The sequence below is a fragment of the Tetrao urogallus genome (assembly GCF_951394365.1).
Source record: "Tetrao urogallus genome assembly, chromosome: 30".
Classification (NCBI taxonomy): Eukaryota; Metazoa; Chordata; class Aves; order Galliformes; family Phasianidae; genus Tetrao; species Tetrao urogallus.
Window position 1 is genome coordinate 1,258,988 of NC_136843.1, and position 55,474 is coordinate 1,314,461.

General features: G+C 49.2%; 1 protein-coding gene across 1 annotated transcript; it reads left to right on the plus strand.

The window, feature by feature from the left end:
• Positions 1–40,804: 40,804 nt before the first annotated feature.
• DHDH (dihydrodiol dehydrogenase) lies at positions 40,805–47,428 on the plus strand (the record flags this gene model as incomplete). The annotated part of the gene is made up of 7 exons (XM_079547712.1): positions 40,805–40,951; positions 41,057–41,168; positions 43,662–43,825; positions 45,096–45,351; positions 45,626–45,750; positions 46,842–46,992; positions 47,316–47,428. The coding sequence occupies 7 exons, from the start codon at positions 40,805–40,807 to the stop codon at positions 47,426–47,428; spliced, it is 1,068 nt and encodes a 355-aa protein (XP_079403838.1).
• Between the last annotated feature and the right edge of the window lie 8,046 nt (positions 47,429–55,474).

Sequence of the window (55,474 nt, forward strand, 5' to 3'; positions counted from 1 at the left end):
TTTTTAAGGAATGCCTGCTTGTACTGTGAGGAAGAACATTTGCAGGACATACAGGATGTGCAGGTGGAGTTATCACGGATATGCCTCTGGCATGGATAACATATGAATGGCTCCTACACAGTGCGCGTTGATCCCTAAGAGAAAAACAGCTGTAATGTCAGGAATAGTTCACTCCACTGATATCACATAGGACAGAGATCACTTCCTTGGAAAGTCCTTGAGCAGACACTGGAAAATGCACAAACAAGCTTAGCAGAAGGAGAAAAATCCATCATTTATTCCCTTTTCATAGCATAGAATCACTGAACCACCAAAGATGGTAAGGACCTCCAAGATCATCCGCTCCAAACTTCCACCTACCGCCAACATTCCCCCATGTTCTGTCCCTTCACAGAACATCTAAGCATTTCTTGAATGCTTCCTTGGGTGGTGACTGCCACCTTTGTGGGCAGCCCATTCCATTTTAATTGGAATGCCTGCCACAGAAGCTAAGAGAATTTATTTCATAATTCCTTGGGGTCACAATAAAATCTGTATTCCTAGCTGTACTCTCTACCCCGTACAAACACTTCGCTCGCTAAACAGATGTGTGTAGGGCAAAAAGCAAAAGCATTTGTGGTTTAGTATTGCAGAGTACCTGCTATAAAACGGGGCAGTCTGACTTTATACGCTCAGGAGGTGTTTGTTTTCTCAGTTCTGCAAAGAGAGTACAGCACAATCCTGTACACGTACCTTTCGAATGGTTGTGGTTAGAAATAATGAAGTCTTGAAACTACAGTTTCATACAAAGTATCTGCAGCATAACGCTATTGGGGATGGGAGGGAGGTCTTGTTGGGGGCTGCAGGGTCAAGTATCACAGAATCACAGAATTGTAGGGGTTGGAAGGGACCTCCAGAGATCATTGAGTCCAACCCCCTGCCAAAGCAGTTCCCTACACCAGGTCGCACAAGTAGCTGTTCAGGTGGGTCTTGAACATCTCCAGAGAAGGAGACTCCCCCACCTCCCTGCAGCCTGTTCCAGTGCTCCGTCACCTCACTGTACGGAAGTTCTTGTGCACATTGGTGCAGAACTTCCTATGCTGCAGTTTCTGGCCGTTTCCCCTTGTCCTGTCTCCACTCACCACTGAAAAGAGTCCGGCCTTGCCATTCAGCCCCCACACCTCAGATACTGATAGACCTGGATCAGGTCCCCTCTCAGCCTTCTTTTCTCCAAGCTGAACAGACCCAGATCACTCAGCCTTTCCTCATAGCAGAGATGCTCCAGGCCCCTCACCATCTTGGTGGCCCTCCGCTGGACTCTTTCCAAGAGATCCCTGTCTGTTTTGTACTGGAGAGCCCAGAACTGGACACAGTGCTCCAGATGAGGCCTCACCAGGGCAGAGCAGAGGGGGAAGATCACCTCCCTCGACCTGCTGGCCACGCTCTTTCTAATGCACCCCAGGATGCCATTGGCCCTCTTGGCCACAAGGGCACACTGCTGGCTCATGGCCGACCTGTCATCCACCAGGACACCCAGGTCCCTTACCGCAGAGCTCCTCTTCAGCTGCTCATCCCCCAGCCTGTACCAGTGCATGCAATTATTCCTCCCCAGATGCAAGACTCTACACTTGCTGTTGTTAAACCTCATCCGGTTTTTTTCTGCCCAGCTCTCCAGCCTGTCCAGATCTTGCTGAATGGCAGCACGGCTGTATAATCAATGGATATCAAGATGTTACAATCACAATATAATCAAGAGAGTTAGGCAAAGTAGAGAATGATAACAAAAGAGAATAAATGGAAAGCTTGCCCCTATGCTAGGCTCACCTACAAAACACCAGAAGAGGCAATCTCCAGAAGAGATCCTTCCCCTCTGGTAGCCAGCTCTTAAATAGGTCTAGAGCAGCCTGGCTCCACCCCTTCCGGCAGCACAGGTGAATTGCCTTCACCTCTGCTCCTCTGGCTGACTCATGGCTCGCCTCAGGTGATCAATCAGAGGTTCAGGCCGTGACTCAGCAGTTCCCATACAACGGCCTTCAGGCTGTCAGCCAATCCTCCCAACTTCGTATCATCAGCAAACTTGCTGAGAGTGGCCACCATCCCCTCATCAAGGTCATTGATGAAGATGTTGAACAAGACCGGACCCAGCACCAACCCCTGAGGAACACCGCTGCTTACAGGTCTCCAATCAGACTCTGCACCACCAACGACGACCCTCTGCGCTCTGCCAGCAGCCAGTTCTCAACCCACCTCACTGTCCACTCATCTATCCCACACTTCCTCAGCTTTGTTATAAGGATGTTGTGGGGGACAGTATCAAATGCCTTGCTGAAATCAAGGTAGGCCACATCCACTGCTCTCCCTCCATCCACCCAGCCAGAGACAACATCATAGAAGGCCACCAGGTTGGTCAAGCACGACCTCCCCCTGGTGAACCCGTGCTGACTACTCCTGATCACCTCCTTTTCTTCCAGTTGTCTGGAGATGACATCCAGCACAGCTGTTCCATCACCTTTCCAGGGACAGAAGTGAGGCTGACTGGCCTATAATCTTGGATCTTCCTTCTTGCCCTTTTTGAAGACCGAAGTGACACTGGCTCCCCTCCAGTCTTCAGGCACCTCCCCCATCCTCCAACACCTCCCAAAGACGACCGAAAGCGGCTCAGCAATCACCTCTGCCAGCTCCCTCAGCTCTCCTGGATGCATCCCATCGGGTCCCATGGATTGGTGAACATTGGTGTTGCCTAGGCGCTCTCGGACCATCTCTTCCCTGACAGAAGGGAGGTCTTCCATTCCCCAGATAAGTATCCTCATCAGGGCACACGGCAGCTCTGTACCTCTGGTAATGATAAGTCTGCAAGTTGTTCATCGCAGTGCATCCTCCCTTCTGTCTTCTCCAAAAGCAGTGGTGGGCAGGGCCTTCAGGAACGTCCCAGATTTGCTCTTGCAGTCTAGATGCAATCGCAGAAATACCCTTAATTCCAGAATCCACGGAGATCCTCCTCTGGTCAAATGGTCAAGTAGTAGACCAGAAAACTTCCTTCACACACTCCAGATGTTTCCTACAGTGTGTACTTGAACAGTTGCCCTTCATCCTATATGGGAACATTTTTATGAGCCTCATCACTAGTAATTAAGGCCAAAGTCCGCAGTACTTAATGCTGCCTGCATTATTTAGTTATCTGTGTATATTGGGAAGAGAAATCTGAAACCAAGAAGCAAAACTGAAGCTGGCAGTGATCACTTCAGGGACAGGTTTACTTCTGTATGTTTTCTTTCTACTCATTTAATTAAGCAACCTTGGTGAGTTTTGTCTGGCAAGAAATAATGACTGGGTGTTTGATTTAAAGAAATGGCAAGCAGCTGACTGTGCTCAGGAGGTGAAGAAACAGCCTGGCAGTGTAACTTATGTGGGAGCTGGTGGACAGGGCAGCTTGCTTCATTTGAAGTACTGACTCTGACAGTGAGTTGTGTGCCACTGGTCACCCAAACATCATTGAAAACATTTCCAGAAATCTCAAGAGGTCTCCATGTTTGGACTGAGTTGGCCTTTGAGTTCAGCTAGGCTGCAGCACAGTGGGTGTAGAAAGCTTTATTCAGCTAGTTCATTCTATGCTGAAAAGAAGTGCCTGGAAGTAATGAGGCTTATCAATCTCTGACAGCATTTTCTACACCAGGAGAAGGACCATGACAGAGGGAATGGGTGAGCTCTGAGTTCAGGGTGTGATTTCTCTACCCGGATGTACATCAGTTCTAAGATGACATCAAAGCACTCTTTGCATACTGCTGACTGTATGTTCTACACGTCTACTGGTGAGGTGGGACCAGAGAAACCAATCAGGTTTGCTCCAAGGTGGATAGAACCAGTCTTAGGAAATCCGAGTCTTTTCCCAGTTGTATTTGAACTGTCAGCAAAAAAACATCTCTATAAATTTTCTTTATTGCTTTATTGCTGTGCTCTAACCTGTGTTAGAAGAAAAGATGAGAAAATGAAGAAAGAAAATGATGGCCAGGTATCTTTAAGAAGTGTAACATTTTTTGCATCTATTCTTTTGCTGTTTTCATCTGCAGTAGAAGAGACCTGAATGTCCTGTGCTTGAAGCTTGCACCACACTTGACAAAGTAACATTAGGCAGTCAGAACATCCTTTCTGCAAGTGTTTTGCCTATGAAATAGAAAGATGAAGAATCAGAAATCATTAATTAGTTAAAATCTAAAGAATGAAATTAAAAACTAGTGAGCAATTGCTCTTTGTATGTCTCTGACCAAACACCCCAAGGAGTGAATACCATTTTCCCATACCAAGAATGAGTGGACGTCTTATAAATTGTAGAAGTTATTTTGTTGGGGGTTGCTTTAGTGGATTGTTGCCTTTTGTGATTGTATCTCGGTCAAAGCCTGGTTTGGTCATTCCCAAGATGCGTATTATCCCATTTGCTGTGTAGGATGAGTTCCCCGAAGTGAAGGTGCATAATGTCACCGCTCTGCTTCTATCAGTGTAAGCCCTCTTCTGGTTCTACAAGAGCCCAGGCAAGCCACCTTTAGTTCACTCTCACCCTTTGGCAGCAGAACTAAGATTTCTTTGAGCTTTCAGGATGACCTTCACACCCCACACTACTTTAAACCCAGGCCAAGTTGTGTTCTTCCTCTTTTTATCCCTGCAAACATGCACAGTTTTCGGCTATCTCCTCTGGCTGTTTGTCCCTGGCTCTACCTTCCACGTGTTTTTTTTCCCCATCTGAGCTCAGTCCGGCTTGCCCCATTTTGTCTCCTTCTGCCCATTTCTGTGCAGGTAATTTTGTGTTATCCTTGTCCTTCGTAGAGGTTCCTCCTATTGGATTGCTAACTCTTCTGGGACACTTTGCCCTTCCTGCCAGTCTTCCATGTGATCCTATTTAGCAATCACTGTTAGAAAGGATTACCAGTGCCTGGTACTCATTAATATCTTCTACTTTAGGTAATCACAATAGCTTCTGATCAAATGGTTGATAGTTGGGATTAGATTCAGTTATGAGGACAAGAAGAATTTATTGGATCAGAGGTTTGTAGATATCCAACATCTCCCTGGATCAGAACTCCAGATCCTTTTTCAGAGTTGGAAACACAAATCAAGGCAGTTGTCAATGTTCTGACTTCCCTCACACGAAATCTTGAGTATGGACTTGAAAAGCAAGAACTGCTTGAATCTGATCTGCTCTACAGCATGCAGAAAGTGAATCAAATGAACTAGATCAACTAGCTGAAATTGGCTGAATCAGCTGAAATGTCCCCTGAAAAGGAGATTTCCTGTGCTGGAAATTATCTATAAATTAAGCTTTTCTGTAGGAAATTGTGTGGCTAGAAAAGTTAGAGAATGTATCTTCAGCAATTTTATCTCGTGACCCAGAGAAGAATTTTTGACAGGAAACAGACAACTTTTGAGTTAAAATGGAGAGCACTGGTGTTCAATACTACGGAGTGTGAGGTCAAATTGGGTGAAATTGGGATTACACCAATCAGTCAACAAGGCTGCGTATCGATTGGCTGTGTAGCGTCCTGGCACTTGTATTGCTAGATCATATTTATCAATATGAAATCACTCTGATCTACTTTCCTGTACATGACAATTCTTTTTCTCCGCTATGAAGTGAAGAAACTGAACTGGGGAGAGATGGGCAACTCTCATGGCCATTTCATGTCGTGATCCACGTGTCGTGACCACGATTCTCAGGGTTTGCGGATACAAAGCAGGGAAAGTGATATCAGACAAATAACTGGAAGGAAAAAAAAACAGAGGGGGGAAAATCCTTGTTAGGGTTAAGGCTGTAAGACACAAAGAGTGCAGACAGCAAGCTTTGAACAATATCTGGGCTCTAGCTTCCTTAACACGATCCTTAGCTGCATGAACAATATCTCCGTGTTCTTTCCCAGTTACCTCTCCTTTCTTCTACACTCTGTAGGCTTTCTTTTCCTGTTTGAGTTTGGCCAGGATCTCCTTGTTAACCCATGCAGGCCTCAAGGCATCTTTGCCAACTTCCCCTACCCTGGGTGTCCCTGATTGAACAGCTGAGGACCTGCAGAGGTTCCTTCTAGCCTTAATCATTCTGAAAACCCCCTGGATGTTTATGATACTAACAAATGAAACCAGACAACAGTAAGACCTGTGGACAAATATCTGCAAAAAGGAGATCATTTATTGCTATTAAAACTGTGATTACATAAAGTTATGCAGTAACTTTACCATACTTGCATTCATTCAAATTCTAATAGACGTGAACGTGAACATTCAATTCTACAAAAGAATATATTCTGTGTGCTTGGCATAATATCTTTGTCTCCTAACTTTCCATGCCTGCTGCTGGGCTTCTGCCAAAAAAATCTGCTATAAATTGCTCCTCATGATCTTCCTTCACACAGTGCTCTGCTTGTTATTACAGTTTTACCTGCTTAGAATAATTTGATTCGGAAGGGACCCTCAAAGATCATCTTGTCTAACCTTTGTGCCATGGAAATGGACATCTCCCCTCTAGAGCAGGTTGCTCAAATCCTATCAAACCTCAGAACAATTCTGTCAATAGAGCAGTCACAGCTATTCAGGGCAATGTCTTCCACTGTCTCTCTACGATCACTGTGAAGAATTCCTTCTTTATATTCATTCTAAATGTTCCCTCTCAGGATTGCTGGAATGCTTTCTGAAATAAAGGGAAACAGTTACTGAAATACTTGCTTTCAATCTCACGAAAATAATGGGATGTGTAGACAGTTTCTCTTGGAATCAGGGGCTTTTTTTGACTACAGTCTGGTCTCACAGTGTGCATTTTAGTCATGCAACCAGTCATCATCAAACCCTTGCACGATTTTCAATGGCTCAGTATCAAGCACTGAAACACCAGAACCTGTTGAGAAGAAGGGAACAAATTTCCTTTCCAGTATGCTATCACCAATACCGGTAAAAGTGTACAAAGCTGATTTCTTTTTGGCATTATAAAACGAGAGCTTGTTGGCAGAGATGTCCAGGAAGATCCCAATCTTCTGTGGTCTACCACTCGCTGTCAAACGAGTCCAAGGATCCGTGTGCGCCCAATACTCTTCCCCATCTGTTAACCCTATGACCCAGAAGCCATTCTTTGGGGACAGGTTCACAGTCCCTTTACGAGCCACAGACTCAGAAGCAACACCCAAGATCCAGTTTCTTCTCTTTCCAACATCCACTTCCCAGTATTTTCTTCCGGATGTGTATCCTTCCTTTGCCAACACAAAAATGTGGGAATCAAATCTCTCCTTCTTGCTGGGCACCTGTCTGATCACACCGGTATCATTCACGCTCTTCCCATCTTCAGACACTTCCAGTCTGGGGTGAGCCGTGTCAGCATTCAGGGTGACATCAACTGCAATGATCAAGTCATGTTGTAAGGAACAGAAAACACAAGGTCTGACTTACTGAGGCTTTCTGTTGTGTCACTTCATCCACGTTTTACTTGTTCACTCTCCACCTCCCCTGTCAGATGTAAGAGCCTCCTGCTCAAAGACCTCCACGTTCTGCCTTCCTATTATTCCCATGCCTCTTGTTTCCCGTGCTGGAGTGGCTGCTATCCAACAAATAATAAACACCTTGCAGATGCCTGTCTATTTCCAAGCTACAGCTCCAACGTGAAGCACGAGAGATTTATAAACTTGCCCCTTCATCTTTGTGGGTCAGTAGATGAGGGAAAGCACATTGCCAAGCATTCCCCTGTTGGTAAAGCCAAAAGCTCAAAAACCTTTTGTTTGGTTATGGTGATCAAATTATCACGGTCAAACATAGGACTGCATTGCAGCAAAACAGCTGAAACCCAGCTTGAGCCATTTTCTGATGGCCAGATGTGTGCTAATTAACTGGAAGTCGTAACAGGTTCCATGGAACTGCTCCAACTAAAATCTTCAAAATAAGTCATTCATGCTAATAGTTAAACAAATAAATAAAGATATAAAGGGCCTTTCTTCCTAAGGGGAAAGAATGCCATTTAGCTGCACTAACAGCTTCTGAAAGGGAAGAAGCCATCGTTCCATAGGCAGAAATATCCTCTGAGCTGCTCTCTAAGGAAAATGCTGTCTTTCCAAACTGCTGTTATGATCAAAGGGCTCAGGACCACGAGTTGTTTTACTCTCACCTTTGTAGTGTTGTCGCTTCACGAGTTCTGTAGGAAAACGAGTAACACAGGTAGTAAGTGCATCTGTCACACTAAAACACGGCCCACCATTGTCTACCAACCCACTGTTAGAAAGGTCTTTAACCCAATCTGAAACCTAAGCAGATTTCTGAACAGTAAAAATCTCAGTGGCAGTGGAGAGAGAATGGGGAACATGAAAATAATTTGCCAGAGTGAGGCATCTCTGGTTTCTACTGGATTGGAGAATGAAGCTTGAGCTTCAGTGCTCTTTGAGGCCTTGGAGTATTTGCCAGAGATCACTTTAATATAGGGATAAATCTTCATCACCAACAGTTAAATCCCTTCCCAAGTATCAACTACTGGCTTGTAGGTCTTCTTCCATTGGAATCTTTCTCCTGTAGTGTATTAAATCAATCCTGTGACCAATCATAGCTTTTGCCTTCTGGTATTTTTCTGAATGTATGTGAATCTTCCCTGTGGGTTTTGTGACATTTTCACAAGTCAGCAATTGGCTTCTCCTACCCAATTCAGTTCTCAGTTTTTCATAATCTGAAAGAGAGAAAAAAAACACCAATCAGTTTTCTTTTTCCCCAGGAATGGGGCACACAGGGCTCCCATCTCACCTCAATCTCAGGGAATCCAATAGGGGATTAATTTCCAGACTCTGGTAGAAAGCCAGAACAGAGTAGAAAAAGGATGGTCAGCTGGTGCCTCAGCTGAATGCATGTGAGCAAATAAGGCAACAAGGCACTTGAAATCTATTTCTTAGAAGAGTCTCCTCATATTTTAGCCATCTCCAATACATCCGTAACTTACAGTGCAAGCACATCAGTAAGGAAATCTGGTGGCATGCAGCAAGAATGTCATGACTGTGCTCAGAAACCTCAGTGTAGCTCTTTGCTTCCATGACAGCCAAGACTGAGCTGAGCAGACTACACAGCATCCACGTAAACAAGCATTCCACAGAGGAAACACGGCTTCCTTAGAGAAAGCACTTGCTAATCTTTGTCAGTACCTCTGAGCATTAGAATTTGAAAGTGGCAAGGGATCGTTCTGAGCAATGGTTATGAGTTATCTACACTAAGCACTGTTCTTACAACAGGAATACATCAGGGGATGACACTGTAAAAGCATTTGCATGTATGAGAATGATGAAACTCAAAGAATATGTAAAAACACAGTTTTCTTTGTCAGTGACAAAATAACTAGAAGCCCTGAAGAGTGCTGGAAATATCAAAAATATTCTATTTCATCTTCTGTGTGCTAAACATCTGCCATTTACAACCTGTACAGCACACAAGATGCTCATAATTGTGTAAATATGGCAGATATTTATCCGAAACCTTGTGAGAGATGTGCGTCAAATGAATCTTGTTCAGAATCTGGTGACTTTCCTGACAGCCTTTATTCCTGTTACCCTTTTCACTTAGAGCCTACACAGTGTTTCAGTTCTAGCGTATCTCACCAGCTGGACATCAGGCCACGAGTCTCTGATTAGGCTGATTCTGTGGCACACGTTTCACTGTAATACACTCATGCTCACATACAGGAAACAAGAAGATACGTCGTGCAGCTCACAGGCACACAGGCAGTCACTCACCAGCACCACTCTAACAGCAGCTTTTAAATAGAAGCAGAGAATCACAGAATCACCACATTTGGAAAAGACCTCCAAGATCTTCATCCGGTGCAACTGCTCAACTATCAGCAATAGCTCCCACTAAAACATGTCCCATAGCAAAACATCCAAACATTTCTTGAACACTTCCAGGGTTGGTGACTCTACGCCCTGGGGAGCCCATTCCAGCCCCTGAGAGTGCTTTGAGAGAAGAAAATCTCTCAAAGCCTAAATCATCCAGCCTAAATTTCCCCTGGCACTACTTGAAGCCATTCCCTCTTACCCTGCCACTACTTACACAGGAGAAGAAGCCAACCCCCACCTCACCATAAGCTCCATGCAGGTAGTTTTAGAGAGCAATAAAGTCACCCCTGAGCTTCTTCTTCTTCAGACTGAACAATCCCAGTTCCCCCATCTGCTGCCCATGAGACTTGCCCTCCAGACTGCTCACAGCTTTGTTGCCCTTCCCTGGATACGCTCCAGAGCCTCACTTTCTTTCTTGCAGTGATGTGCCCAGATCTGAACACAGCACTCGAGGTGTGGCCTCACCAGAGCTGAGTACAGAAGGACGATCACTCCCTGCTCCTGCTGGCAATGCTATTCCTGTTACAACCCTGGATGCCATTGGCTTTCTTGGCCACCTGGGCACATTGCTGGCTCAGGTTCAGCTGAGCATCAACCAGAACCCCCACGTCTGCTTCCTTTAACAGTCCCCCAGACACTCTGCCCCAAGCCTGTAGCACTGCCTGGTTGCTAAAAGCTACCTTTGCTTCTTCGTCTTTGGACTCTTTCTGCTCTCCCAGAAAAGAGCACTGAATAGGTCCTGCTGCTGAAAAGGTCTTTGGAAGAACCAAGGAAAAGTGATTAACACTAAAACTAGGATTACCTGAAAGGGAAAACTGATGCATAGGTTTGTTCTTCCATGAGTAAATGAACGTCCATGACACAGCAATCACTGAAAAGATAAGCAAAAAAGAATGAAAAGTAAGGAAGGAAGTAGAAGTATAATGTGAGTGCAAACTCAGAAGTAGAGCCTCCTGACATGACCTACAATGGCAGTGACTGCACGCGAATGTAATCCATATAAAAAAAAATCAAGAGAGACACAAGACCTACAAATAATCCACCTAGATGTTCTCACGTGTCAAGAATTTGCTGCCTCTGAACTAGATGTCCTTCTTACCCAACTCAAACACTGTCTTACTCCAGACAGAAGTCATGCTTCCTCCCCAAGACCAGCATTGTCTCCAAATGACATTCTTTCTCTCTCTAGAGATGATAACCACTCATGCATGGGCACAGTTGCTCTTTCATGGCAAGCGTGAAAATAAAGTCTTCATAAAACCTGTTACTAACCCTGGAAATATTAGCCTCTATTTTTTCTTCACTTCCCTTCTCTCCTAGCAGAGCATATGCCCACCAGAACTTAAAACCATAGCCACAGCTGATCACATCATCGACATTTCCAAGGATAATTGTTTTGCTTACCTGATGGGAAGTTATCCCTTGGTTGTATTCACAAATAGTCAGTTGTAGCTGCGACCTTTTCTGCTTTGTCAGTCACTGCTCCCCATATCTTTTCTGAGAAAATGTCAATCCTGCAACTCTGCCAAAATGAGAATCACAACCCAGCAGCAATCGCAGGGAAAACATTTGGCTTTGAATCCACAATGCAATTCTTTCCCTCGACGACTTTTGCTGGGAGAAACATTTCCCCGTTCATTTCACTAGTTCATTTCTGAGTTGCAATTCCTTTGTATAAATACAAATATTATATGTATAAATACAAATATTATTAAATGAAATAAATTCATTTATCCTCATACAAAGATCATTCTTTGTTCCATGCTCAGCCTTGTAATCCTTGACTTCTTAATTTTGTTCTCTATTCCTCTGCTTTTGTTGATCACTCCTGAGCTGGAGTTTGATGTAAATAAGATGGGAATAAAGAACAGGTTCCTGGAGTCCCCCAGTCTTTTTTTTTGGTAAGGAGACCTAACAAGAAACTGTATTAAAAGCCATTACTTCTTCTGTGGTCTTGTACCTAGGGATTCGTTTGTCCTCTACAAATTAAACTTCCAAACTGTCTAGATACTCATTTACATCTGCCAACATTTCACTGTAGAGCCCAGAAATAGAAATACCAGCCAGTAAATAAAACAAAATAATGCAACCTCACTGACCTTATTAGTGGTCACCACGAGGAAATGATCCAGCACTCCGTGTCATAAATACAACAGCGGCAAGCGGACATTTTAACAATCTTCCTTTCCCAAAAATACAGACTGTTTTATAAGCAATTTCTTTCCTTTTTCTTTCAGAGGATTATCTAACATTCATCATGAAATCGCGTACGCACCGCAGGGATGGCAGTAGCAGCCAAATTAACACAGAGGACTTTAATTCTGTGAGTGAGTGACATCAAGAGAAAGGAAAGAGAGAGGCAGTGGAGCTGCTTTCATCATTAGTTGCTGCATGCAAACGACTTGAAGCTAAAAAAATAGTCTTCATAGGATGGAAGAACAAGAGGTTACCCCATTAACTACTTCATTTATGTCTTTCTCCATATCTTCACGTGAAGTACATATTTTAAAAGACGTGCTTTTTTCTTTTTTTAAACAATAACAAGATCATAGAATCAATCAGGTTAGAAAAGGCCTTCAAATCATCAAGCCCTACCATCAACTTGACCTGTCAGCTCCCATCACAGCCATGCCCATTAGTGCCGTGTTCCTGTTGGTTCTTACCTGTTCTCCTGTAAAAAGAAATCTCAGTTTTTGCTCCTTTTAAGTAGTGGTTGATTTCCATTTCAGATGAGACCAGCAAATCCAGAGAAAACTTTCAGCCTTCTTTTCTGCTTTTCTCCCAATGAAAATGCTTTTCTTAAGAACCAGCGACTTGAGCACTGTGTCAGCACTGCAGAAATCGTGCCCAACAAAATCCAAAGTCAACATATCATCAGGATTAAACCACTGACTGCAAAACGGGGTTAGAGAGAACATTTCAAGTGAAAATTGGGAATGTGAGGTATGCCAGTCATGTACAGCTGTAATGGCATTGCAAAGTTTGTGGAAATAGAAAGGTAACATCTTCCCTTCAGTAAAAAAAAATGGATTTTCAGTGTAGGAAGAGAGAGAGAGGATGTGTTATACATAGAAGATGGAGACAACGTTGAAACAGCTTCACAGCTGAAGCTATGCTGCTTCTCACACCAGGATGAGGCTCTGGGCAGAATAGGAAGTCTGATAATGTTAGCTACATTTCGCATCTTGATTCCTTTTAATTAGAATATTTTTAGTGTTTCTTTTAATTATAACGTTTTCAGTGGCTTCCTATTTACTTAGCAGAAGAACACGCACCAAAAAGAAAGGATAAAACACTCCTTTCCAAACTATCAGTGACTTCAAGTCTGTGAACGGATATCGTGGAGCAAGAGCTGCATGGATGAGGTGCCCAGAAACGTGTTTCTCTCGTTTATTTTTCCACACTTAGCCAGATGGATCCAAGGGTTTATATGTGAGCCCAAATATTTCACAACCTCCTTCCCTGTAATCCGAATGTCACTGTTAGGAACAGGAGTGGGCTTCCTTTTTGAAGTACGTATTCATAAGCCTTTTCAAATCCCAGCTGTTTGGTTTTGTGAGTTGTTGTTTTTGTTGTCGTCGTTGCTTTTGTTTCTACCTTCCAGGAATACAAAAATCCTTCCAACCACAGATGTTGCATGCACACTCTGCATTACCCAGAATCATAGAAGGTCAGGTAATTCATTTGGAAGATTTGTTAAGGGGAAATGGAAATGGATCCCACAGACCCCATTGCTGCCTTGGCACGGAGCTTTCAGCTACCACTGCAGAGGGCAAGAGCAAGCACTAAACCCTTGGATGATGCAGTAAGTGATGCATAGCAGAATTGCCCCCTGTGTGCAACAAATCAGGTGTCTTCTGCTTGAAGTTGACCAACAAGAACAGGGGGAAAATGTTCGAAGAATAGAACTAACGAGTAGATAGTCATTAGCAGACAAGGGAAAGAAATGCATGAAGAAGGAATTCCATACAAGATAAGCTCAGACCAACACCAAAACTTGGCCCATGGGAGGACAAAATGGCCTTTGCCTCTGACCATGCAGCATTTCCAAGATCTAGAGATAACGAAGCATTCATGGACAAGATCTGATCCGCATGCAAGGACAGTGGCTGACGTACACTCCTTTGAAAGCTGGAGGTTTCACTTAAGAACGTGCAAGGTTAGGTCATAGGAAGAGTGATGATACAAGAGTAGAGAGATCTACAGAATCCTTTCAGAACCTTTACAGAACCCAAAATATTATGCTAAGGGATTTCCCTTCCTCTCCAGGAATCCACCACGTTATCCTTACTGGAGATACAGTAATGAAATCACATGAAGAATCTTACAAGAAAAGCTTTCAAATCATGCTTTTGTGCACGATGCACCCCACTCTAGGACATAACCCAAGAAGGCTTTAAAAAAGGCCTGCTGTGAGGCTGTGTAGAAAGAAAGCTATGGAAAGAACAAACACCAGTAGATCAGTCTGGGAAAATAGTGATTTTATTCTTCACGTTAAAAGCATAAAATGGAGATTGTTGTTTGACAGGTTAGCACCTACATGACGATGCAGTTCCAACGTGTCCTGATGAGCCCGAGAGTGTAGGGCCAATAAAGATTCACCTTAACAGTTCCTGAAATGATGGAGGCACTCTGAATGAAGGGACACACAATCTGTTCCAAGGTCTGTGCAAATCAGCAGTGGCATGAAGATACGAGGAGAACGAGGCAAAACAGCAAGACAGTTTTCTCCATGAAGATGCCTACTCACCTTAAGAGCACAACTTTAATGGCTCGGGGTCTTTCTTTCCAGCGCTGTTACCCATGGAAAAAAAAGGAAAGAACTTCCCTTTCTTATCACTCTCAGCAATGTTGAAAGTATACAGAGTCGTTTGACCTTGGGGGTCGTAGAATGACAGCTGTCCAGCCGAGATGTCCAGGAGCATCCCAATCTTTCGTGGTTTCGACCTTACATTCAAACGTGTCCAAGGGTCAGTGCAGGCCCAGTACTCTACCCCGTCAGACAGAGCCATGACCCAAAAGCCATTTCTGGGGCAGAGAATCACTGTCCCTTTCCTAGTCACAGCTTCAGAAGCTACTCCCAGTTCCCAGCTGTTTTTCTTTCCCACATCCACTTCCCAATAGTGCTTGCCAGTGTTGAAACCCTTGGCTGCCAAGATGAAGATGTGGGAGTCGAACCTTTTGCTATTCATGGCCACATCTCTGTTAGTCCCTGTATCCTTTACACTCTTTCCTTCATCAAAGACTTCCAGTCTAGGGTGAGCTGTGTCAGCATCGAAGGTTACAGAATTTTTGTCTGAAAAAAAAGCAGGAATCATCTTACTAACTCTTCCTCCCCTGGATAACAGTCAATCAGTCAATCTAAATCGTCACCCCAAAAGCAAAAAAATAGAACCCAGCCAACTATATTCTTATTTCCTTAATTTCCTAATTTTATTCTTTATTCTTATTTCCTTATTTCTAAATAAACAAGTGCACTGGAGGCAACTTTCAGTCCCTCCACACTGCCTGTATCTGACGTGCTGATGCAGGGAAGAGAGACGTGCATCGCAGCAGGGCAAAGATTTCACTGGTGGCAGTAACCACTAGTGCAGGGGCAATGAAAGAAAGTAGGATTGAAGGGAGGAAATGGGTGGAAATACACAGAAATGAAATCAGCAGCCTTTGTCACAGAGATATACCACGTTTTCTGTTCCATCCATCATTCAGGTAATTATCAGGCTGAACACACTTGCCCTTGTTGCACAGGATCTTAACTTTGGAAGGGAATAAATCTGTGGCTCGTACTGCGAGTTTGTCACCAATGAAGACACTCAAGTGTGCACGTGTGGCACTCTGGGATGCTCCAAAGATGAATTCACACTGCTATGAATGCACCCTGTTACTGGTGCACAGAAGATTTCTTAAGAGACAAAACTTTGAGCAAGTGAGACAACTCATTTTTGGGGGCTGCTCCACATGCAACACACATTACCCAGGATTCTCCCAACAAGTTCAAGAGCTCTCACCCAAAAAGACAAGTTTCTCCAGGTATTCTGCAGATAAAGACATGACAATAGTGAGTAGGTCAGATCAGCTCAGAAGGTGATGATTTGCATAATGGAAACATAATGATCTTCCAGATTAGAGTGGGCATCTCCACAGCTGATGGCAGTGCTCATTACTGAGATGCTCCACACAAGAGCTCAATACACAGAGAAGCCAACCGAGCCTTCAGCATCCTTGTCATCTGCAAGATGATGTGGTTGTCAACCAAAAATTATACAAAGGACTGGCACAGAACAGAACGCAGCTCAACTGCTCATACGAACAGGGCGTACATCAACCTCATAACTACACGTTCTGCTGCAGCTTTTAAGTGAGATACTCTCCACCACAATTTCACTTCGTATCACAGGTGATAACCTTCAACATCCTTCCCACTGAAGTGCAATGAGAATAGTCTGGGACCTCCTGACTGCAAAAATCTCCCTTTCTCTGTGGTTTTCTCGCAAAGAACAAACCAAATCAAGAGTCAGAAAAGCTTACCAGTTCTTCTCCTTAAGGACTCTGTAAAAGAATATAAATCACTCACATTAAATAAAATTAAAACATATTTTTTTTAATCTCAGCATTTCTATTAAGGAAGAAGAAGATACATAGCTGATTGAGATGCAAGCAGTCTTTTGAGGAGACAGGGTTAGGAGAAGAATCTCAGAGTTAAGCTGCCATCCAAGAGGGAGAAACAGAAATTAAATGGGACAAGAACATCGGCCAGCCTGGAAAACAGCAAGCAGCAGGGATCAGGGGCAAATCAGTAGAGCATTTTAGGGTCAGAAGGAATAACGGAGTGTTGCAATGGAACTGATTGCGTTGCTTTTGTTTAATTTTTACCACTTCTGCAAGCCCTTTTAAGACTAATAGGAGGGGGATAGATTCACTTACCTATCTCCTCATCAAGTTTTTCTGAAGCTGAGATAATGGTTTCTTCTGAAGGTGAAACTAAACAAAACAACAACAAAAACACATGTAACGTTCAACTTTCAGGGTTAATTATATGAAAGATAGAATCATAGAATTATTTGTCCATTTAGGCTGGAAAAGGCTTTCAAAATCATCAAGTCCAACCATCAGTCTGTTTCATCACTAAACCGTGTCCCTTAGTGCCTTAGAGCCACGGGCTGCAAGGAATTCCTGCTTAGACACAAGACTTTGAAGCAAATGTCCTTTGTAGTCCTTCATAACCAGGACTTCATTGCTCAGAAAGGGGGGGAAAAAAGATTTTCATGGATCCCACAAGAGAGCAAAATTATGACTGTGAGAAGGAGGAGTTGTTTGAAGCTTCTCATGGGAAGCTTTAAAGAGATTTTGGGCAAAATTTACTGCAGGATACTTAGGGAAAGGTAGAAGGGAGTTGTTGAGGTGGACTTGGGAGGAATACTCAGAAAGAAAGGATAAAAAGTCTGGCTGGTTGATACGCCTGTCTGCCTAGGTGCTGTACAAGATTCCTTTTTGCCCCTCCAACATCTTTCTGAGCTGTGAGGTGTCACTATTAGAAACATTAACTGCACATTATTTTGTTAGCACACATCTGCACAGAGATTGTACGAACTTACCTTCTTCTGCAGGGGTATTTCCTGCAAAAGATCAAAAGCACTTTCAGTCAGTGCAAAGCCCCTGAGTTACAAAGTGTTTCTGGTGACATAATTGACCAGCTTGAACCCATGCCTTCGTCCAAGGGGTCTTGGGATGCAAAATGATACTTTAAATGGCCACGCAGAGAACAGATCCAAAGAGCTCTTCTGGTTTTTCTAATAATCTTTTAGGAAAAAAGAAAAAAAAAAAGGAAGAAAGGAAGAAAGGGAGAAAGGGAGAAAGGAAGAAAAAAGAGAAAGGGAGAAAGGAAGAAAAAGAGAAAGGGAGAAAGGGAGAAAGGGAGAAAGGGAGAAAGGGAGAAAGGGAGAAAGGGAGAAAGGGAAGGAAGGAAGGAAGGAAGGAAGGAAGGAAGGAAGGAAGGAAGGAAGGAAGGAAGGAAGGAAGGAAGGAAGGAAGGAAGGAAGGAAGGAAGGAAGGAAGGAAGGAAGGAAGGAAGGAAGGAAGGAAGGAAGGAAGGAAGGAAGGAAGGAAGGAAGGAAGGAAGGAAGGAAGGAAGGAAGGAAGGAAGGAAGGAAGGAAGGGAAAAGAAAAAAAAAAAACAAAAAAAGAAGAAAAAAGAAAAAAGAGAAAAGAGAAAAGAGGAAAAAGGAAAGAGGAAAGAGAAAGAAGGAAATAGAAAAAAAAAGAAAAAAGGAAAAAGGAAAAAGAAAAAAGAAAAAAGAAAAAAGAAAAAAGAAAAAAGAAAAAAGAAAAAAGAAAAAAGAAAAAAGAAAAAAGAAAAAAGAAAAAAGAAAAAAGAAAAAAGAAAAAAGAAAAAAGAAAAAAGAAAAAGGAAAAAGGAAAAAAGAAAAAGGAAAAGTGCTTTTACTAAAATTCCTTTGTGACTGCTTGGAAATGGAGGTGGTTGATAAAAATCACTCTTTCACCACTTTACAGTGGTGTTGCTCTCACAGCAGATCCAGCAGATGACAGAGCCGTGGAGATTCTTGCCAATATTAACTTGCATGGAAGACACATGCAGTCTTACAAACTGGCTTCTGAGATCCTGCATTAGAAGTTGAGTACGGTGCAGTCGAATATGGCATAGACATTATTTTTTTACTACTCTGTGCACCGTAACTCTTACCTTCAGAATTGTCAGGAATGAGTGACCCTAGAGAGGAAATAAAGAGCAGAGGTTGGTGTTCTTATTCCTGTGTCCATCCAAACAAAAAAATATTAGTTGAAAAATTTAATGTGCTCGTTTCAGTTGACCACCCAGGATGGATTCTCAGCTCCACGAGTGATTAATAGAATCATAGAATACCCTGAGCTGGAAGGAACCCACGGGGTTCAGTCCTTTTTGATTGCTAAGACAGAGCATTCATTCAAATTTGACTTAGTACCAACTAAAGCTCCCAGAATCCATCTTCCCTCTTCCCCTTTCTTTTGATCTGCCCTGGGAGAGAAGAGCTGCCTCCTTGAGCTGCCCTTTGATGGCAAATGGGTGTGTGGGCCTGGATTCACTCTCCCTTACAAAGATATTTAGAAGCTTAGGTGTGCTAGGGGCACACAGACAGCTGCACAGATCTTCTTAGAAGGCAAACAGTATCTTACGACACCTGAAATGACATTTGTGTTTGCATTTCTGCAAATGAGTCTTGGGTATCGGTGATGACACTGTATTTCGGTCTGAAATTAGACAAGGCAGGCACCTCAAAACTTGCAAAATCTCTCGTGCTCTCAATTTAATTCATTACTTACAGCATCTGGGAATCACATTTGGGTCACACCCTATGGTCCCATAGCAGCTCTGAAATGCATACTCCAAACAGATACACAATCAAATAGCAACGAAGACATCTGTAATCATCAGCATTTACTCTAACTTTACCTCTTTCAGGATCTCCTTCAGGATCCTTTGAACGATTAACTGAAAAAGAAAAGAAAAGAAAGAGAGAGCATGAAAACTCTACAGTGGATGTGAAAGCTTAAATGTTAAACTTCCCATAAAATATTGGTGTCTGGAAGTTTTGGGATCGTTTAGGACAGCTTGATTCAAACAAATCAAGCAGGTGGTGTTACTGAATGGAAATCAATGTAGTTGTACTCTCTTCTCGTTCCTTTTCCCTCTCATAAGGAAGCTGAAGCCATTAAAAAAAAATAACAAGCACATTTTGGTGCAGAGGGAGGAGCGTGAAGGTCAGCACCTCAGAGATGACCAGCACTGCCAAGATCAGAGCCAGGTTTTATGGCTCTGGACCACGTGGATGAGCTGAACCCAACAGTGATAAGGAAGGATGGGGGAGAATGATTATCGGTTCCAAACATCTGCAGTTACTCCTCACACTTTGGCAAGGTATGGTCTGGGTGCTTCACTCTTCACATCTCCACCTGGATGCCGTGTAAATAAGGATGGAATGAGGGCAGCAGAACTTGGAGCACATACAAGCTGCAGATGTTGGGAGAAAATGCCCATACCTGAACAGAAGCAATAGTAGAACGCAATGATGATGGCCATGAGAAGGAGAACGGAGACTAAAGCAGTGACACCTATGAGGAGGTTGTGGTTCGCTTCAATCAATTTGGATACATCAAGGGTTTCTAGTAGGAAAGAAAAAAAAGTTAGACTATTGAATTTAGAAGCCTACATTGAAGCATTCAGTTGTGATTTCAAAGCAGGATTCAGTCAAAACCCACAGGACTCCCGCGTCCTTCTGCAGAAAAGGAGGGGACCTCACATGGCATTAAATGGTTTAGGCAACCAAATTCAGCCTCCCAGTGCGGGCAGTACAGGATGACTCCACAAGGAGATAAGAGCAGAGCAAGTAGGTGGTTGGTTGTATTCCCACACTGTTCTCTCCTGTCTTCCAGTGATGCACGGACCTCCCGAGTCATGTTTGTCTACAGAAGCATTTGATAGATTTTGCTGATAGGAACTTATCCAATCCTTCCTTTGAATCTGTGCTTTCTTTTGCTCTGCTATACAAAAATGAAACTGTTGTTACCGCAGTGGTGGAGCTGGAATGAATTAAACAGCTAGAGGTAGAGTGAGGAGAAGAGGGGGGTTGAACTCCATTTCCAGAAGGAAATGACAGCTGTGGGAAATGAAAGTGTTGTTTCTGCATTAAACATTAAAAAGGACAATCTTTGATCTAAAGAATTAAGAATTAATGCAAGAACTCGTAAGTAATGTAAGAATAATTAAGAATTAAGCCGTAGCGTGTCCTTAGAAATAGCTGACGTAGAAAGTAAGAATACCATACATATTAGTAACATATTTTAGAAATGTAATTACTAAATTGCTTGATGGATGCTTTCTCACCATGCTGCAAATAATTTGAAGGTTCTAAACTATATGAGCATAGTATCCTGAAATAGGAACCATGTTGTAAGGCTGCTCATTAGACTGGTGGATATACAACATATTTAACAAACTTTCAAGAGTCAGGGCCTTTACGCAGAGCAGAACTGTCTCGCTTTGTGGAAATGCTAGAATGCCATAGACAGACTCCAAGATGCTCCCCTCTATCCTCCTTATCTCTATGCAAGGACGGATGAACGACCAGAACAACCCAGTGTGAAGGGGCAACAATGTTAGAGGGAGGGTTAAACAATTAAAAGACTCTATCTGTGTTTATGTTGTAAAGCTGTCATCTGAAAAGTCATCACCAAAATGCTTGCAATTGTTGGAAGTCAATTAACCAATTAAGACGTGTGTGTTTGAGAAGCAAAGATTTGTGTCTACCGTATCTAGCTGGTGTTTGTGTGATTAGAGAAGAGTCAAGAAAGAGTGTGAACCTGCAGCACTCAGCCAATGAGGAACCAGGGGAGAAAGAGCTCAGCGTCAGGCAATAGGGATACAAGATGGAACCGTTGTTTTCTCGGGGCTCTCCTGCTTGCAACGGCGAATAAAAAATGTGCTTCATCAGAGAAACAGTCCTAGAAAATTCTTTGGATATTTCCGACGCAGCTGGAAGCCATGAACTACTTCCAGAACTGGAGAGCATCCCCTAGCGCCTGGATACAGGAATGCAAAAGGCTGCACTGCTTTTTAAAATGCATTTGTTTGTTTGTTTGATTGATTGATTGTTTACGAGAAGCTCTCAGATATTACAGGGAGGAGGCATTTACCTGCATGAGCCATCTGGAGCAGAAGCAGAACACAGAAGAAACAACTCATCTCAGGACTGTTCATCTGCCACACTGTTTCTTGCAGAGCTTTTAAATCTGACCTGAAAGGTAATTTAGAGCAAGCAGTGGCCAAAACAAAACCACATGATGAAAACATAGCCACTGATTCTATACTTCTGCTTGATCTTTCGTGCTGGCAGGATGTTTGCACCTGAGTAGCTGCCGCCTTGCTGAGTGCATGTTTATTTTTCTGTAACCATCAACTCTTTCACTTTCCTCCTTTCTCTGAGCTTTTATTGCTGTGCACAAGGTACGTGACAAACCTTTGGTCAGCTCGCTTGGCTTTCTCCTCTAAGTGTTTTGCCCCACCATATTTGCCCTACTCCCCTGTGCTGCTTGAGGGGACGAGGCAGAATTGGGTGGATGGGGGGAAGGTGGTTTTAGTTTGCTTTAGTTCACTTTTCTCCAGTCTTCTATCAATTACCAATAAATTACATTAATCTCCCCTATACTGAGCCAGTGCCAGTAGTAACAATAATTAACGCATTCATTTCTTGTCCTCATCTCATCCAATGAGCCTTTTTCCATAGTATTTCTCCCCCCTCCCCTCCTCCCTGTGACTTTTACACAGACGTGCATGCGACATTTGCCACATTTTGGGGTGACAGTACAGCTACCAGGTGCCTCAGCTGAAGGAATTTAGCACCAGGTCTCAAGACAAAGGCCGAGCATCCCAAATGTCAGCTGAACCACGGGTGGAGTCATTCGGACAGATGAATCCCATCTTTAAACCAAATATAACTATTTTAAAAGTACAAGTCTAATCCACAGAAGCCAACGAATGGAAACATAATTTGAAGATACAGATCAGAAGGAAATTAAAAAAAAAAAAAAAAAAAGAAATGGATATATGAGAATTTACCTGTACAGAAACCGGTGAACTCATAAATTCATCTGGAACTCTGACTGCACAGTTAAATATAAACAGCACAAGGCACTGAAAGAAAGGCAATTATGGATCACATGAAAGAAGGTGGTGCTGGCATCTGTGGCCGTTCTTCCCCGTTGGTTGGACTTTGTTCTTCCTCTTTCTGAGCTTTATCAGTTTCCCATTTGCCTTTCCAGGTATATCTAAGTGGCAACAGGACAATTCTGATGTGAAAGACATTCTTCCCAGTTTGTTGTCTTGTCCAGATGCCAGATGCCCACCCAGCTGTTTTCCACTCCTCCCTCCTCAACAAGACACAGAAAAGAAGATGAAAAAGGTCGTGAATTGAGATAAAGGCAAGGAGATCACTTAGCAGTTGTCACAACAGATAAAGCAGATTCACTCTGGTGAAAATTCAATTTGTCACAAACTAAAATAGATACAAGTGGTGAGAACCAGAGACAAAATTGAACCAACACTTTTCTTACTTCTGCTGCCCTTCTTGGGCTCAGTTTCACCCTTTTATTCCCAACCCCACTCCTCACTGAGTAGCACAGGACACAGGGAATGAGCAAATAATTATCTTCCGCTCCTTCTTCCTCACACTTTTCCCTGCTGTGGGACCTTTCCCCACAGTGTGGGTCCTTTCCAGTGGCTGCAGTCCTCTAAGATCAACCTGCTCCACATGAAAGTCATCCTCTCCCCTTTATACGGGCATGAAAATCCAACACAGCCTGGCTGTTCAACTGATTTCCACTTCACTGAATGTTCCGCTCAGTATCTCCACGAGGATATTACAGGAGACAGGATCAAAAGCCTATCACCAAGAGCAGGTGAACAGCTCCCTCTGCTTTCTTATCATCTACCAAGTTTGTTACCTCGTTGTAGAAGCCTTTCGGATTAATAAGGCATGATTTGCCCTTCACAGAGCCATGCTGACTGCACTCACTTACATTCTTGTTTTGTTTGGGGGAGGGGTTTCTCCAGCTCCTTTCCAGGGTCTGTGATGAAAAGGTTTGGCCTGTAGTTACCTGAGTCTTCCTTCTGCCTTCCTTGAAGTTGGAGTTGATGTTTGCTCTCTTCCTTCTCTCCAAACTGCTATGAAACTTCCAAAGATAACTGAGAGTGGTCTTTCAATGACATCAGCCAGCTCCCTCAGACCTGGTGGATGCAGCCTGTCGGGCTCCACGGATTCGTGTATGTTGTATTACTTTTGAGTACTCTCTGACACCAAGGACAGCCTTTTTCTTCCTCCTTCTTCTCTTCTCTTTCTTGAAGAAAATTCAGTTTTGTTTCTAAGGCAGGCTAAAAATACTTCACAGAATCATAGAATGGCCGGTGTTGAAAAGCTTCAACCCCCTGCTATGTGCAGGGTTGCCAACCAGCAGACCAGGCTGCCCAGAGCCACATCTAGCCTGGCCTTGAATGCCTGCAGGGATGGGGCATCCACAGCCTCCTTGGGCAACCTGTTCCAGTGCCTCACCACCCTCTGTGTGAAAAACTTCCTCCTAATATCCAACCTAAATCTCCCCTGTCTTAAAACCATTTAAAACCGTTAAAGCCATTCTCCCTTGTCCTGTCACTACCAACCCATGTAACAGTGCTTGCTGCATCACATTTCAAAGAAGAAACAGTTGTGAGAGGTAATATTAAGAGGTGAGTCCAATGAAAATCCAAGAACACCTGCATTCAAAGGCATGATCTTCAAAGTCACCCCCGTTTCAAACCAAGCTCTCTCAGTGATATCTGCCAAGACCCAAGGACAAAGAGTCTCCATTTACAATGCACCTTGACAAGAAAGTACTGGCATTACAATAAAACAGCAGCTGACCTTCAGGCAGAGCTGTACCAGGAGTTAATCTTTAATGTTTCAGTCTTCATTTCAGTTCCACTGTTCAGAGTTCACTCCCTTTGATCTACAGACTTAAGATGTGGAGTCCTTTCCTAATTGACAATAGCTGAAATATATTTTTAATTCTGAAATAAGGCTCAGCGTTGATTATAGGCAGTGGACATCCAACTCTTCCTCTCTGTAACACCAAAGAACCCTTTGCATCTAATTGCAACACGAAGATGCTTCCCTCCTATAGCAGGTAAGACATGGAGGAGACAAGGAGGTTAAGTCCTGGGCAGAGGCTGATTCCCCCAACAGAGGGATAGGTGCAATCTGTAGGTCCACAAAATGTTGCCGTGTGCTGAGAACTCACTCTGTGCTGAGCAATGAACCTCCTGCGTGCTCAGAATCAGCCTGTGCTATTTTTGCATCCCTCTTTCTTAGTGCTCTCTGGCCTGGCCAGACTCCATCTCAAGACGAAAGGAATTATTAATCTCCTTATCAACCTTAGTCCAGAGATAAGAAATTGGTAGCAAGTGTTGCTGTGTCTTTTGAGATCTTCCTTACCAAACCTGCCTGACTTATCAACAAGGCTTACAGTTTCACACAACGTCTAGAATTTCAGTTGCTGAGTCTTTTCATGGATGGATTCTGCAGATGCAGAAATCAGCAGAATGCAAAATTTTAACATGGATTTTACTTAAAAGAACGTGAGTCACTCGCTCAGCGCAAAGAAGAAGATGCTGCTGGAGATGTTGGTGCCCATGAACAGCACAGTGACATAGGATGGAGATGGTTGGTTATAATAACTGTCCTGCCAGAGGGCAGGAGCAGGGCATCAAAGTCACGCCTGCCCAGTTTGGAGGGTCCTCCAGACACCTTTCATGGTTTTGTCTCCAATACCTTCTTGTATTCTGTCTTGCTTCTGTCTTCAGTGAGAAAGCTCCCCTTCGGGAATCCGAGACCCTGGAGGTTAGTGAGAGGGTCTGGGGAATGGAAGACCTCCCTTCAGTCAGGGAAGAGGTGGTCCAGGAGCGCCTAGGCAACATCAGTGTTCATAAATCCATGGGACCCGATGGGATGCATCCACGGGAGCTGAGGGAGCTGGCAGAGGTGATTGCTGAGCTGCTTTCGGTCATCTTTGAGAGGTCTTGGAGGACGGGGGAGGTGCCTGAAGACTGGAGGAGAGCCAATGTCACTTCAGTCTTCAAAAAGGGCAAGAAGGAAGATCCAAGCAGTTATAAGCCAGTCAGCCTCACCTCTGTCCCTGGAAAGGTGATGGAACAGCTGTGCTGGATGCCATCTCCAGACAACTGGAAGAAAAGGAGGTGATCAGGAATAGTCAGCATGGATTCACCAGGGGGAGGTCATGCCTGACCTACCTGGTGGCCTTCTGTGATGTTGTCTCTGGCTGGGTGGATGAGGGGAGAGCAGTGGATGTGGCCTACCTTGATTTCAGCAAGGCATTTGATGCTGTCCCCCACGACATCCTTATAACAAAGCTGAGGAAGTGTGGGATAGATGAGTGGACAGTGAGGTGGGTTGAGAACTGGCTGACTGGCAGAGCACAGAGGGTCGTCGTTGGTGGTGCAGAGTCTGATTGGAGGCTTGTAAGCAGTGGTGTTCCTCAGGGGTCTGTGCTGGGTCCGGTCTTGTTCAACATCTTCATCAATGAACTTGATGAGGGGATGGTGGCCACCCTCAGCAAATTTGCTGATGACACGAAGTTGGGAGGATTGGCTGAAGGCCGTGCTGCCATTCAGCGAGACCTGGACAGGCTGGAGAGCTGGGCAAAAAAAAAACGGATGAGGTTTAACAGAAGCAAGTGTAGAGTCTTGCATCTGGGGAGGAATAATTGCATGCACCGGTACAGACTGGGGGATGAGCTGCTGGAGAGGAGCTCTGTGGAGAGGCACCTGGGTGTCCTGGTGGACAACAGGTTGGCCATGAGCCAGCAGTGTGCCCTTGTGGCCAAGAGGGCCAATGGCATCCTGGGGTGCATTGCAAAGAGCGTGTCCAGCAGGTCGAGGGAGGTGATCCTCCCCCTCTACTCTGCCCTGGTGAGGCCTCATCTGGAGCACTGCGTCCAGTTCTGGGCTCCCCAGTACAAAACAGACAGGGATCTCTTGGAAAGAGTCCAGCGGAGGGCCACCAAGATGGTGAGGGGCCTGGAGCATCTCTGCTATGAGGAAAGGCTGAGTGAACTGGGTCTGTTCAGCCTGGAGAAAAGAAGGCTGAGAGGGAACCTGATCCAGGTCTATCAGTATCTGAGGTGTGGGGGCAGAATGGCAAGGCCGGACTCTTTTCAGTGGTGAGTGGAGACAGGACAAGGGAATACGGCCAGAAACTGCAGCATAGGAAATTCTGCACAGATGTGCGCAAGAACTTCTGTACAGTGAGGTGATGGAGCGCTGGAACAGGCTGCAGGGAGGTGGGGGAGTCTCCTGCTCTGGAGATGTTCAAGACCTGCCTGGATGCCGACCTGTGCGACCTGCTGTAGGGAACCTGCTTTGGGAGGGGGTTGGAGATGATCTCTGGAGGTCCCTTCCAACCCCTACAATTCTGTGATTCTGTGATTCTGTATGATCTCTGAGCAACGATCCATTGGTTGGGTGTGCATTAGGAAACAAGAAGTCATTCATTTCACAGTCAGGAAGTAAAGATTTTTCTAAACATCTGCCCACTTCATTGCCTATGTGTTCATTGGCTTTTGCCCTTGTGCCTCACATGCTGGAAACGTTCATCTTTCTGAGATGCAATACTGCATCTTCACTGACCTGCCTCAGCTCAGGTCTCAGAGGTACTCATTTCTCCTCGTTAGATGAGGAGGGTTTGAGTCTGATGAGCCCTGATGCACACACCTGTGAACACATAATGCTCATCTGGCCCTGTGTGAGCAAATTTCAACGTAGTTTTGAGGAATTTGTGCTCCATGTAGAAGTCCTGTAAGTGCCATCACATTGTCCAAGAGATGAGGAAACCCCAAAACCACACGGAGCCTTTCACAAACAAACACTCAGCTTCAAAGCGTACAGAATCAGACCACAGGTGGGTGCGCAGCCCGCTGCTGCTTCTGCTTTCATTTTCACTTCTGTTCTGCTGTTTAATCAGTCACAGACACGGTGACAGAACAAAGCCAGTCTGTGACAGAGGCACAGAAGATTCCCTTAGTCCTCCCAGTTGAATCTGGTGTACTTCTCTCTGAATGCACCCTGAGAGCAACATTCTGTGCACAGGGCTGTGACAGAATCCTTGCACTTCAGGCTCACAGCGGGTACCAAAACACAGCCAGCGTGGGCATCTTCAGAGCTTCTTCCACCTGAATCCACAGCAGTAATGCATAACCACAGCTCATCACTCCGTGATTCCTCTGATTCAAGACTGTGGTGAGATTGATGATGCAGCAAAGTGCAGCTTGTGGATTTGCATGACACATCATTATGTTCCACTTTGGTGTATCTCTGATGTTTTATTAATATTGCAGGCATTATGTACATAAGCAAGTCATAAATCTTATTCTGCTAGATGTAACATGAGAGCAAACCCCATAAATACTCTCTGCCCCACGTTACACCCCAGGAGCCCTGTGCAAGGATACGCAGTGGCCGTGACCCAGTCCCAGTGCCCTTGCCATGCTGTAGCCTACCGGGCTCTGCTGTTGGTTGTCTGCTTCACAGGAGGCTGGAGGGGAAAGAAAAGCCCAATTACTGCAGCTACAGCCTGCAGGCCCTGAACGAGGAGACTCCAGGTGCACCAGGAGCCACGCACGCAGGAAGAAGCAGGCAGGAGACAGCTAGCAAAAATAAGAGCACATCTGGGGCAGCACTTCCTTGCTAGATTGCCTCTTCTTCATAATTGTTGGCAAGGTTTTCCCCCTTCGCTTTCTTTCCAACTCTCAGAAATGTTCTTCCAACTCCTCAAATAGAACCATTTCTGGAGCTTCCGAGAAGGAACCGCGCAATTCTGGCAGCAGCAACAAGGGGCTGCAGTTCTACACAACAGGGGGAGGCGTTTGCAGAAGTCAGAGAGGAGAGTGTGATGTGTGGCTAGAAAAAGTATCTCGTGATTTGCCATTTTTCTGCAAGCAGAAGGAACATAAGACCAGGAGATGCAGGAGGAGGTGTACAAACAATACCATGACGTGTCTGAGGAGTGTATCACTCCAATTCCAGGGGGAAGGACTCCAACTCACCTTGTCCCTTTGATAGTGGACAATGGTGGCATCTGTGGGGGAAAAAATACACCGTGAGTGCTTGCTCAGTACCAATATGGGAATAGGGGAGAACCACCATTGGTTTGGGCAGCAGATGATGGGTTCTGCTCTGACTGCCCAACCCCGTTTGCCCACTCTGTGCAGGAAGATATGCAGGAGCAGAGATGATGGGCTTTGGGGCATTTTCCCATTGGTGGAGGCATTTTCTCTCTTTACATCTCAGCCTGCTGCTCTGCAATGAAATTCGAGCTGCAAGCAGAGCAAGGTGCACGCGTGGTGGGGTTACATCCCCTGCCCCCAACCACAGCATCCTCCCTTTTGCTGCTGCCTGCACTTGCAGAGCCACCTCTGAGATATTTCCCCACCCCGTCTCTGTAAGCATCCTCCAGTGTGGGGCTGAGCCTTGGGCTGGGCTTGAAACAAACACCACAGGGAGGAGAAAATGAAGAAGGTGAACAGCAGAGTCTGAACTGAGAGATCCACCATGCATGAGGGATTTGTCAGCACAAGCACTGGGATGAAAGCAGCACGGAGAAATTCTCCCTTGATTAATAGTTTTGCGAGTCCCATCAGGAAAGGAACTGGTGGGATTGCAAATGGGAGCTCATGGGAAGGGGATCCCCATGGAAAAGGGCTGCCCAGAACTCACAGTGTAGTTCTCCATAGTCAGTGGCTTCCGTTTGCTGGCTGGGAACGTGCTGCTGCCTGGAGAGGAAAGGGAAATGGATTGGGGCTGTGTGTTTGCTGGGGATATTCACTGAATGATGCCTCCTTGCATTGGGCACTGCGTTCGATCCAAACCCACGGTAATCTCTCATCCACCAGGTGCCCATGTTCTGTTGGAAATATTCCCATGAGGAAATGCTCTCTTCCCCAACAGGATGGAAATCCCATCTTATCTTGGGGGAACCTGCAGATCATGCTGCCCTGCACAGGGTCCCAGCTGCTCCTGAATCCCCCAGCCCTGACCAGGCCATTACTGCTCACCTTCGGCATCTCTCCCTGCAGGTACCTGCAAGAAGAAATGTCCCACATCAGAGCTGTGACAGCCTCGTGGATCCCTCACAGTTCCCACAAGCCCTCACCTTTCTTGACGGTCCAGAAGGTCGCTGCAGACAGGAGGAGGATGACAGTCACCGATGCCACCACAGTGATTGCGGAGCCCTGCTGGTTGTTGGGGTCTGGGAACAGATTGGAGGCGTGGGGACAGAGAGCTTGGGGTTGACGGAGTGCGGTTGAGTCCGAAGGGAGTGATGTGGACACTGGGGTGTGTTGGGGACGTAGTGACAAAATGGGGACAAAGGAGAGTGAGAGGGAAGATTGGGATGCATGGGGACTGCAGGAGTAAAGGGGAAAGCCTCACCAGCAGTTGCTGTCCCTTCCGTGGAGCTGGACACGTGGCCTGTTGGCACAAATGGATGGGCTGAGTATCCCCTGAACTCTCACCTCTGCATGAACACAGCCCCTGAATGCATTGGTAGGGGCACAGCTTGCAGCCGTGGGCAGGAGTCCACTCAGCCAGCTCTGCCCCTGAGACACGTGGAACGATGCGGGTTCTCTCCCACATGGGTGTCGATTATGGAAACTATGATGGATCAAGAAATGCATGGCAGAGATGCAGCTGTGCACTGTATGATACTGCAGCACAGCCCTCTTCTTTCCTTGTCGTTGGGGACAAGAAAGGACTAGTATGTTGCCCTGCCTAGATGGGATGGCAGCATCAAATTTGCAAGACTGTATCCTGTGTTTCCCCTCCTGCCGTCATCTAAAGGCTCTTTTTGGTGGTTTTGTTGAAGGTGGGGGCACCCAGACCCCAAAGCACACCGACATCTGGCCATCCCCACACCATGGCCACAGCATCATCTTCTTCCTGAGTAGGAACTCACACAGTAAGGAACAATCTCACTCCTGGAAATCACTCCAATTTCCATTCCATACGCTCATAAGGATATTGCAACAATCCTTGAAGCATCCTTACCCTGCTTCAAAGGCTCCATGGCCACCCCCTATCTTTCCTTTCTTTTCCTGGGCACTGCAGAGCCCCATTTCTGCAGCGTGGGATGGAGAAAGGAATCCTTCCAGAACCAACCCCACTCTATGACATCTCTTGCTGCACATGGGATGTTCAGTCCCACCTGTGTCCCCACCACCCTGACCTCATGTCCCACCTGTGACACGCAGGTCCCGGGGAGCACTGAGGACAGAGCTCCTCAGCCAGTTTTTCTCGTTCCTCTGCTCGTACAAACACTTGTAAGTCCCACTGCTTCTCTCAGTGATGCTCAGCAGCACAGAGTTGACGACCCTGCCCTCTTGGGCTTTCTTGCTGTACACCTCCAACCCATCCTTGCAGAAGACAATTCGGGTAGCAGGAAACTGGTTCTGAAGAACACACTGAGCCAGGACAACGTCCCCTTCCTGAGCACTGGATGCGTTAAGGTACAGGACAGGAGCCTGGAGAGCACCTGGAGAGATGGCACAGGGATTCCACCAGCATCAGTAGTTGAAAAACACCTTGTATCCCAAGGCATGGACAATCAGCACTCCAGGGGTGGACATTGGGAATTCATTGGGAAAGATTCGTTTCTCTCTTTCCATCTCCTCCCCCACGATGTTTTCATTTTCTGGACCCATTCTCACACTCACCATCAGTCCTGGAGCTGCAGAAGTTCTGTGTGCTCCCACCAGTACCTGCACCATGAGACAGAGAGGGTTTTGGTTAGAGGGACAATGTCCTGCTCACCCACATGTTCCTGCCCATGTCCCCGTTGCGGAGTAGGAGCAATCTCATCTGTGTTTTTGCATACTGCCTCTCCTCCATCTCCTTCTCAGCATATCTAAGCCCAGTCCAGATGTGTTTCCAGATGCAATCTCCTCAAATTCAAATTCAGACAGCATTCCTCATTCTCAAATTTTTACATGCCTACACACATGTTCCTACTCATCTTCACCCTCAGCACCACCCCAAGAATATTACTGGTGGGTTTCCTGCTCCAGGCAGGGTTCCCTGCTCCCCAACTCACCAAGCACCAGCAGCAGGAGGGCAGAGACACGAGGACACGGCGTGGCCCATCCCGTCTGCACCCACATCTTTTGGAGATCTCTTCTCCCGGCGCCTGCTTTGCTGTGAGCTGGGTGCAGATGGTCACAGGTTTGTCTTGTGAGCCTCGGACGTGTCCTGTGGTGCTTCCGCAGCTGATGGGGAGTTATTCACAGCGAGAGGCTGTGATGCAGCCTATGGTGCATCTATTGCGTCAGCAGAGACACCGCTTTTATTTCAGGACACGTAGAGCCCTCAGCATGGTCCGCGTTTCCTGTTTCCTGAAGGGAGGAAACTTCTCCTTTCTCCCTCTTTTACCCACATCTCCTTGCTGATCATGGCCTCATTCTGCATGCAGTGTCACTTCTCTTTAGGTCAGCTGCCCTCCTTGCTCTGTCTCCTCCAAACTGCTGACCACCCCCAGTCTATCACAGAGTCATAAAAGAGAAAGGTTTGGTTTGGAAGGGACCTTAAAGATAATACAGTTATCTATACCTAGATAGAATCATAGAATCTTACGTTCCATCCTTGAGCACCTCCAGAGATGCGGCAAGCACTGCTTCTCTGGGCAGCCTGTGCCAGTGCCTCAACACACACTGAATCAAGAATATCTTCCCAGCGTCTGACATTAATCACCCCACATCTATTTTAAAACCTTTCTCTTTGTCCTGCCACTGCCAAACTGTGTAATCAATCACTGTCCATCTTGTTAACAAGATCTCTTCAAATACAACCTCTCTGCGCCAGGCAGGGCATCTCTTCTGTGCTTTACACATATCCCCACTGCTCCTTTACTCTTTAGACTGCATTCTCAGCCCAATCTCACCCTCCAGGGAGCATCCCAGCAGTGAGAAGCCTGCAAACAACCCAAAGCCTTGAGTGCAGCCACACACTCTCCATCACCTGCAGAACTCCAACAGCAGAAAACTTCTTTGCACTCACTATCGCTGCCGTTGTCACCGCAAGGAAACAGCACTGCAGTTTCATTCCTTGCAGTAGAAGTGAGGTAGAAGAGGTGCAAACTAGCACCTCTCCCCACTCCTCTGTCCCATAAAACATTTTCTCTGGGCTCACAATTGAGAACGTGTCCCTGCTGGGCTGATGGTGAAGTCAAGGGGCAGAGCAGGACCACGGCTGCAGTTCTGCTGTCTGCTCTGAGAATGGAGGAACTCAGTCACCAGGAGCTCTGGCCCTGCATCAGCCCACAGAGACGACCAACAGAGGGCTACACGCAATCTGGAAACACACAAAACGTCGCCACGTGCTGGGAACTCACTCTGTGGTGAGTGATGAACTTTCTGCATGCTCAGAATCAGCCTGTGCTATTTTTGCATCACCCTTTCTTAGCGCTCTCTGGCCTGGCCAGACTGCAGCTTCGTGCACACAGCAACGCCTTGTCTGTTTAGAAATGAGAACTTTCCTCCCACACAAGGTTCACCCGACCGCTCCTTCAGAAAGATGCATTTCTCTGTGATGCTTTGCTTGTGTGGAGCTGGGCTTGAAGCAGCATTTAAAAGAGCAGTCCAGTGTGAGGGACCAAAAGCATGGAGGTGTGTGAGTGCAGAGGGCTGATGAGCTGCAAAGAACATTGGTTGTTTGCACGGCGTGACCGCGGTTGCTTTGCTCTGTGCTGGACGATGAAGACAGGCCGAGTGTTTCCACTCAGCTTGGGAAGGGCTTGAGATCTGTGGGGCAGGATTCCCCTTGTGTTCGATCCATCTTCCAGCTGGCTTTTGATGAAAGGTGCTGTAAGTTGCCTGCTAGCAGTATTGAGCGTGTCCTTAATCTTCAGGCAGAATTTTGCTGCTCTCGGTCCCCCAGGTCAGGGCAGTTGTTGCACAGCGTGGATGAACAGAGAGCAAAAGCAAAGGATTGTGTCATGGCCAGACTGCGGTCCAAACACCTACAATGAAACCCAAAAGCAGTTCAGGGATCGTTTATCAAGAAAGCTCTTGACCTTCTGTACCTGCTGCTAACACAGAGATCTACCACCTGGTGATTTGCTTGCACCCAGTCTTCAGAGCACTCTCTGAAGTGCTGCCATATTCAATGTGCTTTATCTCAAGAGAAGATGAATTATTAATCTCCTTATCAATCTGAGTCCAGAGGTAAGGGATGATAATGGTTACACGTGTTGCTGTGTCTTTTGAGATCTTCAGTAGACATGCCTACATTACCTAAAAGGCTTTCACACAGTGTCTAGAATTCTCAGTTGCTGAGGCTCTTCTGTTCCCCGCATGGACTCTGCGGCTTGGGTTGAATTTTGGTCCACCAGCTGAATATAAAATCATAGCACAGACTCAGTCTCTGCATAAAAGGACACGTGGCACTGGCTCAGTGCTTAAAGAGGATGGTGGTGATGATGCCCACTGACACAGGATGGGTGTTTAAGTTCTTGTTGGTTGTAGCAACCAACAATCCTGTCAGGGGACAGGAGCAGGACATAAAAGTCACAGCTGCCCCAGTTCACAGGGACATCAGGCACTTTTCACCCTTTCATCTCCCTTCCTTTATGATTTCTCAGGAAGGATCCGTTGATTGGGTGTGAATTCGGAAACAAGAAGCGATTTATTTCACAGTTAGCAGCAAGGATTTCTTTTGCCCACTTCTTTGCCTTTGTATCCTTTGACTTTGGAACTGATGTCTCACATGGTGCAAACATTCCATCTCTCTGAGGTCCATCCAGGTAACACTTAACTGATTTACTTTCTACTTTTTTTACCTACTGCTCAGGTTGTGGAGGTTCTCATTTCTTCCCATTAGATGCAGGAGGGTTTGAGTCTGGTAAGCCCGATGCACACGCCTGTGAATGTTTAAGACTGAGCACTGAACAGAATGTCAAGTGAAGGGAATTGATAACTTGCTGGAAATAGGATCATGGTGCATTGCCCATACTGCTTAGCACCACAATTCTAGGAGAAGAAACATCAGTCTCAACTTAAACATCCACAAGAGTCGTGGTTAAAGAATTACCGCGTTGTTACCTACTTTGCATCGCCAGCTCTCATTTTTAAGCATTTCTGACTTTAATTAATGTACATTGCTATGAGATTCTAGCTCGCACGTCCTTCCTGGGCCAAAAAAAAATGATTTTCAAACATCTTGCACCATGCCGATTTGCTAAATCTATGTATGTGTCCTGCACCTGGATCTTAATGCAAACATTATGAAAATCAGTTAAACAAAAAAGCATTTTTCAAGAGGGAGAAAACTCCTTATCACCTGTCACTGATTGCACCTCTTACTGTTAGCTGTCACTAGCTGTGGCAGGAGAGAGGAATGTATTTATAAGGACAGATGGCTGAATAGTGCTGGGCTTTTAAGAGCTCCTCCAGCTTTTGGGGCTTCTTACATTCACCATAATTGCTTATGGCGTGAGCTGCATTTGTCCCTAATAACTCTGCAGTATAAATGAAGAATAACACAAGAAAGATGAGCTGGAGAACAAATTGGAGGAATAAACGTGAGAACACGTTGAAGAAACACAAAAGGAAATTACATGAACAGAAAGCGAAACCCCGTATCGAGAATGTTCCTAATGTGTTCTGGGGTGTTTTGGGTCTAAAAGCAATTGGGGAAAAAATAGAGGGTGAGGTTACAGAGAGTGGGACACAGAAATCAACCGGTCGTCGTGCTCAGCATTTAAGATGTGCCTCCATCATCACTACTTTTATGCACGTCAATTAAAAGGGCTCCACAAAGTAACTCCTGGTTACGAAGGGGCGGGTAGATATTGACAATAAATGAGCACCAAATAAACAACCTGTCTCTAAACTCTGGTCCTAGATTGGTTAGACTTGCACCCGAATCTGGTAGTCCTCATACTGTTCCCTAGATGATCTTGACAGCTCCAGTTTTGCCTTTGCATGAAGCAAGGGGGAAGAAAGCAAAGATGGAAGAAACATCTCCAGCTCTCGCAGAGCAGGAGCAACGTGAGCTGCTCCTTCCTGAACACTGCCCTGGTTCAGCAGGTTCCCAGCTGCAAGCAATTAGCTTCTGCCTAACAAACACAGAACTTTCTAAGCATAAATCAAGTCTCAGTGTCCACGTCACCACCAGAATGTGGCCATGCACACTGAGATGCCCCGTGTGCGCTCAGGTGAATCAGCTTTGTGGAAGGGACAGTAAGCTGCTTTCTTGGAGGAAAACAAAAAGAAAAAATCATGTTTGAGTTACTGTTCATAAGAGAATAACTGGGGAATAAGCATTAAGCAGCAGCACGCAGCCTTGTTCTCTTTGTTCAGTCTGAAACTCAATAAAATTGTGTTGGTTGGTTTCTTTTCTCACTCGAGTGTAACACACAGCCCTTCACGGCACGCCAGGAATTTGGAGGGTTCTGCTGTCCTTTTTTTTCACATCTGATTCATGTTTATGAACTCCTGGAGGAGAGTGGAGTGACAGGGAGCTTTCCTACCTGTTTCTCACATTGTGAGGATCAGTGGTCAAGCACAGGAACGGCTGTAATGGAGCTTGAGACCAACAAACCTGTATTACAGCATAGATTCACGGGCCAAACCAGAGTTTCAGTGGAGCTCCTAGATGCTAACAGGAGCTGCAGAGGCTTATGAGGTGTTGGTGGATATGAGGGTGGAGGCTCCAGCTCGTTACAAATTGCTCACTGCTCAGTTTCATCAACTGTGCAAGATTTGGGCCTGTCCCCACTTGGCTTTCCAGAACATGCAGTCAATATAAGCACTCCCTTGGGACAGGAATTCACACAAAAGGAAAAGTAACAGCAAGCAGCATTTTCCCTCTCGTTAGAGGAGGAGGTAGGATGGGGGCTGTGTGACAAATAGGCTCAACTGCTGTGTTGACATATGTCTTGTTCAGGTGTATAAGCCACAGTAAACCTCAACGTTACAATTCCTTGACCTGGAAAAGATTAGAACACCAGGTGGGTGCTGATTAAGAGGAAAACACCAGGTGGGTGATGACAACCATGACCACAAATAGAAGGGGTGCAGACCAGGGACACTCGGTCTCCTGAAATCCTCTGTCACGACCCGAGGAGGAGTTCTGTCACTGGTTGTAAATGAGTCTGGGGTCCAGGCGGTCGTCGTGCCCCTTCCAACGTGAGTTGGGTTTGGCTTTTCCCAAGAGCAGCAGGTTGGAGGGGCTGTAGGTTGGTCTCACTCTCTCCCTGCCTAAACAACTGCCAGTTAACCACGTATGCAGACGTACTTGGGGAGATTTCTCTCTCCCCCCTTAAGCCCCCATTGTTACTCACCAGATCTTGATAGTTTTACGAGACCAGATGCACTGGAGAGATGTTACTTCCATTTTAATAGGCCTCTCCTCCGACTGCTCCTTATTTTCTTAGTGCTGTGCTCTCATTTCACTCTTCTAGGGAGCATTTGGGACATCAGCCCTCTTGCTTCTCAGTCTCTTACAGCACCCCACAACAATTAATACAGTCACAGTTCACAGAGGGCTTGATTGCTCCTTCTCATGTACCTACAGAGAATTACAGAGAATTCAAGGATGAGAGGGATGGGATTTTCCGCTGAGTATAAAATTTCAGTGGTGCTTTGAGAATGAGGACTTGTCCCACAGGCAGCAGATCAGCCAAGACTGGTTTTTCCCCACCTTAATGCTTAATTAACTAATTTGAATCCGTAATTCAAATACAAAGTGCTTTTACTCACCGCTCGCAGAGGTGCACTCCTTTCATCCCAAAGATTTGCATTTTCTTAAGCTAAATTTGTGGAATGTGAGAAAACTGAACCTGTCCTGGTACAAAAGAAGAGTTGAATGGGACTCACCAACTACAAATGGCATCAATCACAGGAAGTAGGACAGACAGGAAGGGTCCCATCCAACCCAACCTTGAGCACCACCAGGGATGGGGTACCCACAACCTCTCTGGGCAGGCTGTACCAGCGCCTCCCCATCCCCTGAGTGAAGAATTTCCTCCTAACACACAACCTTAACCTCCCCTCTTAGTTTAAAACCGTTCCCTATTATCAGACCGTATAATCAGTCGCTCTTCATCTCGTTTATAGTCTCCCTCTAAATACAGCCTCTTAATGCCAGACAGGGCGTTGTTCTGCATTTTTCCCCCGTGCCCTTGGCCCGTTTGACTCCATTCTCAGCCTCACCTCACCCTTCAGGGAGCACCCCAGTACTGAGAAGCAGCCCGGTGCTGCCTCACTGCCTTACAGAACACCACCAGCTGAAAGCTTCTTTCCACTTTACATTACTTTTGCCATCACCACGAGGAAACTTAGCTGCTTCTTAGCACAGCACAAAGTGACAGTGGCAAAGCTGTGCCTCTCCACTTCCCCTGTCCCCACAGGACGGTTTCTGTATGAGCAGAATACGCCCGAAGTTTCAGTAAAAACAAAACAGAAACGAAGAAGCTGTGCATTTCCATTTTCCTTTTTTCTTCATAAAGGACTGGGATCGAGGCAGAAGGAGGAGAACAGACCTGTTGATTGAATAGCTGTGTGGATGGTTTTGAGCTCAGGGCTTTGAGTTTTATGATCTAGAACGTCCAACCTTCTACACTGAGTGAAGAGGAATTGTCACGGGCCATAGATCACTCCAAAACTAATGCCTCCTATTTATTCCCTTGGAAACCACAACGAGCACAGTAGCTCTGCTTGACAGAGCAAATTCTCAGCTACAAAACAGTATTTTTCACCAATCACCACCATCAGCAGTGAGTTTCCACCAGCAACAAACAAGAGGCCGCATTGTCAAAACCTCCACCAGCAGAACTGACCACTGTCAGTGTCACCACTGTGCTCACACCCAATGCTGGGACTCCAACAACATTCAGCAAAGCCAGGGGACATTTCTCTCTGTTAACAGAGGCCTGATAAAAACCCAGCAAAAAGACACGACCAAATATTTGAGTCGGAGACCCGACTGCACATTCCATCTGAAAACCTGCAGGTCGTGTATTTATATCAACTGAAAATGCAGTCACAAACGTGAATCATTTAATTTAATTTTTTTTTTTCTTTTCAATTTTGAAGACTATTCTTGAATTTCTGCATCAAAACGGAAAGCGTGGGTGCATTTTTTTTTTTTTCCCACACCAGACTGCGTTCTATCAATGCATCAAAATGCGTTTGCCATGACTTGGTTTGGTGCTGCACTGTGCCCTCCCCACGCTGTGGTTTCAGCTGACAGTGCCCAGGGTGCACAGATGAGGGGTTGAGACACTGGCCGTGGGTTGGAAGTAGGAGGAGGTGGAAATCCTGCTGCAATTAGGAAATGATGACTTAATTGCTAACGCGGAAGCGTGGTGGGATGACTCACACAACTGGAATACCATGATTGAGGGCTCCAAGTGTTTCAGAAGGGATAGGCCAGGTAGGAGGGGTGGGGAATTGCCCTCTGCGTTAAAAAGTGGATGGGCTGAGAATAGCAAGGGATGTGAAAAACAACAAGAAGGGATTCTACAGGCACGCTGGTCAGCAGAGACAGGCCAAGGAGAGCGTACCCCTCTGATAGGTGAGAAGGGAGAAGTGACTAAAGCAGACATGGAGGAGGCTGAAGTAGACAGTGAGCTCGTTGCCTCGGTCTTCACCAGGCTCCTACACCTCTCATGCTCCTTGAAACTCTGGGCAGGGGTCACAGGAGTGAAGCACCCCCCTCTGTAAGCACACAGGCTGCCTCACGAGGCTGAATGATGTGCATCCCAGGGTTCTGGAGGAGCGGGGTGATGTGGGGGCTGAGCCACTCTCCATCGTATTTGAAAAGCTGTGGCTGCCCAGGTGATGACTGGAAAAAGGGAAACGTCACTCTGCTTTAAGGAAGGGAGAAAGGAAGACCTGCGGAACTACAGGACGATAAGCTGCACCTCTGGGCCTGGGATATCATGGAACAGATCCTCCTGGAAGAGATGTTAGAGCACATGAAGAGATATTAAAGTGAGTGACCCAAGCCAGTCATGCCTGACCAATCCCACGGCCTTCAGTGATGGAGTGACAGCGTCAGTGGACAAAGGGAAAGCAACTGATGTCATCTACCTGGATTTGTGCAAGGCCTCTGACGTGGTCCTGCGGCACATCTGAAATGGAGAGGGATGGATAAGGAATTGTTTGGATTGGTTGCAGCCAGAGGGCTGTGGTCAACGGCTCTGTGTCCAGGTGGAGGCCAGTGAGACGTGGTGCTCCCCAGGGGTGCATCTTGGGCCTGGTAATCCTGAGCATCTTTATCAGTGACAGCGACGACGAGATCGAGTGCATCCACAGCAAAGCTGAGTGCTGCAGGTGACACAACAGAAGGGAGGGTTGCCATCCACAGGGACCTGGACAGGATGAGAAAGCGGGTCCGTGTGAACCTCAGAGAGTTGCATTTGGGTTGGGGCAATCCCAGGTATGTGTACAGAGAGAGAAAAACTTGTGACTGTCCCACAGGTAAAGAGGAATACGTGAGGGGACCTCATGTGGCATTTAATGATTCGGTTTAGGCAATCAAATTCAGCCCACTAATGCAGAAGGAATCGGGTAAAGGTGAGGCAGGAAGGAGAGCAGCAGCATTTGCTTCTGGGAGAAGAAATGTGACGTTCCATGAGTTATTCCTGCCAGACCTGGAGAGCACCCCATGGAATGTGAACACGGGAATGCCTCTGTGCTTCCATCATCACCCAGGACACCATCAGGATCCTGCTAGGATCCCCCCAAATGATGGGGAACTCCCCAGGACACCCCCCCCACTGAAAGGCAATCCCCCATTGATGGGGAAGCACCCCACACATCTGGGTGGGGTCAGAGAGGGGCTGAGCTCCCCCCGCTGCTACTTATTGCATTTATTTGTTAACCTCATCAGTAAAAACCACACAGTTTTCACCGCGTTTTGTTGCCTGTTCCTTTATGGGGGGGGGGGGGGGAAGGAGGGGTTCCCAAACCCTTTGGTTCCCCCTATCGACAAGGAGGGGCACAGTGTTGGCCACGCCCCCCCCTCCTCCTCATCAGCATGCAGGCTCCACCCACATCTCTCCAAAACAACCCCCACTCCTGGGGCAGCCCTTTGCTTCCCCGCCTTCTGACCTTCCCCCCTCCCCCCTTCCAGCACCCATTGGGCTTCCACCACCACCCAACCCCGGGGGGCCCCAATCAGGTGTTGCTCCACCCCCCCACCCCGCACCCACAGGGCCGTCCTGGGTGAGAGGGGAGTGTTGCATGACCCCCCCCCCCCCCCCCCCCCTCTCCGCCAGAACTGCTGAAAGCCACCAGGATCCCATTGAACACCATTAGGATCCTAGACACCATCTGGAGCAACACCCCAGGGATCCAGACAGACACCACCACTGGGACCCCCCCCTCCAACCCCCCCCCAAGGAACCATGGAGACTGTGACCCCCCAGGAGCCCACTCAGTCCCCCCCAGGTACCACCTGTCCACCCCCGACCCGCTGGGGCATCTGTTCAGCTGGCAAAATCAGCCACGACTTCCTGGTGGCCCTGCGCACGCTGCCCGCCGAGGAGCACCTGGTGGGTAAAGGGGGGGGGGATCCTAAATTTGGGGAAGGGGGGGGGGGGGAATTACCCCATAGGACCCCCTGCCATCACCCTCTGTCCCTTCTCCCCCCTCCCCAGGCTGTGGCTATAGCAGCACGAGAGTTGTCCCGTGCCCAGAAGTATGCACAGCTGCACGGGGTGCCACGTGCCTATGGGAGCTACGAGGAGCTGGCAAGAGACCCCCAAGTGGGTGAGTGGGGTTGGGGGGGAAAGGGGGGGGGGAACCCTATGGGGACAGGGGGGAGTCACCGCCTCACGGGACTGTGGGATGCTCCATAATGAGGCTGGGACCCCCGTGGGATCGTTTGGGATTTGGGGGGACGTCGTGCCGTCCCCTCATATCCCCCCACTGTTACCAGATGTGGTGCGTGTGGGGCGAGGAGGGTCCTCATGTCCCCACTGTGGAGTTCCCTGACCCCAGTGGGGTCTCTCTGTCCCCAGTGGGATGACATTGTCCCCAATAGGATCTTACTGTCCCCACTGGTGTCCCCGTGTCCCCACTGGTGTCTCACTGCCCCCAGTAGGATCTCCCTCTCCCCCCCCGGCATCCCCTTGTCCCCAATAGGGTCACGGTGTCCCCACTGGGGTCTCCCTCTCCTCACTGGTGTCCCCTTGCCCCCAGTGGGGTCCCATTGTCCCCAATAGGGTCTCGATGTCCCCACTGGGTCTCCCTCTCCACACTGGTGTCCCCTTGCCCTCAGGGGGTCTCACTGTCCCCAGTAGGGTCTCAGTGTCCCCATTGGGGTCTCCCTCTCCTCACTGGTGTCCCCTTGCCCATATTGGTGTCTCAATGTCCCCAGGAGGGTCTCATTGTCCCCATTGGGGTCTCCCTCTCCTCACTGGTGTCCCTTCCCCCTCTACTGATGTCTCACTGTCCCCAGCAGGGTCTCACTGTCCCCAGTAGGGTCTCACTGTCCTCAGTGGGGTCTCCTTCTCCTGACTGGTGTCCCCTTGCCCCCAGTGGGGTCTCTCTGTCCCCAATAGGGTCTCAATGTCCCCACTGGGTCTCCCTCTCCTCACTGGTGTCCCCTTGCCCATATTGGTGTCTCAAAGTCCCCAGGAGGGTCTCATTGTCCCCATTGGGGTCTCCCTCTCCTCACTGGTGTCCCTTCCCCCTCTACTGATGTCTCACTGTCCCCAAAAGGGTCTCACTGTCCCCAGTAGGGTCTCACTGTCCCCACTGGGGTCTCCTTCTCCTGACTGGTGTCCCCTTGCCCCCAGTGGGGTCCCATTGTCCCCAATAGGGTTTCAGTGTCCCCACTGGGGTCTCCCTTTCCTCACTGGTGTCCCCTTGCCCATACTGGTGTCTCACTGTCCCCAGTAGGGTCTCATTGTCCCCATCGGGGTCTCCCTCTGCTCACTGGTGTCCCCTTGCCCCCAGCGGGGTCTCACTGTCCCCAGTGGGGTATCAGTGTCCCCATTGGGGTCTCCCTCTCCTCACTGGTGTCCCTTCCCCCTCTACTGATGTCTCACTGTCCCCAGTAGAGTCTCACTGTCCTCAGTGGGGTCTCCTTCTCCTCACTGGTGTCCCCTTGCCCCCAGTGGGGTCCCATTGTCCCCAATAGGGTCTCGGTGTCCCCATTGGGGTCTCCCTCTCCTCACCGGTGTCCCCTTGCCCATATTGGTGTCTCACTGTCCCCAGGAGGGTCTCATTGTCTCCACTGGGGTCTCCCTCTCTTCACTGGTGTCCCTTCCCCCTCTACTGATGTCTCACTGTCCCCAACAGGGTCTCACTGTCCTCAGTGGGTCTCCCTCTCCTCACTGGTGTCCCCTTGCCCATACTGGTGTCTCACTGTCCCCAGTAGGGTCTCAGTGTCCCCATTGGGGTCTCCCTCTCCTCACTGGTGTCTCCCTGCCCCAATAGGGTCTCACTGTCCCCATTGGGGTCTCCCTCTCCTCACTGGTGTCTCCCTGCCCCAATAGGGTCTCACTGTCCCCATTGGGGTCTCCCTCTCCTCACTGGTGTCCCTTCCCCCTCTACTGACGTCTCACTGTCCCCAGGAGGGTCTCACTGTCCCCACTGGGGTCTCCCTCTCCTCACTGGTGTCCCCGTGCCCCCAGTGGTGTCCCATTGTCCCCAGTAGGGTCTCATTGTCCCCATTGGGGTCTCCCTCTCCTCACTGGTGTCCCTTCCCCCTCTACTGATGTCTCACTGTCCCCAATAGGGTCTCATTATCCCCACTGGGGTCTCCCTCTCCTCACTGGTGTCCCCTTGCCCCCAGCAGGGGGTTTCACTGTCCCCAGTAGGGTCTCAGTGTCCCCACTGGTGTCCCCTTGCCCATACTGGTGTCTCCATGCCCCAGTAGAGTCTCATTGTCCCCATTGGGGTCTCTCTCTCCTCACTGGTGTCCCCTCGCCCATACTGGTATCTCCCTGTCCCCAGTAGGGTCTCATTGTCCCCAGTGGGGTCTCCCTGTCTCCAATGGATCCTTCTGTCCCCAGTGGTACCTCACTGTCATCATGGGCATCCCTTCGGCCCCACTGGTGTCTCTCTGTCCCCATTGGTATCTCACTGCCCCCAATGCTGTGCCCTGTCCAAAGGAGGTCTCTTTCCCCACCGTTACCCCATTGCCCACGACGGGTCCCCCCTGTTTCCAGCGAGTTCTTGTCCCCAGTGGGCTCTCATTCTCCCTGACGGGTTTCTCCTTGTCCCCGCTGGCGTCTCCCCATCCCCCTGCCCCAGACGTGGTGTACGTGGGCACTGTGAACCCGCAGCACCTGCCAGACACCCTCCTCTTCCTGCGGGCACGCAAGGCTGTGCTGGTGGAGAAGCCAATGGGCATCAGCGCCCGCGAGGCCAAGGAGATGGCAGCAGCTGCACGGGAGGCGGGCGTCTTCCTGATGGAGGTGAGCCCCCATGCTGACAACAACCCTATTAGTGGTGTTCCCAGTAACCCCAGTATCCCCCCAGTCCCTCCCAGCGCCCGTAATCCCATTCCCAGTCCCTCCCAGTGCCCACGCCTCTCACCCCAGGGTTTCTGAATACATTCCCAGCCTCTCTTAATCCCCTATAGCGTCATTTCCAGTACTTCCAGTCCCTCCCAGTGCCCATCACTCCATTCCCAGTCTCTCCCGGTCCGCCATGATGCCATTTCCTGTGCTCCCAGTCCCTCCCAGTGCCCATGCTTCTCACCAGGGCTTCTGGACTCACTCCTGGTCCTTCACAGTGCCCACATCCCATTTCCATCACTCCATAACCCCACTCCCTCCCAGCGCTCCCGGACCCCGTAACTCCACTCCCAGTCTCTTCCAGTCCTCCCAGTCCCCCTTATTCCTCCCAGTCCTCCCATAACACCATTCCCACTTCTCCCAGTTCCCCATAACCCTACCCGGTTACTCTCATAATCCCATTTCCAGTATTCCCAGTTCCTCCCAAAGATCCCAGACCTCACTAACTGCTCGCAACCCCACTCCCAGTCCCCCACAATCCCATTTCCAGTGCTCCCAGTCCCTTCCAGTCTCGTATAACCCCGCTCCCAGTGCTCCCACTGCCCCATAACCCCATTCTTAATGCTCCCAATCCCTCCCAATGATCCCAGTCCCTCCTAACTCCTCATAATCCCCTAAAAAACATTCCCAGTGCTCCCAGTCCCATATTACCCCGCTCCCAGTGCTCCCGGTGCCCCATAAACTCACTCTCATCACTCCCACTCCCTCTCAGTTGCTTCCAGTCCCATATTACCCCGCTCCCAGTGCTCCCACTGCCCCATAACCCCATTCTTAATGCTCCCAACCCCTCCCAATGATCCCAGTCCCCCCTAACTCCTCATAATCCCCTAAAAAACATTCCCAGTGCTCCCAGTGCCCCATAAACTCTCTCTCATCACTCCCATTCCCTCTTGTTTGCTCCCAGTCCCATATTACCCCGCTCCCAGTGCTCCCACTGCCCCATAACCCCATTCTTAATGCTCCCAACCCCTCCCAATGATCCCAGACCCCCTAACTCCTCATAATCCCCTAAAATACATTCCCAGTGCTCCCAGTGCCCCATAACCCCACTCTCAGCACTCCCACTCCCTCTCGGTTGCTCCCAGTCCCCCATAACCCCATTCCCAGTGCTTCCAGTCCCTCCCAGTGCTTCCAGTCCCTTCCTACAACCCCCATTCTTCCTTCCCAGGGCTTCTGGACCCGCTTCTTCCCAGCCTGGAAGCGACTGAAGGCACTGGTGGATGAAGGGGCCTTGGGGGAATGCCGGGTGCTGCAGGGGGCCCTGGCTTTCCCCCTGAGGTCCGTGGAACGGGTGCGAGAACCCAGCCTGGCTGGGGGAGCCCTCCTGGACCTGGGGGGCTACGGGCTGCAGATGGCCAGCGCCTTGTTGGGGAAGGGGCGCCCACCCCTACGGCTACGGGCAGAGGGCTGCCTGCACCCCTCGGGTAAAGGAGGGGTCCTGTGGGGTCTGGGGGGCACTCATTGGGGGGGGGGGCACTCATTGGGGTGAATGGGGTCCCTATGGGGGGTGTTGGGGAGGCCTGGAGGGGTGTGAGAGGGGGAATTTGCGTTCCCATCAGGGTTTGGGGTTTCCAAAGGGATCTACTTGACCCCGTGTGGGGGCTGTGGGGGTCCCAGGGAGGTGTGGGGGGGGTCTCAGATGGGGGGAATTTGGATGGGGGGACTTTGAGGGTCCCATTGTCACAAATGGGCCAACAGGGGTGGACGAGACGGTGACGGTGACGCTGCAGTACGAAGGGGGGAAGCAGGCAGCACTGACCGTGTCCATGGATGCAAAGATGCCAGGGGGGGCCGTGCTGGGGGGAACCCGCGGCTGGGTGGAGGTATGGGGCAGAAATGGGGGGCAACAGGGGCACAGAGAGGGGTGGGAGAGAAGGGGGGGGGTTGGAGTCTGCTGGGATGGGGTGGGGTTGGATATTGGGGTCAGTTTTAGGGGTGGGATATTGGGTTCAGTTTTAAGGGTGGGATATTGGGGTGCTCTTTCAATGGGGTGGGGGGATTTTGGGGTCAGTTTTAAGGGTGGGATATTGGGGTGCTCTTTCAATGGGGTGGGGGGATTTTGGGGTCAGTTTTAATGGTGGGATATTGGGGTGCTCTTTCAATGGGGGGGATTTTGGGGTCAGTTTTAAGGGTGGGATATTGGGGTGCTCTTTCAATGGGGTGGGGGGATTTTGGGGTCAGTTTTAATGGTGGGATATTGGGGTGCTCTTTCAATGGGGGGGATTTTGGGGTCAGTTTTAAGGGTGGGATATTGGGGTGCTCTTTCAATGGGGTGGGATATTGGGGTCAGTTTTAGGGGTGGGATATTTGGGTGCTCTTTCAATGGGGGGGATTTTGGGGTCAGTTTTAGGGTGGGATATTGGGGTGCTCTTTCAATGGGGTGGGGGGATATTGGGGTCAGTTTTAGGGGTGGGATATTGGGGTGCTCTTTCAATGGGGGGGATTTTGGGGTCAGTTTTAGGGGTGGGATATTGGGGTGCTCTTTCAATGGGGGGGGATATTGGGGTCGGCTTCTAAAGAGGGGATTTTAAAGTGGAAATACTGGGGTCTGTTTGTAAGGGGAGATGATATTGGGGTGTGATTTTAAGGTGGGAATATTGGGGTCTGTCTGTAAGGGGGGGGGATATTAGGGGTGGAAGAGAAATTGGGGTGCACTATCATGAGAGGTTTGGGTGTCTCCTTTTAAGAGAGGGATATTGGGGCCCGTTTCCACAAGGTGGGCATTTGAGGATCCTAAGGAATGGGATTGTGGGGGGGTGATCCTAAAAACACGGGGGGGCTTTGGGGTGGGAACACAAGAGAGAATAGGGAATAAAGGGAGAGGAATAAAGGGATGGAATGGGGAAGCTGGGGCTGAGGGAGGAGGGGGGGGAGAATCACACTGCTGTTTCCCCCCCCTCCCCCCCCCCTACAGATCCCCAGCCACCTGAACTGCCCCACTGAGCTGATCTGGGAGGGCAAGAAAGAGGTTTTCCCCTTGCCCCCCCCTATGGAACCCCTGAATTTCCCCGGCAGCACGGGGCTGCGTTACGAAGCCCAGCATGTGAGGGAATGCTTGCTGAAAGGTGAGCGGTGTGTGTGTGGGGGGGGGAGTAATGGGAGGGGGTCCTAAATAATTGGGGGGGGGGGGGGGGGGCAGGATCCTAAATGATGGGAGGTCCTGAAAATAACGGCAGGGGTCCCAAAATAACGCGGTGTCCCTACAAAATAACACGGGAGGTCCAAAGTACTGGGGGGCAGGGGGGGGAGGATGGGGGTATAGCTAAATGATGAGGTGGGGGGGGGGGGTCCCAAATAATGGGAGAGTCCCAAAATAACGAGGTGGGGAGGTTCATAATGATATGGGGAGGGGGGAGAGGGGTGTCCTGCTGACCTGCTGCCCCTTTAGGGCTGACTGAGAGCCCCGTGATGCCGCTGGCTGAGAGCGAGCTGATAGCTGAGATGATGGACGAGGCACGGCGCCAGGTGGGGGCTGTAGGGCCGGGGGGCACTGCCCCATAACAGAACCCCCCCCCAACCTGCAAAATGTGAGCAGAATAAAGCAATCAACCAGGGCCTCAATGCACTCTGTTTTTTTTGTGGGTGGGTGGTTTAAGGGGTTTGGGGGTTTGGCTATGGAACAACCTATAGAGTGGATTATGGGGGTGCCCTCCTCCTCCTCCTCCACCCCCCAAGGGTGTTTTTGTAATACAGTCCAGCCCCCCAGCAGCTCCCAGCCCTTTATTCACAACAGCAGCCATGACCCCAGTCGCTGTATTGGAGCCACTGAGGCTCTGCTGGTGCCCATTTGCCACGCAGGAGGCCGGAGGGGAACAGTGAGCCCTGCTGCTCACCCTGCCCCATTGAAATTGGGCAATGGAGAGGGGCTGTGTCTGCATTTCTGCACACAGAAATGCAGCACAGGTGGTGTTTTCTCGTTCCTTGGGGTCAGCATCCTCCCTCTGCAAAGTCCTCCATCACCTTTCCCCCTGCTTCGCCCTTCCTCAGAGCACTTCACCCCATTTTTCACCCAGCCTGGGCACAAACGACGCAGGGATGACGCTGGGAATGCACAGAAATCATCCAAAGCCTCCAGGGACGGAGCTGGGAAAGCAAAAACACCGACGGAATCTTGTCTGTCCTGATGCAGCAAAGCCAACAAGGAGTTCCTTTGGGAGCTCATTCGGGGAAAGTGAAAGTAGGTCAGGGAATATCGGATCAAATCCAGCTGTGGGATCGTAGGAGGGGAGCTTGAAGAAGGCAGCGGGATCATAGGATCACAGGACGGCCAGGCTTGGAAGGGACCTCAAGGATCAGGAAGCTGCAACCCCCCGCCACACACAGGGCCACCAACCCCCACATTTCACACCACACCAGGCTGCCCAGTTCCCCAACAACCCGGCCTTGAACACCTCCAGGGATGGACGGGGCATCACAGCCTCTCTGGGCAGCTGTTCCAGCACCTCACCGCTCTCTCTGTGAAGAATTTCCCCGACATCCAACCTGAATCTTCCCTCCCTCAACTTCAAACCATTTCCCCTTCACAGAATCACAGAATTGTAGGGGTTGGAAGGGACCTCCAGAGATCATTGAGTCCAATCCCCTGCCAAAGCAGTACCCTACAGCAGGTCGCACAGGTCGGCATCCAGGCAGGTCTTGAACATCTCCAGAGCAGGAGACTCCACCACCTCCCTGGGCAGCCTGTTCCAGCGCTCCGTCACCTCACTGTACAAAAGTTCTTGTGCACATTGGTGCAGAACTTCCTATGCTGCAGTTTCCGGCTGTTTCCCCTTGTCCTGTCTCCACTCACCACTGAAAAGAGTCCAGCCTCGCCATTCTGCCCCCCACACCTCAGATACTGATAGACCTGGATCAGGTCCCCTCTCAGCCTTCTTTTCTCAAGGCTGAACAGACCCAGTTCACTCAGCCTTTCCCCATAGCAGAGATGCTTCAGGCCCCTCACCATCTTGGTGCCCCTCCGCTGGACTCTTTCCAAGAGATCCCTGTCTGTTTTGTACTGGGGAGCCCAGAACTGGACGCAGTGCTCCAGATGAGGCCTCACCAGGGCAGAGTAGAGGGGGAGGATCACCTCCCTCGACCTGCTGGCCACGCTCTTTTTAATGCATGCCTTGCCCTGCAGTTATCTCCCCTTTCCAAGAGTTGATTCCCCTCCTGTTTGTAGGCTCCTTTCAGCTACCGAAAGGCTGCATTGAGGTCACCCCTCAGCTTTCTTTTCTCCAGGCTGAACGAGACGCCACGGGATGCGCCCCATGGGAACCGTGGGGCTGCATTCAGTCACCCTCGATTCTGGGAAGAAAAACAGACACCTCCAGAGCGCTCAGGGATCCCCAAAGCACAGTGGGGGGGGGGCTCTTGGAGGCCTGTGGGACTCCAGTGTTAAACAGGGCACGGCGGGCAGCCTCTGGAGCCCTCAAGAGGGCATCAGGCAGCTTCACGCGGGCTCTGGTGCCCCGCAGAGCGTGCTGGATTCGATTAGAATGCATTGAGACGGCCTGCAGCGCACAGAGGGCGCTTAGCGCTGTGCCAGCGCCTTGGGGTGGGCATCGAAGGCCTTTATGGCAGAACAGGCGGCCTCCATGGCACCGCAGAGCGCAGTTACGGGCGTACCTCAGCCTCCGAGGCCTTTGCGTCAGGACAGAAGGCCTTCAGGGCGCGGCAGAGCGCAATTAAGGATCTGCAGGCGTACCTCAGGGCTCCGCCGTGAGCGCACGCTGAGATCCGCAGCCCGCAGCCAGCCGCCCGCGTCCATCCCGCTGCTCCCTCAGCCGCCCGGAAGTGCCTTTGAACGACTTCCGGAACCCGCGCAACGAACAACCGGAAGTCGCAACCCGGAAGTCATAATCCGAAAGTCGCAATCCGAAAATCGCAATCAGAAAGTAGCAGCCCTCCCTACCCTCCCCCTCCTCCGGAAGTACCGCCTCCTATCCAATAGGAGAGGGTTTATTGAGTAGCCACGCCCCTCACGCTGCTCGACAACCAATGGGAAGCCGTCTGCGGAGTGAGGCCCCTCCCCGAATGACATAATCGCCGCCCTTATATGGAGGGGCGGCGGCGCTCGCTCCTCACTTGCGCAGCAGCGATGGGACACAGAGCAGCGGTAGAACAGAGAGCAGCGATGGAGGCGGATGCGGAGCGAGCAGTGCGAGCCTCAGGTGAGGGCTGGGGGGTCCCGGAGGATGGGGGGGGTGGTTAGACTCGGGAAGGTCCCGGACATTGAAGGGGGACTGAAAAATTGGGGGGGGTCCCCAAAAAATTGGGGGATCCCCCGAAATACAGAGAGTCCCATAGGCAGAGGGGTGGGATGGGGGGATTTTGGGGTCTGCCGGGGGGGGTCCTGGGTTAATAGGAGGTTGGATTACCCCCCCCCCCCCCTTCATGTTAATGTTTTCCCTTTCAGAATATGTCACCCCCCTGTGCCCCTCTGATGGCGGCTGAGGACCCCCTGCAGCCCCCCATCCTCCATGCCCTTTTCTACCGTCCGGAGCCCGACGAAGATGACGATGATGAGCAGGGGTGGGACGGGGACACCCCCGAGACCCCCCCGGCAGATGGGGACCCTCCCAAAACTGTGGAACCCCTTAACACCGAAGAACCCGCGAGCGACGAGGATCATCCCCGCAACACTAAGAGAGTGAGCGCCACCGTGGGTGGGGATTTGAGGTCAGGATTTGGGGGTTGGGTGAGGTGGGAACCTCCCACCAGAACTGTGGGGACTCCGAAGGGAAGAAACCCCCCCAGCGTCACCAAGAAGCTGAGCCTTAAATGGAATGCATGGGGGAAGGAGTCACGAGGCAGTCCCGTGCCTCTTGCATCACCCATGACGCCATCAGGATGACATCAACCCCCCCCTCCTCCTTGTTGTTTTCTTTTCCCTTCCCTCTTCTCCCCCAGGTACGGTTCAGCCTTCAGGTCCAGGTTTTCCTCCTCCAGCCTCCCCCAGACCCCGATGCCCGTCGGGGTCCTTGGGAGACCCTGGCCCGCGATCGTCTGCGCTTCGCTCACCACTGTGCCCTGCTCAGCCCCGTCCTCCAGCCCATCCTGCAGCCCTCGCACCGGGAACGCGTTTGGGAAAGGCTGCAGGGAGGAGAGAGCCTCTGGGGACCCCCCTCACCCCCCCAGGACCACCCTGCTGATGAGGAACCCCCTGACCGATGGGGAAACCCCAGGACTCCCATGTGGAATGGGAATACCTCAATGATGGGGGGCACTTTGCGTGCTCAGAGTGGGGAGGGGGGGAAATATAAGGGCTGACCTCCCCGTCCCGCTGTAATTTATTGATTGATTTATTTTTATTCCTTAATTTATGTTATATTTATTTTATTAAACCTGTGAAATAAACTCTTTTGCTACCACGTTCTGTTGCCTGTTCCTTTTTTTGTGGGGTGTGGTTGAGGGTCTGGATTGAGGGGGGGTCCCTCCTTCCCATGGGGGTCCATGGAGCTGATGTGCAGTGAGAGGCAGCAATGGTGCACCAGGAAACCCCTCTCCCCCCGTATTGGGATCCCCCCCCGGAATATCCCTGATGGGTGACACCAGGACCCCCCTGGGATCCATTGGAACCCCATGGGTGGCAGTGAGTTCACTCTGGCTGTGGTTCAGGACCTGCTGAATCCTCCTGGGGCTCCTCAGAAAACACCAGGACCCCCTCCTCTCCCCTTATAATGCTATTGGGACCCCCTAGGAGCCATCTCACACCCATGGGCGTGCTGTTACATAATGATGGTGCCATTGCTAGGAAAACGTTGCCCCTGCTGTCCATCTTTCATCAGCCTTAAGTCAGAATCTGCACAATACAGTGGGTGGATGTGGTGGGACAGCCAAGATGGGCAATTTGGCTCTACACTCTTCAAAAGGGCGTGGGGGGGCCTGGTGGTATTGTGTTGTAAGAGAGAGGTTGTCCTCTTCTTGGGCCTGGCTGTGGAACTTTGAGCCTGGGGTTGCTGTGGGACCCACCTGGTGCAAACGTTGCGATGTTCCAGGGTTGCTGCCATTGATTTCCAATGCACTCAAATACTCAGCTCTGTATGCAGCTCCTTGGTGTTAATCTGGTGTGTGAACTGACTGAGATGCTACACGTTTTGTGCTATAAGAGAATATTGGTGGGAAAGCCCAACCTCTAATGCCACACCACCAACATCCGTCTCTGAGGTTGTGTGTCAACGCCGCGGAATGAGAGGCACCACTTTCGGAGCAGACCCCATGCATGTCAGTGTTATAACATATAAACCTCAGCTCCACGTTGAGCTGGTCTACCAGGCCCTGGAGAAGCAAGGAAAAGAAAATAAGAAGGAGAAGTTGTGAAATTGTGTTTTTTCCCCCAGCAACGTGGAAGGTGGTTTGAGTTCCTACAGCGGAAACCACAGCGCTGGGGTTTTGCAGAGTGATTTTGGGTCACTCCGTCTGAACGCCGTGCTCTGATGAACACCAGGCATGGGGAGGAGCTGGTTGGTCGGGGCTGCAGGAATCCTGCTGCTGTTGGGCCGCCTTGAAGGTTGGTGAGGGCTGGAAGGGGCGACGCTGTGGATGGGAGGTAATGGCCAACGGTTGGGCCAGGGGAGGTTGAAGTTGGGTCAACCATCCGTGGGGGTCTTTGAGGCACGTGGAGGTTTGGTGGGCATGGTGGGGTGGGCTGATGGCTGGACTGGGGGCACCTCAAAGGTCTTTTCCAACCGTAACGGTTCTACGGGACGGAATGGGATGGGTTTGAGTCTGTCCTCTCGGGGCGCCCATCTCTGCACTGAGTTTTGCTGGGCATGGCGGGGTGAACTGGTGGCTGGATTGACCTGAGTGGTCTTTTCCAACCTTAATGGTTCTATGGGGTGGATTTGAGCTTCTCCTCTTGGGAAATCTCCCATACTGGGAGATGAGAAGGCTTCCCCAAGGTGTCATCTCCCACCCCAAGTAGATGCTTCCCTTTTCCGCCCCCATCCAGCCTTGAAGACCATCTCCTACTCACCCCATCTGCCCCACAAAGGTGCTGGTGGGATGGAGCCAGAGACCTGCAGCCCCTTAGGTGAGTGCACACAGTGCTTGGAAGAGCCTTCCACGCGCAACACCCTCGTGTGCACGGCCTTAGAGGTGGCACAAGAGGATGATTCAAGCCTTGAGCCTCCATGGGTGGCACCACGAGACCACGATAAACGGAGCAGGATGCTTCAGCAAGGCTGGGAAATCCCAGCAGCGTCCCGTCTGCAGACAGAGGAAGGCACTGCTCAGCTTTGCGGTCTGCGGTTTCCTTTTCACAGCTGTGGGGACAGCTGGGTGCTCCAAGGCAGAAAACATCATCCACAACCCCCCCCATTGCAAACCACCACACTGGTGCCACATCCCTTTTGCTGTTGCAGGTGATTTCCCCCCACCAGCTCTCCTACCAAACATCTCTTCGGCTCAGGAAGGCAGTTTGGTCCTTGCCCGCTGCCTGGTTTTCTCCCATCTCCCCGTCACCCACATCTTCTTCTGCAAGAACGGCGTGATGCTGGAGAACCACCCCGTGGGTCCCACGCAGTTCAGCGCCACGCTCGCCATCCAGCTTTCTGCAGAGAGCAGTGGAACCTACTGCTGCGGGTACCGACGGCGGAGCAACGTCGGGCACATCAAGATCTCAAGTTTGAGCATCCCGTGGCTCCTGACCACCGGAGGTAAGCGTGGGCAGCAGGAGGTGGCCCCTGCCCCACACCGAGCGCAGCAGCCATTGAGATAAACCAACAGTGGTTGCCCCTGCTTGCATGATTTTAGGGTCTTCTCGTGGCCAACCCCGTAGGGTCTTGACCAACGGGACCGGTTCCATGAAGGGATGGTAGAATCACAGGATTGGGTTGGAAGAGGCCTCAAGGATCATCAGGTTCCAATCCCAATGCCACAGGCAGGGTTGCCAACCTCTAGATCAAATACTAGATCAGATCGCTGTGGGCCCCATTCCAACCTGGCCTCAAACACCTCCAGGGATGAACATCACCCGTCACTGCATCCACCTGGACACGGAGCCATTGAACCGCAGCCATGTCTGCAACCATCCAACCGAGTCCTTGTTTCACAACAGCCCACCCTTCAAACCCACCCCTCTCCAATTTAGAGATTAGGATGTGCTGCAGGACCGCGTCAAACGGTCTTGCAGCAGTGCAGGTAGCTCACATCAGTCGCCTTCCCTTTGTCCACCAACGCCCATCACTCCATCACAGGGGGCCAACAGATGACCTTCCCTTGGTGGAGCCACACTGGGCTTCTCAGGTTAGGGTCACTCTCTCATCCCTCACGTGCCTTAACACCTCTTCCAGTAGGGTTCTCTTCCGTGGTCTTCCCAATATGCCCCTGCTTAACCCCGATCCTCTGCCATGCCAACCCAGTTGGGTCTTGGCCAACTCAAACACCGCGGCTTGGCTGCATTTTGGTTGGCATGAGGTGGGTTTTGGGGTCAGGACCCTTTTTCTGTCTGTTTGTTGCCCAGGTAGGAAGGGTGAGCTGAGGAACAGCAGCACCACCAGCACCCTGGAGCTGCCAGCTGAAGGTGAGCATCTTTGTTTTATCATGGATGAATTTTATCCAAGGCATTTGGGTTTCCAGCCTCTGAGGTGCCTTCAGGCTGGGCTGCCCATGCAAATGGAAATTCCTCGTTGGGAGGGAGGGTGTGGACCTTCAGCATGAAGGAGCTGAGAGGCGTTGCAGGTCACTTCACCTTCCCATCACTCCCCAGTGGCAGCCTGGGGTGAACTGGGTGAGAAAGGGACAATTTCCCCCCACCCAGAGGAAGATCTTGGGCTGCAGATCAGGAAAAGCACTTTTCCCTTCCGGCAGTGCTGCAGGGATCCACCTCTCCTGCTGGTTTTCCATGCAAAGCCATGTCCAAGGCACCGAATTTGGTGACTTCCCCTTTTTTGGTGAGAATCAATCAGTTCCCCCTCCCCACTTTCCGTCTGCTTCCCTTCTCCTAGGGTTGGGAATCTCGCTCAGCCTGGCCCTCATGGTCATCTCCCTCCTGGCTTTGAGCTTCCACCTCTTCCTGCAGGCAGGTAAGAGTTACCCCAACCAACACCACCCTGCTGCACGGTGCCCATTCAACACAAGCTTCCAATCCAGAAGCTGTGGGCGCGCTGCAGCTGAAGCTGAGCACACCAAGGTTGGGATCAGGAGGCGCAAAGCGGGCTTCTCACACCCAAGATGCTGCACTCGCCTGGTGTGGATCCTCAGCCACGCAGGTATGGTCCAAAATAAAAAGACATTCACACATCCACTGCCACATCCTGCTTGCAGGGAAGCGAGTCCAGCTGGCCAGCTTGAAGCACTGCATTCATCCCCCAGTGGAAGAGCCCAGCGTTTCACAAAGGAAAAGTCCTCCAGGATCTCTTGCGTCCGGATGACTTCTTGTTGGACCACAGACAAAGCTCCTGGATACAGAGATTGTAATGGGGGCATGGCAGGGGGAATCGGCCCCAAACTGCATCCCTTTGCCTCAGCACCACCTGCTCTGCGTAGGCAAGCAACCAACAGCACCTCTCCATTGCCGTAACGATAGCCCTTGGCCCTGGAAGGCCATTAATTAATTAAAAAAAG